The sequence below is a fragment of the Crocodylus siamensis genome, chromosome 8 (genome assembly GCF_052110815.1).
Source record: "Crocodylus siamensis isolate JL-2025a chromosome 8, ASM5211081v1, whole genome shotgun sequence".
In the NCBI taxonomy this organism is placed as follows: Eukaryota; Metazoa; Chordata; order Crocodylia; family Crocodylidae; genus Crocodylus; species Crocodylus siamensis.
In genome coordinates this window covers 36,855,029-36,927,117 of record NC_143402.1, presented here as the reverse complement: position 1 = coordinate 36,927,117, position 72,089 = coordinate 36,855,029, and the positions used below count along the sequence as shown (strand labels likewise).

At 44.9% G+C, this 72,089-nt stretch overlaps 1 long non-coding RNA gene across 1 annotated transcript; it reads right to left on the bottom strand.

Moving 5' to 3' along the window:
* Positions 1-35,525: 35,525 nt before the first annotated feature.
* On the bottom strand, positions 35,526-61,764 carry LOC149858263 (uncharacterized). Its single transcript, XR_016443968.1, has 4 exons — positions 61,451-61,764; positions 56,021-56,078; positions 54,543-55,021; positions 35,526-36,485 (listed from the first exon to the last, which is right to left on the bottom strand). It is a non-coding gene; the product is annotated as an uncharacterized LOC149858263 (long non-coding RNA).
* Between the last annotated feature and the right edge of the window lie 10,325 nt (positions 61,765-72,089).

Below are 72,089 nucleotides of genomic sequence, written 5' to 3'. Positions count from 1 at the left end.
ACTGCACACCTGCCATACCTGGATGGGGACTGCACATCCAGAAGAGGCATCTACCCCTCTGGGCCAACTGCCAGTGGGCTGTGGCTGCAGGGTTGGCCTTTGTGCGGCACTACTGCCATGTGTGCCCCACTGAGCCATCTGGGCAGCTGTCACTCAGAAAATGTTCCCAGTGTGGTGGCCTGCTTTGAACTGTCAAAGCATGTCCTCCTGGCTATAATTGGCCAGGAGATCAGCCACCTCCAGCTGGGTCCAAGGTGACAGCTCTGATCAGGCAGAGTCCTGCCACTTGCTTCCCTAGCAGAAACTCTGGTGTTCCCTATTTGAGAACTGAAAAATCCCTGATAAAAAGATTCCAAAGTCACTCTGCTAAATACCCTGAAATCCATGTTCCTCTACAAGTAAAGCAAAAGACCACTATGTAAATATGAGAGAGAGAGTGTGATCAGTTGGGCAATGTTTTTTTTGATGCATCTATAGTGTTAAAGCAAATTGGAAGCCTACCAGTGTCTCTAACATCATAATAAGTGAATTCTAAATACCTATATGTTTTCCTTCCTGCCACAGGGGCTACAGCCCCCCAACAGGGCCTACAGCCTCCCCTTAGGGGGTACAGCCCCCTAACAGGAGCTCCAGGCCCCTCTTCAGGGGCTACAGCCTGCTAGATTGCTGCCCAGCCCCATCCCCTGCCAGCTGCTGTAGCTCCCCCCATGGCTGCCCCACCCAGACCCACCCCCACCCACCAGATCCCCAAGGGCTGCCCCACCTGGCCCCATCCCCCACTAGCACCCCCAGGTAACAATGGCTGCCCCCCCTCCACTGCAGCCTCCAGCACTTAAAAAAAAAAGAAGCCTCTATTTACCACGGGAACAGGGGTGTGGGGGGGGGGCTCTGGGGCCTCTGGGCAGCACAGGGCAGCTGAGGGCATCAGGACCCTGGCTGGGGCCACTGGGGCTCTTATCCAGCCCCTCTGTGGAGGGGTGGGGGTAGTGACCCCAACGGGCAGCTGTACTGCTGGCATGTAAGTGCCAGGGTTTGTTTGGTTTTTTTAATTGCTGGGATGTTGGGGGAGGGGGACAGTGATGGTGGGGATGAGGGGTCTGGAGGGGATGGGGATGGGGATGGGTGGGGCAGGGCTCAGAGGGATCAGGGGGCAGATGGGGCCAGATAGTGTAGGGTTTGTGGGGGCACTGGGGGATAGGCAAGGGGTGGGGCTAGGTGGGGAAGGGATTGGGGGGATTGGGGACACAGGTGAGGGTGGGGCTGGACAGGGAAGGGATCAGGGGGAGTGGGAGAGTGGGTAGGGCCAGCGGGGGTGGGATGGGGCCCTTACTTAGCAGCGCTACAGCTTGGGTCCAGCTCCCTGCACAGGCAGGCAGTGTGCTTCCGCACCAGGGCACAGCAGACAGCATGCTTCCGCATCAGAGATGCTTTGGCAGCCAGAGCATCTCTGTGGAGGACACAGCCTCCCATTGCTTCAGGTCATGGTCCAGGACCATGCCATGCCCTGCATTCTTTGTCTGTGGGTTTTTTTGACCCCTGAATATTGGGGTCTAATTTTGCCCTGGGCTGCAAATTTGCAGCATGGAGAACATTTTCTCATTCCTGCACATGCCTCTTACAGCATCTCAAAGGAGTTGGAGATTCTGCAAGAGACACATGCAGGCTCATCTGGATGTGCCCTTTGAGGGCACAGGGTGCACTGTGTAGGCATGTGTGGGACAGCTAGCTGATGGCTTATGGCCAGGTGGGTGGTCATGATGTACCCAGCAGCCAGTTAGGAGTGGCTCAGCCATTTGACTCTACTCAGGAATCTTAGCCAACCTGGGAAGACCACAGGGCTTTCCAGGAGGTGTGCAATAGCCACCCACTGCCCCCTACACCCTCACTCCCATGGGCTTTTTGAATGCCTGTACTTAGCCATATTGACTTTGTGTGGGTACATGGGATCCAAACACATCAGTCAACATGAGTAATCTATAACTTTTTTATGATGTTAGAATTTCTCCCAGTACTCTTCTATTCTTTGACTTAAAACCAGCTATTTTCTCCACCTTTACACAGAGCTTTTCTGTGATGACAATAACTTTTAGGTGATGCTTAAGAAGAAAAAAAAGAGGTGATAGAAATTTCTAGACCAAGCCTAACTAACTATGACCTTTGTATTTTCCCTACAGACAGACATTTCCAGAAGTTGAAATTATTACTAAATATATTACAGTCTTTGTACAATAAAAAGCTTTATTACTCTTACTATGGGCAGCAGAAAAAATCTTTACATCTTTACTTCTGAAGCAATATCCTCTGTCCTAAAAGCAATGAAGCCTTTCAAGGGATAAAAACAGTAGACTGTAGAAAGGTGGTTTATGATGTTCTATCTTTGTGGCAATTGTGGTTCATATATTTTTACTAAGTATAGTGTTTATATGTAAATGAAATTATTATCTAACAGAAAGTACTGTTTTCATAAAGTAAGAAAAGGTTTTATGTCCTAAAAAATAGAGCAGAATAAGCTAGTGAGGCATCTCAGCATGTATTTGATGGCTGTGAAGTGAACTATTTGATTTCCTATTACAGCTCTACCATACAATGTCTTACCACAGCCACCAAACCCACCCTACTCGATATCTAAGCTTTCATCAGGGGCTCCCACAGTATAAAGTGGGCTTTACACTGTTAAGAAATAAAATGTATGTACTTGAAAAATCCATGAAGGCATAGTCTTTAAATTGTGAATGTTGGAAAAGGTGATGGATAACATATTTTCATGCCCTACTAAGGAAAGAATAAAGGTAATTTATTCAGAAAAGTTGTTCTATAAAAGTGGCACTCATGAATGCAATATTTAACCTGTGTCTGAGACTTCCAGATCAAATAGACTCAGTTTTTATTTCTGAATATGTTTGTTCTAACTGTCAGTGCATCACACTGGACCTAAGAATAGAAATCTCAAAAACATCCCTCCTTCCAGCTTCTTGTTTTAATGGACTTTGAGGTCGTGATTCAGCAAAACACTCAAAGACACGCTTATTGATCCCCTTTCATCTGATTATGGATAGATTTAAGCATCAAGCACTTTGACAAGTGTATTCCTGAATCACTTCCCATGGATCTTGTGATTTAAACCTGCTTAACAGTTCTGTGCCTGTGCATGCATTTGTCAGACCTACTGGCTCACTTAAACCGTATTATCTTAAATCGGGTTCCCACTTGTGCACATCTCTGCTGTTGCTGGGAGCTGTGCTGGGAACATGATCTACATAATCTGGGGTAGCAGGAGAGGTGGGCAGGATCCAGGAGCTAATGGATCCATGAGGGGCTGAGGTGGGTCTAGGGGAGAGGAGGATGAGGGGGAATGGTGGTTCTATGGGAGGAGATTGTTCATTTAGGGATAGGTGGTCAGAAGGCCAAACATGGCTTGATCAGGTTGGGAGGGCAGGGTAGGAAAAGCACAGCCTGGGGCAGGCAGCAAGTCTTTCCCTTCCCTTTAGCTACACTTTGAACCCATACACGTTTGGTTAGATCAGGCATGGGTTAGCCTGATTTGCATAGTACACCTCCTTAGATGAACTAAAATTAGATCAGGATGGCCATTATTTGCCTGATATAAACTCCTCAGATGGATCTAGACATTCAGGCACGTATGGTTTGTGGCACTGCAAACATCTTTGCAGCACGACAAACTGCACAAATTGCACATTAATCAGTACACAGCATTGATAATTTGCAGCACTGGGGTAAATTTCCTACTGGGATTTCCCAATAGCAGTGAAGCCTTGGATAGTCCACCCATGCTACACAGTACAGCTACAGCTTGAGTCCTGGGGTGCAAGGATGTTCATCCTGGGGTGCAAGGATGTTCATCAGTTTCCTACTCCACCTCAGGTACTGGGATTTCCCAATAGCAAAAAACAAGGGCAACTGCTGCGTAAGTTGCTGCGTAAAGGGCAAGGGCAAGGGGTGTTGGCAACCCATTATGCCCACAAAGCCTTGTCCTTTATGCAACACTGCTGCACCAACCAGTTGTGAGAATGAGGCCGATGCGCTCGCCCGCTCTCTGGGCCCCTGAAAAGCTGTCCCCGTGCTGCCAGGCCTGGCCAGATGCCTACAGTGCCCAGAATAGGGGCCCAGTGAGTGACTGAGAAGCCGTACAACAGTGGTAATGACCCATAAAACCTGGTAGCACAGGGCAGGCTGCTGTCGGTGGGTGAAGGCAGGTGGAGATGTTTGTGGCAGCCAGAGGATGCCTGCAGGTGGGCCTGGGTGCTGGCAGGCCTGGATGTAGCCTGCAGCAGTCTCCAGCAGCCTGAAAGACTGGCAGCTGTGTGGCCCTGTGGCACCAGGCAGCAATGTGGGGGTGCAGACAGGCTGGGGCAGTTGGTCTATAGCCTGACCAGAGGGACACAGGGATCTGGAGTCACACCTGGAGCCCCAGAACTCTGAATGCCTGCAGGCTCTAAAAAGCTTGAGGCAGGGGCTGCTATAGAGGCATCCTAGATCTGGAGCAGGAGAGGCTCCCACCCCAGAGCCCTAGGGCTAGCCTAGTAGCAGGGATGACCTGGGAGCAAATTTGCTCCCAGGTTGCATCTACACATGTTGTACTGTGCGGTAACTAATTGTGTCGTACGTGTAGACATGCACATTTACTGTGTGGTAAACTATGCTCTTGTGCAGTTAAGCATCTCATGTAGACGTTCCCAGTAAGAAGCCCATTGTCCAGTGTATTATCAATACAAAACATGGCTTTTCAGTGATAGTTGTGAAACAAGAATAACCCAAAGATCTCTTTAAAAAAATTCTGAATTTAGATCCTTTAGATCCCTAATGCACAGTTATAACATGATTCAGCACTTGGGGTGACTGTACATGTGCCATCAGACTGCTTCTATGCACTATAATTATAAAGCATCAGAACAGATGCAATTAATCAAGTCTGCTGGAGCATGTTAATTAGGAAGCTCCAGCCAGCCTCCATGACTTGTGTGTCAGTGTCCCCACACTTCAAAACGGTGGCAGGGCACTATAATTGAAGCTCATCCAACAAGCTTTAGATAAAGTGCTCCCAATGCCATTTTGAAGCATAAGGGCACTGATACACAAGACACTGTGGGCACTTGAATTAGAGCAGATCTTGGAGCCGCTCTAATTAAAGTGCCTCCCACCCCAGATGAAGGATCAATGGCGTAATGCCAAAATTCAAATAAGGGACTTCTTTAAATGTTCTATCCCAAACAAGTAAGGATGAGACATTCTCTGAATATAATATGCATCCTGACTCCTTCTCCAAAAATCTATTCATTCCACCCTTCAATCAACCAATTGTAAAGAGTTACTGCTTCTGAATGACACAAATTTAGGTTCATCTTGCCTGTGTCTATTTTGATTTTTTTGCTACTGTTATTTCTCCATCCATTCAGGCACTATTTTTATGCTGATACAGTGTTTGGAAAAATACCTGAATGTTCTGAAGTGCTGTGTCCTCTCTTTAGAACTGTTAACGAATTACACTGGACCAATTTTTCCAGATTGAACATTTGGACAGACTGATATTTCCTACAGAAAATTTTCAGATTTTTTTACATTTGGATTTTCCATTGGGGAAATGAAAATTAAGGTTTTCTGGCTACCCCACATGGAAAGAACTTTCTGAACCACCATTTCTGGAAGCAGTAAAAGAGGCAGAAAGCCTGGGTACTCCTCAAAGCCCACCTACAAGGGTGAAAAGTGAAATTGATAAGTACCTTTTAGGTGGGCAGCTGACAAGTAAAAATTGTTCATTTCATCTCTCCCCAAATTGATGTTTGCTTGTATTTTTAATCACTCCAGTGAAATTTTATTTCCTAGATTAAAAAGTTTTAAAAAATGATGGGATTTTTTTGCACAGGGATTTCCATTTTCCAGCCAACTCAAACACTTATTATGTTAATCCTCATTCTCACATTAATTTGTTTGTCATTATAGTGACTAATTTGTCATAGGCTTGCATTGCAATCTCTTTGAGCAGGAACTGTCATTTTATTAAGTGCGAGCACAGTGCCTAGCACAATAGTCCCAATTAGGCCCTCCAAGCACTTCTGCATTACAATATATACTTTAAAAAATGCTCCTTGCACCTTTTTAATTTTCTATTCCTACCTTTGTGTTTTTAGCCACTCTTCTAATATATCATCATAGGAGAATTTGTCAATATACAAAGTAATGAAAACTAGATAGTGAGGAAATAATATAGATTTTTACCTTGGGTGATTAAATTCTCACTGGCATTAACCTGTTAGTATGATCTGTAAGTCTTTTAGGGTTTTATAAATAGCTTTATCTCTTCATTCCACATGAGGAAAAAGCAAAATGTTATTTATTGAAACTTTCTACCACTGCCGCATGGAATTTTTCAAAGAATTATTTTAAGTTTTGGGAAAATCTCTTGATATTAAAGGACTAAAGATACAAAATAATGAAACCTTCTTTATATCTTTCAGTCCCAGCTGTACATGTTGTCACACACTATTTTGTGAAGGAACTTCTTTTAATCCATGCAAAAGTGGTACTTCTCTTGTACTGTAATGTAGATGTAAAGCTAAAAGAAGCCATCATAATTTCATTCATTCATGCTGAATTACTTAGAAATGCTGAAAAGAATTTGTAATATGTAATATTTGCTTTGCAAACTAACTGAATATTTATAATATTTAATCTATACCATGCTATTTATTCAAAAAAAAGACATATTTGTTTTTGTTTTCTTAGTAGAGCATAAGGCAAATTATATTAATTAGGCTATTTACATGATTTCTTAATTTGGAGCAGTGAAAGTTGCCTTTAGCTAGCAAAAAATTAGAAATACAATCACTAGAGATATCACAAGTGTGTTAATTATATCAGGCTCCATCAAGTTCTGATAGGACACAAAATGGTTTCTTCCCCTCCACACTCTTTTTCCACTAAGCTATTCGAAGGTTACCTATAGCAAACAGTACATGATAATAGATAGCACACTTCCAGTTCCATTGTTAACACTTCTGCAATATCCAGGTGTGCAGGCATGTATGGTTTGTGGCACCACAGACTTCTTTATGGCACTAGAAACTACATGTCTTGCATGTTAAAATATGCCCCACACTGAACATTTGCAGTTCAGGGGCAAAATTTGCTACCAGGAAATCCTGGAAAGGAAAAAAAATGCCGCAAAAAAGCAGCGGTGCACAACAAAGGAGCATGCACTAGAAGACAGAGAGGCTTGGTTTTCCTGGGAGATACTCTGGCTGCTGACCAGAATTTCTCACCTCTTTTAGTTCTACCTCAACTCCTCTAGTAAATGGGGAGCTGGGAGAAACAGGGAAACAGCAGTTTCCCTGAAGAAGGGCATTTTGCCTTGCACCAAAGCGCACATGGAGTGTGCCCAGATGAGTGTGTACATGCCTCTTGCAGCATCTCAAAGCCCTTTGAAATGCTGCAAGAGGCACATGCAGGAAAAAACAACAACATTCCCTGTGCAAATTTGCAGTGTGGGGCCAAAATAAGACCCCTGGATATCCCAGGGTCAAAAAATACCCCAGGCAAAAAAAGGACCATGCTCTGAGGCAACTAGAGGCCTGAATCCTACACAGAGATCCTTTGGTAGCCAGCCAGAGAATCTCTGTAGCTGGCCCTCACCCTGGTGCTGAAGCATGATGCCTGCCTTTGCATGGCAGGCAGCATATCAGCCACAGGGAGCTGAAGCTGGGCTCTGAGCCAGTAAGTAGGGGGCTGGAGGAGAGGGCAAGGGATCATGGGGGGAACCCCACCTGGCTCCATCCCTTACCTGCCCCCAAGTCCCCCTGACCGCTGCCCCACTGACCCCATCTCCCACCTGCCCCTGAACCCTCCTGATGGCTGCCCCACCTGGCCCCCACATCCTAGCAATAAAAAAAAAGCCCCACAGTCACTAGCAGTAGCAGCTGCCATCGAGGTCACTGAGGTCTCTTGGCAGAGCCCCCTGCCCACAGCATGGGGCAGCTGGGGGCAGTGGGGACTGGCCCTGGCCACCTGGCCCCCTTACTGCCACTGCCCTATCACACAGGTGCAGCCAGAGTTCTCCATCTTAGAGGCTTCCAGCTGCACCAGAGCCTTCTTCTTGGCTTTGTGCTCAAAGGGGACCTGCACCCAGTCACTTATGGGGTGGTCCTCAGATGGACAGGTTCCAGTAGGAGAAGGTGAGGGTTGGAAGGATGGGGTGTTTACAGTGGGGACATGGCTAGGGGCAGTGGGAGCCTTCTCCCTGTACTGCTAGCTGCCTTGGGACTCTGCCAAACTTGGTTGGGTGGGTGGGGTCCCCTGAGCTCACGAGGGAGCTGGGAGTTGTGGCCAGGGTGCCAGAGCAGCCTGGTGGGGACAGGGCACTGGCAGTGGGGGTACCTCTCTTGCCAGTGGGAACCACAGATGCTTTTCCTGTATGCAGGAGATGCCATCCCTGATGGCGGGGAAGGAGCATGGGAAAAACTTCAGGAGGAGCCTGCCCAGGGTGGACCCCTGGCCCTTTTGGCTCCCTGCCAGAGTCCCGCCTGTCCCTGTGGCAGAGGTTGCCATCTTCTCTACCTGCAGAGGAAATTGGTCAGACTCTGCCTTTGAGTTGGGGCCTGCAGGGGCATGCATCCCCTCAGGGGCTTTGTTGGGAACTGCCCCCATAATTGGGTTGCAGGAAGCTCTGTAAGGGCATCTGCCCCCCCACCCCAAGTTCCTGTCCTGCCATTTCTTCACATAGGGGATAAGGAATTCAATAAATAAAAGCAAAATATACAGTGGGGCTGGTGAATCCGGTAGGGGCAGGCTTGGGCTGTGGGGAAGGGGTGGAGGAGCAGGGAAGGGGCTGAACCTCACTGAACTACAGCTCCACAGGAAACTGGGCAGGCTATGCTTGAAACAGAAGAAATAAAGTAAAATAGTATAAGAATAATTTAGTACTATATTAGTTCTTAACAGTGCAGATACTATACTTTCCCAGCTCTTTATTTCCTTTCTTTATTTCCTTTTTGAAATCAGAAAAAAGCTTGTTAATTCAAACCTTGTCCCTAAGGGATAGGGAAAAACAAAACAAGGAAACTCAGTTGGACTGGCATGAGCTTTCAAAGGCTACAGCCTACTTCATCAGATACTGTTAATGGACTGGCAGAGAGCAGGAGTATTAAATAGAAAAGAATAAGGTAATTTAAAGACAAAGGATAGGAAGAGTGAGAGGCACTGCTGAGGGAGACAAAACTAAATTAAAGATATCAAGAGCTAAATAAAGCAATCATTGAGGGACACAGAAGTCATAAAAGCCATAGAAGTTATAAAGGTATGACTTCTTCTTCCACAATTTTACATTGAAGTTGGTTTTTAAAATTTTTGTGGTTTTAAAAATCTACTGTGAGATCAGTGATGGAAAAACCTCACAGTTATAAAGAAAACCTGGAAAATATAATCTCTACACATTCAAATGCCAGAAAGCAGATAAGAAAACTTTGTTAGGGATTTTTAAATCATTTCAATTTGGGGTCCCTGATTCATGACATTTGCACTTTTTTATTAACATCACTACACTATTTGAAAGGGTACATTAAGACAAGGGAAAACAATTGTAAGTTAACTTGACTCTGGAGTGGATCTGGGACCAAATTTCAATAAATCAGTTTAACTTAAATCAGTTAAGTCTGAGACTACATCCATCCAGATTTATCTTAAACTGGTTTCAGCTGATCCAAGAGAAGTTTATGTGCACTGAACTTCTGTTTTGTTACAATTTTGCACCGATTTCTGATTACTTATACTGGTTTATGGGTTTAGTCTCTGTCCCTAAGAGAAACTGGACATTAACAAGTCCATGGGCTGAGACAGAGAGTCTGAAAAAACTGGGAGACACCATTTAATCCCCCTTGGAAGAGATGTTTGAAAATTTGTGGTGCTCAGGTGAGGTCCCAAAGACTTGAAAAAAGCCAACATGGTCCCTATCTTCAAGAAAGGGAGGAGGGGTGACCCAGGTAATTATAGACTAATCAGTATGATGTCTATCCCTGAAAAAGAATCCTGGAAAAAATTGTCAAGGGATCCATCAACACCAGTCTAATGGAATGCAAAAATCTGAATGCCAGTCAACATGGCTTTGTGACTGGCATGTCTTGCCTGACAAACCTCATCTCCTTCTATGACCAGATAACATGTGCCCTGGACAAGTGAGATGATGTGGATGTGAAGAAAGCCTGGATTTCAAGAAAGCCTTTGACCTAGTTACCCATGATGTCCTCATGGTTAAGTTGGGGAACTGTGGCTTTGATCATCTTATGCTCTGATGGCTAGGTAACTGACTATGGGGTTGGACCCAAAGAGTACTAGTGGATGGAAGCAAATCAGTGTGATGCAAGGTGACCAGTGGAGTCCCTCCAGGCTTGGTACTTGGGCTGGTACTCTTTAACATCTTCATTAATGATCTGGATTCAGGAGTCAGATGTGAACTGGCCAAGTTCATGGATGATATCAAAGTATAGGGGAGGGTGGTCACACCACAGGACAGGCTGGGGATACAGGCCAACTTGGATGTACTCTCAAGGTGGGCTGGCCAAAACCTGATGGCCTTCAATGTAGAGAAGTGTTAGGTGCTGCACTTTGGTAGGAAGAACCTTCAACACACTTACAGGCTCAGCAGCGCTATGCTCACTAGCACCATGACTGAAAGGGACTCGGAGATCTTGATTGACCGCAAGATGAATATAAGCCACCAATGCAATTCTATGGCTGGCAAAGCAAACCAAACTCTGGCATGCATCCACCAATGCATCTCAAGCAAAACCAGGGAAGTCATCCTGGTGAGACTGCAGCTGGGGTATTGGATCCAGTACTGCCCCCCCCCCCACTTCAGGAGGGATGTGGAGAAGCTTGAGACAGTCCAGTGGAGAGCCATTCATATGATCCAAGGCCTGTAGGGCAAGCCATATGAGGTACTTGGGACTCTTTAGTCTGGAAAAGAGAAGGCTCATAGGGACTTGGTGGCAGCCTATAATTATATAAGAGGGATGCATCAGGACCTGAGAGAACAGCTGTTCACGAGAGCTCCCTAAGAGATAACAAGGTCTAACAGCCATAAACTCCAGGAAGGGTGATTTAGACTAGACATAAGAAAAAAGTTCTTTACAGTGCGAGACTCCAAGGTCTGGAACAAACTCCACGCAGAGGTGGTGCAAGCACCTACTCTGGGCTCTTTCAAAAAAAAATGTTGATTTATTTATTGCTGGGGTCACTTAATCTGACTTCTTGCTCAATGATCTCATGAGGTCCCTTCCAGCCCCTAATGTCTATGAAATCTATGAAAGAAGGGTTAGGGAATACCTACGAGGGCGAAAAGCTGCCTAGTTCTGGGTAAGAGCATGCACCTCCAGGAACAAAGACTGGACATTTCTGGTGGCTTCAATAAACATCTCTTGACAGACCCAGTGCCCTAGATGCATGAAGAGAAAGGGAAAGATTAGCATGAAATGATAGAATATAGAGACAAGGTCATGAAAAGGAAAGTGCCAGCTTGAAATCAGGGAAGAGGAAATAGCTTAGATAACTTTGAGGTACTCAGGGTTGTGGGCCAGACTGGGTACAGAGGGACTGTTTTACCCTTTGAAGGAAGCAAGGACACTTTTCTGTGTTGCAATTGCCCTAGAAATGCTTTTGTTGGAGAAGACCTATCTGGTTTCTTGGTTGGAGATTTGGGATATACTCCTTTCCCCCCTGAAAAGGTAATTTCCCTCTCTCATTAGCTGAAAGGAAGGGCCACAGACAACCAGGGAAGGTCAAGGACCAAAAGTCTAAGTTTTGGAACTGAAAGGATCTAGGACTTATCCCACTCTAGAAACCACACTTGGGCTGGATTTAGGAGCCAGAGAGACTGACAAGGACAGGGATCCTGAACAAGTACTTCCCTATGGAAATCTGTGACAAAACCAGATTTCAATTAAATCTCGGGGGGGGGTGCGGAAATCTGTTGGTCAGCACAGCAAGACAATGGAGCAAGTTGCCAAGGGAAGTTCTGGAATCTCTTTCATTGGAGGTTTCCAAAAGAAGGCTATATAAAATTTTTGCCTGGGATGATTTTGAACTACATCCTGTATTTGTGCAGGGAGTTAAACTAGATGATCCTTGAGGTCCCTTTCCAACCTTATGCTTCTAGATCTGTATTCTATATTCTCTACTTGCATGCTTCCTCTCCTAAGGGTTGTCCTTGTATTTGCTAAATGTCACCTCTCTTCCCTGAGCCTTTTTCAACCTATGTTTCCATCTAAACACTGCTCACTACCTGTCCTCCGGCACTTAAATATTCATTCAGTCTTATCTTTTTTTCGCCTAAAGCTGTAATATTCAGACTTGACCATCACCAATGTTCCATCTCTGACTGACCTGTTCAGTACATAATCATCTAATATCATTAAATACAGTAGTAGAGTGAGAGAGTGAAAGATGGAACAGGATGGAATATTTTGATCAAAAACAGACATTGACTTTATAGATTGTAGTTTTAGAATTGTTTTTGGTGAAAAACTTACCTCTAATGAGGCGAAGGTCTTTAAAATATGGCATTAAATACTGAATCTAAGTAACTCCATAGACAATTTTTTGAAGAAAATTAATTAATTGATAACAAATCAAACTACACTTTGGGTGCATCTACAAATATATTTGATCTTAAATCAGTTAACTTGTGAGTAAACTACTCATGAATAAATGCTCCTGGGCAAGTGTCTATACATGCAGGGACATGGGAGCTGATTTGCTGCTCCTGGCAGCAAACTATTCCCACTTTCAGTGGACCTGCAATGGGCCTGTGCTGCTACCCACTAGATAGTAGCACAGCCTGAGATTCCCACTAGCTGCCCCTGACTAGGATTGTTCCCAGTCCCCATTTCATGATCTCAGGGAGTAGGCTCTTTTCTCCACTCAGAGCTTGATCTCCACTCAGCTCTGTGATTGTGGAGCTGGGTGGGAAACAGGCTGGAGAGTTTGTTCCTAATCTCCCAGCCCGAGCTTTATGGTCATTGGACTTGGGCTGGGAGATCCTGTTGCAGACCTGATACTGGGAGTTAAGGATCTCCCAGCCCCCCACTCCCTGATCACGATGGTGAAGCAGGGGCTGGGAAATAAGTATCTCCCAGGCCCTGCTTCACAATCAGAATCGCAGAACGGGGAGGCTTGGAGCTCCTTGTTTCTGGAGTAGCAGGACATGTTCCCCACCCTAGCTCCAGTGGTGGATCCCATCCCAGCAGCAGGCAGCTCGTGGAGGCAGGAACCAATATACTTCCCCCTGGTGGCCAGCTGACTAGAAGCAGACTTGCTCCCAATCAGGCATCTACATGAGTGCTACTGTGCAGTAACTACTCATGAGTAAATTTGCTACTTTCATTTGAAGGTAGCAAATTTACTCATATTAGTGAATTTCACTATACAGTAAGCATGTTCACTTATAGATTCATATGCTTACCATGCAGTAAACTATTCTGTGGCCTAGTAAAATGATTGTGTAGATGTACCCTTTGTGGGAGCATCCACACATGCAAGCACACACGCTTCCAGAAACTCAAATAGAAGCGATGCAAATTTGCCCATGCTCAGACATGCACTTTGCTGTGGAGCAAATTGTGCCACTTCAGGCAAAATAACCCTGCCTGGCTCCTCCCAGATCTGCAGCCAGGGGGAGCTAGAGCCCAGGGCCAGCACCTGAGCTGTCCCCAGCAGTATAAAAAGATGCCCTGTCCTCGCCCCAGAAATATAAAAATCCACCAGGGCTACTAGCTCTCAGGAGCTTCTGGGGCCCAGCCAATTGGTACCTGGAGACATTATCCCTTGTGCTAGCTGGATTGCTGAAGCACCCCTGAGAGTACCCTGCACCCTCTATCCTCTGCAGCAGTCTGGCAGTGGGGGCTGCTGCCTGGCTGTGACCTGATGTGCACATGCCAGATTCAGATGGGGACTGCAGAGTCAGTAGGTGTATCTGCCCCTCTGGACCAGCTGTCTGTGGACTGCGGTTGCAGGGTTGGCCTTTGTGCGGCACTACTGCCATTTGTGCCCCCTGCCTGGCCACCTGGGCAGCTATCACCCGGAATATGTTCTGGGTGTGGTGGCTTGCTTTGAACTGTCAAAGCATGTCCTCCTGGCCCCATTTGACGAGAAGGTCAGCCACAGCCAGATGGCTCCAAGGTGCCAGCTCTGAGCAGGTCCTGCACTGGCCTCCCTAACAGGAATTCTGGTGTTCCCTATTGGAACACTGAAAAATCCCTGATAAAATCCCAAAATTACTCTCTAAAATACCCCCAAATCCATATTCCTCCACAAGTAAAACAAAAGACCACTATAAAGAGAGAGAGAGAGAGAGAGAGAGAGAGAGAGAGAAAGAGAAACAGCGATCAGTTGGACAATGCTTTATTGATGCATCTACAGTGTTAAAACACGTCTCTTATCATAATAATAAAGTGAATTCTAAATACAGGTTTCATGAATTCATAAATACATATTTTGCTGCCTTCCCACAGGGCGATGGCCTCCACACAAGGGGTTGGTCCCCCACACAAGGGCTACACGCCCCAACAGGGGATTCAGCCCCCCAACATGGGGTTTGTCCCCCACACAAAGGGTTAAGCTCCCCAAAAGGGGGTTCAGCACTCTCAGAAGAGGTACAGCCCCCCCAAAAAGGGCTTCATCCCCCACACAAGGGATACGGCCCCCCAACTGGGACCAAATGGCCCCTGCAAGGGCTACCCACCCCCTGCAAGGGCCACATGCCCCACCCTGGCCCCCCATTTGCTGCCTGACCTGGCCCCATCCCCCACCAGCTGCTGCAGACCCCCAATGGCTGCCTCACCCAGCCCCACCCACCACTCCCCCAGATCTTCCCAATGGCTTCCCCACCCAGACCCACTCCCCAACTTACACCCCCAGGCCCCCAGGGCTACCCCCACAACCTCAGGAACTATCACTTAAAAAAAACCCAGAAAAATAATGGAAAAAAAGGCTTCTGCTTACCTGAGAAGCAGGGGTGAGGGGGGCTCTGGGGCTTCCTGGCAGAGTCCCCCAGGCAGCACAGGACAGTGGAGGGGAAGCAGGGCCTGGGATGGGGCCGTTGGGGCTGTCAGCCTGCCCCGCACTGTGGGGGCAGGCCCCAGTCAGACAGAGGGCAGCTCCAACTGCTGGTAAGAGCTGGGTTTTTGGTTTTGTTTTTAAAGTATGGGGTGGGGGGAAGGGACTGTTGGGGGTTTGGGGGGATGGGGCCAGAAAGGACAGGGGTCAGGGTCCTTGGGGGGGGGTGGGGAAGGGGCCAGCCCCGGCAGGGGGAGAAGGTTTGGGGGGGCTGGCAGGGGAAGGGGCCGGCCCCAGTAGGGTTTGGGAATCTCAGGGGTCTGGTGGGAGGACGGGCCAGCTCCAGCAGGGGTCAGGGACTCGGGGGAGGCTGGCAGGGGGTGCAGCTAGTTTTGGCAGGGGTCAGGGGCTCACGGAGGTCCCCTCCCATAGTCCCTTCCCCCCTCCTCCAGCCCCCCCGACCCCTTACTCACCGGCACTGGAGACCTGCTGCAGAAACACCTGGTCTGGCTGACCACATGTTTCAGCACCAGGGAAAGGGGCAACCAGAGTGTTTCTATGGAGGACCCAGACTCCGTTTGCCTCAGGGCACAGTCAGGGACCTGCCCCACTTTTTTATACTTCACTTTTTTTTAGACCCCTGGGTATCCAGGAGTCTAATTTTCTCCCTGCGCTGCAAGTTTGCAGCACAGGGAACATCTTTTTCTTTCCACACGTACCTGTTGCCCTGCCTCAAAGGGGTTTGAGACAGGGCAAGAGGCCCTGTGTGTCTAGCTTTAGAAGCTCAGAAGTGGCTTATGAGTTGAGGAGACTGCAGGTAGGTTTGCCTGAAGCTAGTTTTCTACAAGAACCAAAAGAACTGTAAGGAAGAAAGGGAAGAAACTGAAAAAAAAGCTTAAAATTTTTTATCTGTAAATTTCTTTTTTTTCCTCTGGAGAGGTACTGTGCCAAATTTGGAACCTAATTTAATCACCACCTTATGAAACAGAATTATATTCTTGTATAAAGTGCAAATTAGAACACATTCTTGAATGCTGAACTACTACCAAAGCTTCCATAATAATTTTAACAACACAGTAACCTCTAAAATGTTAACACTATTTACCTGGTAATAAGAAACCAGGTGTTAAAAAATGGAGTTAAGAAATCAGATAGAAGCTAGCAGTAGTGAGTACTGTCCATTCACATAATTCCTCCCAAACAACTGAAAATTTTAGAGCATTAATGTCCTGCAGCCCCATTCTTTTCTTTGCAGTAGTAACACTAGTATTCTTTTTTGTCTTCACCTTTTGACTGGCATATTCTGTATCATTGCCACTAACCCTGTATCAAGAAGTAGCTCTGCAAATCAGAACAGAAGTTAAAACAGATTCACAGAAGCCAAATGAGAATGTGCACCTTCAACTCAGCAGACACCATTGAAGAGGACTCTAATGGGCAATTTAAGTACTTCTTCCAGTGCAGCAATATACTATGATGTTCAGAACCATAGAACAAAGAGACAGCAGAGCTTGGGCTGATGCTGTTCAATTGCTGAACTGAGGATCTGGAAAATGAGATACAAAAACAACTGGTGGCTTTAGCTCAAGGTAGTGGGATAAAACAGAGAAGATGCACTATTTACTACAGGTGCTGACTTCAGCCACTGCTACCATTAGAATCTGTCACTCCTGTATTGACAGTTGCTTTTAAATTGAAGTCCTGAGACACTAGAAAATATGAAGGAAGGCTAAGTGAAACTGGTGAACATTGTTATGCTAATCACGCCTCCAAAATTAAATTTCTTTCATAAAATTTTGGGAGATGGAATCATTTGTACAGTAAACTCACCAAAATTCAGCCATTAGAACTGAACTTAGACCAGGAGAAATAAGATTAATTTATGAGAGAGGCAGAAAAGTTCAGTAAGATATGGTAATAGAATTATTACTATAATCAAATTCATTTAGTATCTGGAATGCATGGCTAAAAATGAAGGGAACATGGCTTCTCTTTCTTCCTCTGCAAATGATCTTAACATACTTGGAACACTTTATTGTCATTGACAACCACCAACAGGAGTTTGGTCACTCATCTCATGGGTGGCACAATCAGGCCCTTAGGACACTGATTATTTAATTCTTTGACAATATAAAATATAAAATATTTTAGGCACAAGAAGGCCAATAATAAAAATTCAAAATTGTTCATTCATCTTGTATGAGGTACCCAAATTTTTTGTTTGCATATATATAGGTTTCCTTATGTTTTACATAGAACATGTCAGAGCAGACTTGATTAATTGAGTCTGCTATCTGTTATAATTAAAAGGCTCTAGCACCACCTCTTTGTTACGTCTATTAAGCCTCCATGAATTTTTAAATGCTAGTGAGGTGTTTTAGCTAAACTTCATTCAATGAGGTTTAGCTAAAACATCACATAGCATTTTTAAATGTGCTTGGCATTAATAGAGATAATGACAAGGAATTTCAATTAGAGCAGCACTCCAGGAACCACTCTAATTAAAATCTCCTCCCCCCGCAGCACATGTATAGATAAGCTATATGTTTAGCTATGTCTCTCCAAAGTCATACAGCACACTAACATACACATAGTGTCACCCACCCATGTCATGAGTTTTACCTGTTAGCAGCCAGAGGTGCAGGGCCCCAGAACCACCCTGCACCTATCTCCTTGACAGCTGGCAGACTTTGTGGCTGCAGCAGGGCCTGGCAGGCCTTCAGTAGTTTTTTTAACACCCCCCCCCCCCATGCCCTAAGACACACACAGCTGGCAGGCTTCATGGCCACATCAGGGCCTAGCAGCCAGGACTGCAGTAGTTCCCCACCCCCCGTGACCAAGATAGACAAAGTTGCAGAAGCATGCCAGAGGTGCAGGGCTCCAGAACACCCCCATGCACCTATCTCCTTGACACCTGGAAGGCTTCATGGCTGCAGCAGGGCCTGGCAGGCCTACAGTAGTATTTTTCACCTCCCTGCACCCTAAGAGAGACAGTTGCAGAAGCACGCATGTCATGAGTTTTGCCTGTTAGCAGCCAGAGGTGCAGGGCCCCAGAACCCAGAATCCCCCTTCACCTATCTCCTTGACAGCTAGCAGGCTTTGTGGCCTCAGGAGGGCCTATCAGGCCTGCAGTTTTCACCCTGGTCACAGTGTCACCTATGTCATGAGTTTTGCTTGTCATCAGTTTGAGCTGCAGTTTTCCAGAAACTCCTGCACCTATCTCCTTGAAGCATAGCAGGATTTGTGGCCTAAGAAGGGGCTACCACCCCTGCAGTTTTCACCCTGCTGTGGCTTAACACACATGACATGAGTTTTGCTTTCAGGATTTTGAGGTATAGGAGGAGTAGAACTCACATCTGTAGGAACAGGTCTAACAGTCAGATCAACTGGAATAGAGTTTCCCATCCCACTGTCCAACTTCTATTACATGGTGCTGGAGTCTTCAAGGTGCTAATCCTTCTAACATTTCTTGATGCTATGCTGTGCAACTGATGCTAATTGGCAGCTTGCAGAATATGAGTTTAATTTGCCAGCAGCTTGAACTAAGAGACAAATTATTTATTTTTCTGACCACGTGAGCCATTTCATTGTGGCAAATTAAGAAGGAAAAGAGAGAGCATATAAGTCCTCTAGTCAATGCAATTTGCCTTAGTTATTAGGATTTTTCTTTAATATTGAGTATGCTGATGATTTTTTTAAGAAGTACAGACACTGATTAAAATTAATATCTGTTTTCGTTTTTACAGCTTCATTGCACAACCATGCATCACTGCACAGTTCTTAAGTGTTGCTGTAAGGAAGATCTTCTACTATGTGCAATCTCAGCTGACTATGTATTTTCCCAGCTTCTCACAGCTCTGCATATGTTGATCTAAGTACAGGATATTTGAAATAGAAGACAAGGCAATAAAAAGAAAACATTATGCCTACTTTCCTTCTAACTTACACAAAGATAAAGCATTAATAGTTGATTTTTTACATGTTTTAAATTATTATATTATTTGATATGCTTTCCATCAGAAAATCAAAGCCAAGAATGACAAACTTGTTCAATCACCCACATATTTTATTCTTATTAAGTGAAGTGTGCTGCATTTTAGTTATAAATCTTGTTCAAATGATTTTGGGAGGGGAGCTATGACCTTTTCTTTTCTTCTTACTATAAATAAAAATCAAAGTAGTTTCTAGCTTAATAAATAAAGATGGGGAGAGGGAAAGGTAGTCAACCACTGGGACATTTTGGTATAATAATTTCATTGTGAACAGCAAAGGCCTAAATAGAGGGTATCACTAATTTTGATAGTTAACCAAATAAACATAACATTATGATTTTAAATCACTGAAAAGTTGTGATAATAAGTCATAGGAAATGTTTGAAAATTTAACATTTAAACACAAGCAAGGTTTTCATTCTAAGCAAAGTGTTCTTTGATATTAAGGAAATGACTTAACAAAGTACTTAAATATTTTGGGATTAGTCAAGTAAAAGCTGCACCTATGAAATGGAGGGCAGAATTGGATCTCATATAGAAGTCTAGTCATTTTTTTCTTTATTGCAAGGATCACTAGGGATTCTATTTATTAAACTAAATTGAAGAAAAGGAACAAAAAATGTTCTACAGAGGAAGTGTTTTATGAGGATAACTCTCTAGTTAACATGCTAGCTTGGACAGAGTTCCATTTTCTAACAAAAGGCTTTTTCTGATCCTATGGAAGTTACTTAGTTTCTTAAAGCTTCAGCTCCCCATCTACAAAATAAGGATTATCCTTCATTATGCCACACAGAACTCATCAGTATAAATACACTGAAGATGGTGAGGCACTCATCTATTATAGGCCCACTTGCTGCTGCTGATTTCTGGCAGTTGGTGGGGGTGGGGGTTGGGGACTGTGCTGGCCAGCCAGGCTAGGAAGCAGAGGTAGAGAGGGTGAGAGCAGAGGCCCCCACTACACAGCCCTGTGCCCCCTCTCCCCCCACTGCACTGGTTTGAGTCTGAGGAGACCAGGTCAATGCACTGGGGACCTCCACCCCTTCTCCCACCCACTGTAGCATGAACTGAACTAATGTAGCTGATGTTAACATAGAGTGTAATAATAGTAAAATATAACCATGTTGGTCTTGTCCTGTAAGCAACTTGAAAACTCCATTTTGTATCCTTCGCTTGACATAAAGGCTATGCAGAATTCATTCACTTATGTATGAGTCTGTGTAAAAGGGTGAATGGTGAGAGAATGGCATAGAGATGGGAGAACAAGATTTAACCGTTTATGTAAGCAAGAAGGTGCCAAATGTAAATTACCAACCAGTAACTAACTAACAAATGGCTGAATAATCCCTTTGAAGCTCAAGGGCACAAAGGAGATAACAGAAGAAGACATTCTGTCAGACGGGCAACAAGAACACTCCAAGGCTAAAATAAGCTGAAGACAAAAGAAGAACAACCACAAAAACAGAGACTGGGTATGGAAAAACCCCAAAGCACTGAAACAAAGGATGCCAATCCCTATAAAAAAAACACTTTGAAAATGCCAAGTTGGGTGAGTCTCTTTCTCTACTGCTATTTCATCAGAGCACAGATGCATCTATTCACCCTGCTCCAGCTGTTATCTTCAAATCTGCTATCTTCAAATCATCATCATCTACTCAATAAGCCAGGGTTGGCCACCCTAGGATGATATTGAGCAACTATTGCTGGTAACTATATCTGGTGTATGTGTGAATGGAATGGTTTTTATGTATGTGTATGTCTGTGTGTAATGATGTGTATGAAGATTTCTGTGCGTTTGTATGACTGGTGCATCCAAACCTGTGTCTAAATCATGCGATCAATAAACGCGGTACTTTGCCTTATCCCCCTTTATAAAGTCTTGCTCATGATTTAAGCAATTGGCAATTTGAGTAACACCACCACCACTGATAGTGGTCCACTGGTTGGGGGCTGAGGCTGGGGAGAAAAGCTGCATTGGCCATCTGGGTTGGGCAGCATGGGAGGGGTCAGTGCCAAGGTATGGGCCTTCTCTCCCTGCCCCCACTTCTTCTGACAGCTGACACTTTGTGGGGCTTAGGGACTGGGGAGGGGGGCTCTGGTGGCCAATCAGGGGTGATTCCCAATTTACATTTTCCAGCAGCCTGCTGCAAGGCATGTGGGAGTACTCCTAATCTGCTAGCCTTGGCCAGTGCAGGCACCCTGCTCCCCCAGCTCACTGAAGGGCAAATGTCTGTTCTGTTCACTTCCAACATAACCTAGGGCACTTAGAGTAAAACACAAAGCTTAAACCACTTCTGTCTCACTTCTGTCTCAGGATTTTTGAACATTTGTACATAGCCAAAGAGAACAATTCTGAATCTGGCTAGTGCTCTGATATCACTAGCCATGACATGAGACAACAAAGTTGAGGCATTGGGTGTGAGGAACAGCAGTCATAAGACAGACCTGAAGAATAAAAATTACCTGATTTACATCCACTCCCTGGTTGTTTATTAATAACCCTGTACTTCTTGTCTGTAGATTTGGTGAGAACTAGTCCTGATGTAGCTACTATAACTTTTGTATCCATATTGCTAGACTGAAATTCCTATGCTAGGTCACCTAAAGAGAGCCTAGATCTATGGAATGTCAGTGGCACAAAATACCAGGTAGATGTATTCAGTTAAGAAAGCTAGGCTGTCAAAATCATGGGTCCTTCTTCAGATAGGTACCCATAGTAACTCATGTTCAGTATAGCTTCATCCCAAAGGTTAAGGGAATAATTAGGGTACTATTTTAAACTGGTAAGGTTATGGATTAGAAAAATATTATTAAAAATGTGTCAACAGCCTGGTGCATTTGCAATGCTTTCATAAATTTGGGACTTTTTAAAGCAAATAATATTCTGTGGTCCAATGAAGAATAGGCAGAGTATACTAGTAATCTTCAAAGCTCGATTGCTTTTTATGATAGCTTTACAAAATTATCAGATGGAAGCATGCTTAATATATCTGGGCTGAGTGAAGCTTTTGATGCAGTGTCTCACAAAATCTTTACTTCCAAAATTAATTCAAATTGTTTTGAACATTAAGCACTGTTCCTTGGATTTAAAAGTGGCTAGTGGACTGCAAACAAAGGATAATGGAAAATGGCAGTGTATCAAGTTGGTGGGAGGTTTCTATTAGAATGCCAAAGGGATCAGTATTTGGTCCCATTTTATTTAACATCTTCATTAACAATCTGGAAGAGGGAGTGAAACAGCATGTTAATTAAACTGACACATGATAATAAATCAGAAGGTACAGCAAATGCCAAGGAAGATGAAGAATAATACAGTTGATCCAAGAGAGCTTAGAAGTATAAGCAGGAAAGACTAAAATGAGATGCTAACCTGGAAAAAATGCAATGCAACTGATTCAAGGAAAATAATCCAGAGCATATGCTAAGTCTGATTGAAAAGTCAATGGCAATGGAAAACATGGATGAATAAGAGTTTATGGTTTCACATGGTAGCCAACAAGTGCCATGGAAAACCTGTGTGTGTGCCATGTGGCAGACTGGGAAGAGGACAGGCATCACAACGGCAGATAAGGCAGAGCTCATAAAGCAGAGCTGCAGATTGGGCAAAGGTACAAGACACCATAAAGAAAGCAGTGGAGGTGATCAAGCAGGGGCAGGGGATAGGAGTGGCACTGGGAGAGAGTACAAAAATAATTTGTAGCAAAAAATTTGAACTCCACTGTCTTAGAATATCTCCCGAAGATTGGTAGGCTGTGTACAGACATTCACTGTCATTGATGACACCTGATCTATCTTCTCATGGCTTACTTTAAGCTGTGTATAGACCAGGAATAAGTAACTCAGGGTGGGAGTGCAGATTGGTGGGATTGTGGGTGATGACTAGAAAATGGTATTTAAAGATTTGCTTTTGGAAACTGACTTGTAGATAAAGTAGGCATGCATTACAACACTGGTCCAGGGTAATGGCAAGGGTTAACTGATTTCTAAAACGCTTGTTTGTGCCTTCAAGGCCCACTTTGTCTGACACAGGCAAGCAGCAAGCAGACATATAGGCTTGGAAATTGAAAATGTACTATACCATTCCATAACTTAAGGTGGCACCAGGTCACAGTGCTGAAATTCAGAGCCCTTGAGATTTCCAGTTTGGGGGAACAGATAAAATCATGAGAACATCACAAAGAACCAAATTAGGATGTGTGCATGTAATGGGTTTGTGCAACAAAGGAATACTCTGACAGGAAAGAATGTGAACAGTATGGTGACCATAGAGAGACCAATCAGCAGTGCTCAAAGATGAAGTCATCAGGAGGAGAAAAGAATACAAAAGGAAGGATTGGAGAACAACAAAGGGTCCCAAAGAGAAGAACCTGAGGCCGCCATGGACAGAGGGAATATCACCACCCCATCTCATCCACCCCAGTGAGGGGCAGAGGGGGATCAGTCTCTGACCTCCAGGCTGCTGCTATCTGACATTCAAGAGAGAAACTCAGAGTGAAGCTCACATAGTGGCCAGATGTACTTTGACTCTGTGAACCCTGAGGCTGGTAGGTATAAAATTATTTGTATTATTCTTATCTGCTATCACTGTGTATCAATAAAATCCACCTATTATCTAATATAAAGTTTGTGGTTGGTCTGAGGGTTTGGGGTCTGCCTGGAAAAAGATACGTGGGACATAAATCCTGTTCCAACAGGGGGAGCCTGGCAGATCTATTATGGGGAGATAACCAGTCAAGGGGCTACAAGTAGCCCAGTAAGACTTGGGGGAAAGGGGGGAAATTGCATAACTGGGTTTTCCCAGCCCTAAGTCTGTACAGTCAATGCATGCAGGTTTGGGAGGTTGGGTTAACCCTTTCCTAGATCAGGTTAACCCAAACTCAGTCTAAGTTACTGCACCTCCTGAGGTGAAATAATTTAGATTGGGCATGCCATTTTGGAGGGTGATTTAAACCCCCTGAATACCTGCATAGTTGAGGATTTAGGTTGATCTAGCCATGGTTAGGTCAACCTAAATATATCATTTTTATGTACCCTTAAGTAATTAAATAGTCTTCTAAGAAAAGTAGTAAAAAAAATGTTTATTTTGAGAAATTTAAACAAAGTAAATACCAAATTACAGACTCCAGCGACAAATTGTGCAGTAGGTGGATGGGATTGAGGGATGGAACAGACAGCACAGTATGACTACAAAGTCCAGGCTGAAAAATATGTCTAATTTACTTATAATCTGAAACATGAACCAAGGAATCCTATAACCCAGACAGAAATAAAAAGGAGCTACTTTTTAGCAATGTATGTCTAAGAGGTCTCAGAGGTCAGTGCTGGCTGATTTTTTTTTTTTTTTGGTGTCTTTCTTGAAGTCATTCAAGGGTTCCATTCTGTCATCCTTCCTCTTTAAAATGCATGTAATGCAGTTAAGAGAATTAGGGTGGTAGCATACAGTGTGGTGCCTTCATGATGTAGAGCAGCTTACTGTTCTGTGGGCTGGAATATGGTCTCACATTTACCCATATAAATCAGGAATAACTCCATTGAGGTTAATGTTGGAATGGTGTAAACAAGCACAGAATATCCCAATTTATTCTGTCTCTAATAAAATGTGATGTATGAGTAAAGAGTGCCCAAAGGGCTTTAGTTACAACAGAATGGAATTCTATTGACAGTAATTGTATAATATACCTACCTCTTTCTTGCAAGGGTCGAGAAAAACCACAAAAACAGAAAAGGTTACTTGGGTGCCAGCTATTGTACTAAGGTTTTCCCCACTAATTCATTCTCTGTGGTCTTGACCTGAATGTTATCATCCATTAATGGCACCAGTGTTGTTTAGTTTGGTTTTTAATCATCTCTTTTTAAGAACTTCTTGTCTGTTGCTTTTCACTCCTATAATTTGTAAAGCAGTTGCATTGGTCATGAACTACTTGCATTTTATTATACCTACAATGATTTTTAAACAGAAAGAATTGGCTCATGGGAACTCTAGTCCTTCTATTATAGAAATAATTAAGCTCTTTCATTTGCAAAATGAAAATCTTTAGGGAATGTATGAAAACTAGCAAACATCCAAAAAAGAGAGGGGTTGGGGGGGAGGGAGAGAGAGAGAGAGAGAGAGAGAAAGTAATGATTTAAAATAGACACAGTACTGTATACTAAACACTGGTACACAGAAAGACACAAAAAGTCACTCTATTTTCATGCAGTATTTTCAGTATTTTGTCTGATTTGAGGGGAAAAAATAAAACAAAATGCAATACATTCTACAAAGCTTTCTTTACAGAAATATGTACAGTAAGTTTTCATAATGCCTTTCATACTTTTCAGTGTTAAAGCACATAAACAAAGGTACAATCTAAATACTGCTGCTCCATCTTTTATGAGCATCCTGCATCTTTACCAAGACTTCTTATAAAGCTCACTAAATAATATTTACTCATACATCACTCTGATTCTTTCCCAGCCAAAAAAGGCTATGTTTGTGAACTATGGTTTTCACTTTCTTTCATTTCGGTTGTAATAATGCATTTCAATTAGCAAACTTAAATCCAAATCCTGTCATCTCTACTCAGGTACAAACATTTAAATGCATGGGACCTGATTCATCATCAGGTTGTGAAGGCTCTTTTCCCCTCAGGTCAACTGGTAAAAATATAACTATAAAATGTAGCTAATCAGGATAGTTGATTATCTGCCCCAGTACAGCTTATGAGCCCAACACATCAACTCATATCCCTCATTATCCCTATGAATCTATAATTAGAACCAGATAGAGAAATATGGTTGGACACCCATGGTGTCTTGTGATTCCTGTTTTCCAGAATGGTTTATACATCTACCCTAACCAAGTCTCAACCAGCCCTGAGACTTTGAAAGACAGAGTCATCCGGGTTCTGCTGTTGTTGTTCATGTTTGTTTTGAAGGCGGGTAAGTGCTAACAACAAATGGGGGCACTTAACAACAAATAAACAGTCAAAAGACAAGATACCTTAGAGAAGGGAAGGATTATACAAATGTCACACTATTTCTACTACTTCTTTGTGGGAGGGGGGATGATTCCTTAAGATAAGCTAAATAGAAAGAAGAGTGAAAAGAAGGGTTATGGGAACAAGGCAGTGAAGAAGGGTGTAATGGAAGTATCTGTTCAGTGGAGTGCTTCTACAGCTGCTTATAAAAGCTGGAATTCCTGGATGGCTCCTCCCGGTAGTTTTTCCCCCCCAGCCACCAAAGCATATTTATGGGTGTTGCCTTCTAGGGGAGGAGAAGAGCAAGCTCCCCCTGCAAAACTGAGGGCCTAGGGAATATAGAAGCTCATGACTGAGATCCATTTTAAGTCTCCACTCCCATCCCACCTCCATCTGCTACAGCAGTGTTTCTCAGCTCATGGGTCATGACCCAAAAGTGGGTGACAAGAATATAGCAAAAAGGTCGTGAACTAACCTTGAAGTAGATTCTCCTTTAAAGGAGAAAAACACAGGAAACCATGATTTTTCCTTTGAAGGCTGGCAGAGTTCCAATCTGCAAGGGGTTTCTTGGGGCACCCCCATGTCCCACACTCCCCACACATGCCCCACACATGAGTGGGCTAGGGTTGGATGTGGGGAGAAGCAGGTCAGGAGTGAGGGGCACTGGGTCAGAACTGGCCAATGATGTTTAAAAATGGGTCCTGGTATAAAAAAGATTAAGCACCATTGTGCTAGAGTACTAACCATTATTTTGAACTAAAATACTACATCTTTGGCTGTACTCAGCACATTCTGGGCACAGCTGAGAGACTGTCAACAGTGAGGGTAAAATATATATATATATATATATATATATAATGACAAAGCAACTTAAAATAAGCATTCATCTTTTAAAGGTCAATATAAATTCTTCCACTTGATAACAGTACCTTTCATGCTTCATCTATATGGGGAAAATTTTGAGTATGAATCTATACATATGAATCTTCCTAGATTTTACAGAGCTATTATTTGCAGTGATTAAATGAATATTTTTATAGGTCAAGTAAACTTTAATGGCTTCCTGGACCACAATCCACACTTTCATGCAAGGGATCTCGTGGGACGCAATGGGCTTCATTTCTCAAAAAAAGGTAAGAGTGTCTTTTCTTACAGGTTGGCTGACCTCCTATGTCAGGCTTTAAACTGAGTATGATGAGAGATGGGGAGGCAGGAGATGGAAAGACTATAGAACCTGCTAACTGTGAGACATGCAGCGGTACACCCCAGGTAAGTACCAAGGTGCCATTTGAGCATCAAAATGGGGGGGCACCAAAGGCACAATTTGGAGGGCTCAGATGCCTCTATACTAATGCTAGGACCATGAAGAACAAGCAGGAAGAACTTGCACTTCTGCTTTCAGATAATGACTTTGATTTAGTGGTGCTAACAGAAACCTGGTAGGTCCCTACCCATGACTGGGCAGTACACTTTGAGCACTGCAGGTTGTACAGAAAGGATAGAGTATGGAGGAAAGGGGGAAGGGTTGCTCTCTATGTAAAGGAGCTTTATATATCTACCCTAACCAAATGGGATCAGAGGAGGAAAAAGTTGAGGCATTGTGGGCTAGGATACATGGAGGTTGAGGGGAAAGGGTCTGCTACAGACCACCATACCAAAAGGAAAAGCTAGATTTGGAACTCTAGAGACAGGTCTCAGAGGCTGTACAGGCTAGGGATGTGGTTGCCATGGGGGACCTAAACTACCCTGACATCTGGTGGGAGGAGCAGTAAGCCAAATCCAACCATTCACATAGGTTCTTAACCTGTGTGCAGAGCCTTCACCTAACACAGGAGGTATACGGTCCCACTAGGGGAAATACCTTATTGGGCTTGGTGTTGGCTGTGGGGCAGGACCTGGCAGGGGAGCTGCAGATTTGTGGTCACCTTGGGGACAGAGACCACCAATCAATTTAATTCACCATATGGTGCAGGGTGGGTAAGATAACTACTAGGGTGGAAGTGCTTGACTTTAGGAAGGATAACTTCAGTGTGCTTAGGAGTCTAGTCAATGACACACTGCAGGATAAGACTATTGGCAAAATGGGAGTCCAGGAAAGGTGGTCATTTCTAAATGAAGTGATCCTTTGGACACAGAGGGAGACTATCCCAGTATGAGGGGAAAGGAGCCAAAAAACTTCCTTGGCTAAGCAGGGAACTCCAGGGGAGCCTACAGGCAAAAAAGAAGGCATCTAGGTAGTGGAAGCAGGAGGAAGCTACAAAGGAGGTGTACACCTGCACTTGCAGAGAGGCAGTTAGAAAAGCCAAAGCAACTACAGAGCTGAGGCTGGCAACACAAATTAAAGACAACAAAAAGTATTTTTTAGGTATGTAGGGAGTAAAGGGAAGGTGAAAGGCAGCATAGGACCCCTACTGAACAAGAAGGAGCAATTAGTGTCAGACAGAGGGGACAAGACTGAGTTATTCAATGAGTTTTTTGCCTCGGTGTTCCTAAACAGGGCTTAAGATAAAAGTCTCCTAATGGGTTCTTAGATGGGCATCAGAGGGACACCAACCCATCGACTGTTGACACTGACTTGGTGCAGAGTCACTTGGATGGACTGGATGTGTTCAGGTCATCAGGCCCAGATGAGCTGCATCCAAGACCAGGATTCCCTCTGCATGTATGTATGGCCATGCAAAATTAAAAATCTTGCCCCACACAAACTTTTTAAGGCTGCACACTGACCTGGAGAGGAGCTGGACACAGAGTGCAGTGGAGGCACCGGAGCCAGCGTGGGACACTTACCAAAGGTAAGCTTCTCACTCCTCATGCTGGGCAGGCAGTGGCTCCTTCCCGAGGTGAGGCAAAGCGCGGTAGGGGTAAGGGTAGGGATGGGGACAGGGACAGAGATGGAAACAGGGCTGGGGGCTGGGGCTGGGGCAGGTTCTGCCAGCTCCAGGGAACTACTCTGCTCCCCTGCATGGCCTCAGGGAGTGAGGAGGCACCTGGCATAAGGGCTGGGGGGTGAAGCAGCTTCCTGGAGCTGGCAGAGCCTGCGGAGTAGTTCATTGGAGCTGGCAGAGCCCACTCTAGCTCCCAGCCCCCAGCCCTGCCTTGCCTCACCTCAGGGAGGAGCCACTGCCTGCCCTGCATGAGGCTCTGCTGGCTCCAGAGAACTGCTCCATGGGCTCCACCAGCTCTGGGGAAATTGAAGGTCACGATCTTAAATCATCTCATGGCTGCAGAGGTGGAGTGGATGGTTCAGCAGGGGCCTCATGCATTTCAACACTAAAAGTCCTTTACTTCAGAAGGGCCAACTTCAATGAGCTAAGGAAATTAGTAAGAGAGATACTGGGGACTTGGAGCTTCAATGAGACTGGAGCCCATGACAGGTGGTTGTTCCATAAGGAGATGATCATCCAAGCTCAGAGGGAGTCAGTCCCAATGTGAACGAAAGCAGGCAAGAGTGCTAAAAAGGCCCCTTGACTCAGTAAAGGCATCCAGGAATGCCTGAGGGCAAAAAAGGTGGCATACTATCAGTGGAAGCAAGGGGCAATCACCGAGGAGGATTAACCTCCCTTGCTTGTGACTGCAGGGAGGTGGTTAGGAAGGCCAAGGCAGAGATGGAACTAGGGCTAGAGTTAAGGATAACATAGGGAATAAGAATAATAAGAAGGCACCAGATAATGTGAGGCCCTTACAGGGCAGGCTTGGAAATCTGGTGATTGCAGCAAAGCAAAAAGCTGATCTCTTCAATGAGTTCTTTGCCTCCATATTTCTGAGCAGGGACCAGGACAACTCCCTCACTAGGAGTATGGACAGGTTCACAGGATACAATGCCATGCCTAGGGTCAGGGATGATCTAGTTAGGAAACTCTTGGAGGGGCTGGATGTGTATAAATGAGCAGGTCCAGAAGCTCTTTATTTGAGGGTACTGAGGGAATTGGCAGAGGTCATAGCAGGGCCCCTGGCATGGCTGCATGAGCACTTATGGTGCTCTGGTCAGGTCCCAGAGGACTGGAAAAGGGCCAATGCAGTCCTTATTTACAAGAAGGGGAGAAAGGAGGACCCAGGTAACCATAGGCCAGCTAATCTCACTTTTGTCCTTGGGAAGAAGATCTTTGAGAAAATTATCAAGAAACATATCTGCGGGGGGCCCAGCATGGGAAGTAATGCTCATGGGCAACCAACACGGGTTCATTGAGGGCAAATCCTGCCTGACTAGCCTTGTTTCCTTTTATGACCAGGTTACAAAGTCCTTAGATGTGGGTGTTGAGGTAGGTGTCATCTACCTGGACTCCAAGAAGGCCTTTGACACTGTTTCTCACCCCATTCTCATAAAATAAAAAAAAAGTAGGTGACTGTGGCATTGACGCCTACACAGTCAGATGGGTGGCAAATTGGCTCGATGGTCACACCCAGAGAGTGGTGATTGATGGGTCATTTTTGACATGGAGGGATGTGGGCAGTGGAGTTCCCCAGGGCTCGGTACTCAGGCCTGTGCTATTCAATATCTTTATCAACAACTTGAAGCTGGGCGTGGAAACCACAGTCCAAATTCACTGATGACACAAAGATGTGGGGAGAAGTGGGCACAGTGGAAGAGGAGGGACAGAATCCAACTAGATCTAGACAGGTTCCAGAGGTGAATGCATGAGAATAGAACTAAAATCAATGCAGACAAGTACAAGGTGCTGCATCTAGGGCAAAGGAATCTGCAACCTACCTATAGGCTGGGGAACACCCTTCTCAACAACAGAGTGGCTGAAAGGGATCTTGGAGTCATTGTTGACTCCAGGATGGACATGAGCCACCAATGTGAGGAAGCAGTCAGTAAGGCTAACTGCATCTGTCATGCATCTAGAGATGCATCACAATGAGGTCCAGGGAGAGGATCCTTCTCCTCTATGCAGCACTGGTCAGGCCACAGTCGGAGTACTGCATCCAGTTCTGGGTACCACACTTCAAGAGGAATGTGGCTAACCATGAGAGGTTCTGGAGGAGGGCCACTCACATGGTCAGGGAGCAGCAGGCCAGGCCCTATGATGATAGACTAAAGGGCCTGAATCTATTCAGCCTCCATGAGAGGAAACAAAGGGGATCTGGTGGCTGTCTATAAACTCACCATGGGGGACCAGCAAAAAATAGGTGAGGCTCTGTTCCCCCGGGCACCACCTGTGATAACAAGGAATAACAGCTACAAATTGATTGAGAGCAGGTTCAGGCTTGATATCAGGAGGCATTACTTAATGGTTAGGGCTGCCATGCTCTGGAATAGGCCCCCAGGGGACTTGGTGCTCTCCACTACTTTGGGGGTCTTCAAGAGGAGATTGGATAGATATCTGCCTGGGGAATTATGCACTTGTTCCTGTCCAGGACAGGGGGTTGGACTTGATGAGCAGTTCAGGTCCCTTCCAACCCTAGAAACTATGAAACCCAGTGTGGGATTTCCCAGTTCTCTCCCTCCCGTAAGTACAGAGGGCATCTATGAAATTGTGGGCCCACCCATAGATCCATCAAGGCAAGGGGCTTTTAGGCCCCTTGCCTTTCCCTGCCAGCACCCTCGCAGTGGTGAGTGTAACAGGTTCCCTGTTAGAACCCTGTTACTTGAGGGAAAATCCCCAACAGCTGGAGGAAGACTCCCCACCCCCACATGGACTACCAATGACAATCAAGCTTTAGGGATAAAAGAAAGGGAAAGCCCTGAAGATTTCATAGACATTAGGGTTAGAAGGGAGATCATCGGAAGATCATCAAGTCCAGCCCCCTTTCCGAAGGGCAGGAAGTCAGCTGGGGTCATAGGGTCCCAGCAAGATATGCATCCAATTTACTCTTGAAGGTGTTCAATGTAGGTGCTTGAACCACCTCCGACGGCAGGCTGTTCCAGACCTTGGGGGCTTGGAAAGTAAAGAAATTCTTCCTTATGTCCAGCCTGAAATGGTCTTGTAGTAGTTTATAACCATTCAACCGTGCCATCCCTTGGGGCGCTCTGGTGAACAAATGTTCCCCCAGATACTGGTGGTCACCTGATTAAACTTATAGGTGGCCATCAGATCACCCCTGAGCCAGGATTGTGAAGAAATTTACTATGTGTTTGTTGTGGTGAGAACACGGTGAGAAGACTGATTAGGTCCTGTAGGAGAAGAATCAGGACCTAGAAGGTTTTGACCTGGAGAGTTTATCCAGCAACACACATTTTTTAGCGGTTCAAGTGGGAGAAGATGCAAAAAATTTAAGGTTCTCACCTTGGGAAGAAAAACCTGCAGCATCCTTATAGGCTTGGCAGTGCTACGCTGGCTAGCACTATGGAAGAAAGTGCCAAATATCAATCAGTGAGAGGATGAACACAAAGAAACATGTGAAACTCAGCAGACCCAGGGAGGCATCTTGGTGTGTTTTCAGTGTGGCAAGCTGGGACATATGGCAAGGGAATATAACAGCATGCCTTGACCAGGACCTCAAATCAGGAGACCCACAATTCAAAATGCAGATGTACCATAATGACACAAAGGATAATGGCACTGTTGAGATGATGGAGTGTAGCCTAGGAAAAAACAGCTGGGAAGAGAAAAAAGAGAAACCCATGTTTTGGGGAACTACTGGAGGAAAGAAAATACAAACCATTGTCAATACCGGTTGTGCTCAGATGCTGATTCGGGTAGATCTAGCTCCCCCTGGCTGGGCACCAGATGCAAAGGCAGTCAAGATGATATATATATATATATATATATATATATATATATATATATATATATACAGGCAACTCTACACCTGAAAGAGGTATCAGGTGGAAGTCCTCAAAGTGACCTGGGAGATGCCAGTCAGCCTAGCAGAAGATCTACCTTACCAGATGGTATTGGGCCAGGATTGTGAAGAAATTTACCATGTGTTGGATGTGGTGAGAACACCATGTGAAGACTAATTAGGTCCTGTAGGAGAAGAATCAGGACCTAGAAGGTTTTGACCTGGAGGGTTTATCCAGCAACACACATTTTTTAGCGGTTCAAGTGGGAGAAGATGCATTCCAAGCCATTATTCAGACAGAGCTGGCCAAGAATGATGAACAGGGAATCTGCCCTGAGCGATGTCATATGTTGCCCCAGTTGAAACTTAGGAAGGGTATACTTAGGAAGAAAAGAAAAGTTTCCAGTTAAGACTGATGCAAATGAATGGCAGCATAACATCTGGCTGGTGGTAAGCTGGGGTGCAGGGGAGGTGAGAGCCCCAGAAGAGACTTATCTCAGGATAATGCTGTCCAGTGCTGGGTATCATTACTACCTCCCAATTGGGATCATCTTTAAATGAGAGAGTTGGGATCACCACTACGACAAACAGGCAAGAGACTCTGATACTGACAGACAGGGTCAGAAAAGTACTGTTGCTGTTCATGCAATTTAAACCAAGTCTAGACCTTAACACCGGTCAACCCTGGTGAACAGCTTTCCACATTACACTTACACACTATTGGACAAAGTTTGCGCTTATGTTTAAGGAGAGACCTCCAGAAAATTGCTTAAGTTTTTGGTGACTTCTGAAGCAAGAAGATGGTCATGAGATTGAGCCAGGGTTTATTCCGCAGGTACAATAGTCAAAAAGATTATACTGGAAATGCAGTAACTAATACATTGACTTCACTCAGGGGCTGAATGCTGTCTGACTGTTATGCAGAGTTCATGGATATAATACCTGACTTAACTCCAGTGAAAGAAAAAAAATAATTTCCTACCTTTCCTAGCACTTTTATTACTCCTTTAATATTCAATGTAAGCCCTCCAGAAAATCCATGCTATTCTTTGCAGGATACACTAAGGAAAAGCCTGAATTCTAATGAAATCAGACTATGAGCTGTTCAAAGCTTTTACATAGCATATTGCATTACCAGTCAGAATATTTATACAGTTCATTGTAAACCAATGTAATTTAACCTGCTAATATATCTTATTGCTAGACTATATTCAGGTATGACGGTAACTACCAGTGGTACCTTCCATCCCCTGTGGTACCTTCCATCCCCTGCAGCAAACATGCTTGAATGTTAGTTTCCAAGGTAGCAGAACAGGAAACTGCTGTGTATAATCCAATTAATACAAGTTATAATAAATAAACAACAAATTGGAAGAAACTGACCTAAAAAGATAATCTATTGTGAAAACAAAACAAAATAACAGGAACATCAGATAGTGTTCAGGGGGTGGAGGGAGGTGCATAAACTGGAATATGTTTTGCATAATGCAATTTGCTCCCCCACTGTGTAGCCAGCCAAATATTTATGCTGGTGACAGGGCCTCTCTCAAATCTTTACAGACAGCGTACACCTATGGAGTATGTAATTTTCATCCATCCTAGCACAGACACTGCTGTTTTCCTTGGCTTTTTTGTGTGGTACATGTGACTAGGAAAGAGCTGCTTGCATCCTTTCTTCCCAATACATCTACACAAGGCTCAACCTCACATCACACAAATTCTCATTTCACAGACCTTTTTAACTGTTTCTAGTAGTTTAACAAGATTGGCAGTGGCATACAAGAGACAATTGGAACTGCAATTTGCAAATTAGTATCATGCAATTTGCTGCAATAGAAACTTTCAGAAGAGAGTTTAAATACACCCAGGGTCCTTTATTATTGCCCTACTACTATCTATTCTGTCTTGTTTTACTATCAGATTTGGCTGCGTATCAAAGAAGAGTTCAGGTTTTTCTATTCCATGAAGCATTTCAGAATGAAAAGGTATGCAAAATATTACCGAATCTACATTTCTCCTGTGTCTTGAATATCTGGAATATAAATAAAGCTCTACTATCCTGGGTCCCCCTTTGCATGTCCCTTCTATTAGTAAATCTCACAAGTTTTACCTCCATGTACTGTTCAATAGCAGGATTCCACAGGCAGGTGCTATTATGTCTTTCTTTAGCTATCTTTGGTCCCACTTGATAATTTTCACCCTTAACACACATTACAGATATTTCCAATTATTTTCTGAATAATATTGGAATGCAAAACCTTTGGAATCTCTGATAAATCTCAACATTTTCTATCAATCCATTCAATTTAGTATTTTTCAGGAGCATTAACTTTCACAAATTATTAGAAATCTGTTTGTACCTTTTCAGGTGGATTTCTGAATACCCAACCCATATATTAAGAAAAAATAATATCTGAGTTGAAAATTTGTCGGTTTAATCCTAAAATTATAAACTAATGACCAACTATTAAGATGGAGACTGTAACTAGCATGTTGCCCTTTTTGATATTTCCATCTGAGTATACATGTTGGCCTGCATGTTGATGCCAAAGTATATAGATTGTTTCACCCTTTGTATTTCTTTGTCTTCTAAAGTTCATATACTGTATTATAGAACCCAGATATTCCTGAATGAGATGAGTTGTAAACATTTTCCTCAAATAATCATTGAATGAACAAGAGAAATGCTATTTTAAGTTTGGTTTGGTAAGTAAAGAGGACATTATCAAAGGGCTGGTCAACCCCTCCCTCCCCCCAACCCCTCCCCCTCCAAACCCCGCCCCCTCCTCCTGGATCTAGTGGCCATAAGCTGACTAAGTTTAAATCTAATTGAAAGCATACGCAAGACTAGATGTGTAAATAAGATGCTTAATTTGAAAAGACCAAGCTTCAATGAAAGACATTTAGGTCTCATCCACACATGCAGGGGCATACAATTTGTGGCACCACAGACCTCCCTGCGGTGCCAGAAACTGAATGCAGAAAACATTAAAACATGTTGCATGCAGTGTGAGGCCAAAATTTGCTACTGGGATTTTCAGCTTTTTCTTCTCAAACTTCATTTCTGAGTTTTTCTGCACTCTGCTTAGTATAGCACAAGCTATGTACAGTTGTGAAGAAGAAAAGATGATGATCCTGATACTAACCAGGAGTCAGCAAAAGAAGAGAGATCTTGCTGGGAATATTTCCAGAGTTATTACTCCATAAAGTTAGGATGGCCAGAGAGAGGGGCAGGGACGAGGAGAGACCCAGATGAAAGAGAGCGGAGTGACATGGCAGAGTGGGGAAGCGGCAAAGAATCATTATGGCTAGAGCGACAGGGAGTTGAACAGCTGTTGGATGACATTAAGAAGAGTTTCTACTAGCAGAGATTGATGCCGTTTTGAAGACTCATCAATATAAGCAAAATATAAAAGAAAAAAGATCCTGGAGAAACACGGGGAAACTCAGGAGACTGGCATATACAAGTAAAATCTTTCTTTTAAGTTTTATATTAAGCAAAAAAAAATCAAAGAACTAAAAGTGAAAGTGAATATATTAAACCTACCCCCCCCAAAAAAAAAGGGAAAAAAAGAGGGGAATTTTGATATCCCAAGACTGAGGGTTATCAGAAAGACTTTTATTCTTTGAGATGTGTATCCCTAAGAGAAAGATATACAAAGTTACAAAATATTATTGTTTCCTCTTGTTGGGTTGTTGATTCTGATTTCTTTCTATACGGGACATAGTTTCTCTGGGCTCAGGTGAGTAGAATCTGGAAAGAAATGGACAAGACAAGTCTGAACCATTTAAGACAGGATAATTTATGTTGTTTAATTAATAAAAGACAATTAACAAATAAAATAATTGATCACTTTGAGCTTTTTTAAATAATAGACCAGGTAGTATATTTGCTTAGTTTTTTGAATAAGGTCCCAAGATTTCTGTGCTGGGAAATAAATCAACATATTCTAGTTAAAAATCTAGTGGTGTTTAAGTCCATCCCTCCTGATAAAAGAAGAAAAACATAGTTCCATCAAGATGTGGCAAGCAAGAGTCAAGATCACCACTAAAATACATCAGAGAAATAAATAATTGTATTATTGATTGTAACTTAATTGCAAAAGTGACAAATAAAATGTACCTTCATAAAACTATGATCAGGCATACTACCTGACAACAGTGAAAAAGTAAACTGAGTATGGAATGCCTAGGACACCACAAGTAATATGTGAGACAAGAAAGGGCACAGGGCACAAAAAGACTGATCCATGTCTAAAAGAAAAGGTTTTTTGGTGATATCTTATATCAAACCAACCATATAGTTGGGAGAAATGTGAAGAGCAAAGTGTTTAGTCTACTCTTAGGAAAACTTGCTGCTACTGAGAAGTGACTTTTCTAGTTAACAGCTAGGAAGACCTTCTGGTAGGATAGAATTATCATGGCTCAGCATTAGACAATAATGCAAGTTATGGTAGAAATTCATTATAGGCTGGGAGAAATTATACAATGAAATGGCAAAGAAAAAAACCATTTGTTACAGTAGGATGTAACCTTAGAGACTAACTTTCAGACTTAGTCTCTAAAGTGCCACCCTGCATTGAATTATGCTTGATTGCAGACTAGCATTGCTAACTGCCTCCTCCATTTGCTATAGTGGGAAAACTTGAAAACCATGACAAGATTTAGTACATGATGCACAAGGTAAAAATTAAGTGATAAATATGAACATAACACATTTCTTACATAATAATGAAAAGAATAAACTAGAGAGGACTTTACTCTTTATAATTTAATTCTTGAAGATCAACAAGTGATTTTAAAACATCAATTAATTCATGTGTTTTTCTAATATATTTTAAGCTATTTAAAAGTCTGAAATTTAAGACACATTCCTAGATGCCTAATATATTTTTATATTTACTGGCTTTTACAGTAAAATTACACACAACAAATCAAACTATCATTTTTAAATTGTGCTTAATATTGTGGCAAGAATTTATTCCACTGCTATACAAGCCAGTCTGTCAGCACTCATGACACACTAGACTCTACAAAAGACACATGCATTTTCATTATATGATAATTTAAGCAGACTGAGGCAAGTGAAGTGAAACTTAGACCTCTTATGTGTCAGGTAACTTGATCTTCTCTATGTTTATTTTGTCTGTAGTATGTATTTCATGGAAATGGAGGAACAGAGAGTTTGAAAATTTTGCATAATTATGGCAGAGAGATGCAAATAGAATGAAACTCATGGAAACCCTGTGTCAGTTAAATGACTCTGCTGTTTATTTGTTTGTCTATCTGTAGCTATATTTAAGTAGCAACTGCTAAATGTGAAATTGGGAAATTTGGGCACAATAATTAAAACTCTTCATAAGATGTGCAGGTACAAAGCAACATTTGAATAGTGCAGCCTGCAGGCATGTACACATAAGCAGAAAGGGAAGAGGTCAGTTATTCTGGAATTCATTATCACTATTTCATAAAATGAATTTGTCCCTGCATGTATGCTTACTAACTAGAATTATGTTAACTCCAGAATTATACAGAGAACCTCAGTGGCTACAGACATAGTGTATTTACTCAAATGTAAGATGACCCTGAATGTAAGATGCACCCCCTCAATAATTAGATTCTACACACAGAAACATTATAAAGTTGTAATTTTCCATGTATGGAATCTAATTATTGGAAGATGATCTTAAATTTGCCCCTCCACCTAGTGGGGTGATGGGGGGAGAAGTAATGAGGGGGGCAGTAATGGGGCAGACAGTGGGGGAGAGTCAGTGAGCAAGGCATGTGGTAGGATAGGCAGTGGGGTGCAGGTAGTAGGAGGCAGACAGTGAGAAAGGTAGGCAGCTTGCCCCTTGTTGCCCAGTCCCCCAGCTTATCCCCAATTGTGCTTGCCCACCCCACCCAGAGCCCCAGGTTGCCTTAATTCCCCTTCCCCTCCTCCTCCCCTCTCCACGCTGCTTCTTCTACCTGCATCCTCAAGACCCCACCCCACTTCCTCCTATCTCCTCCTGCCACCTTCCTCTCAACCCCCTCCCCCTTTCCTTTGCACTGTGTTGGGGCATGGCTCCAGCCTACCCTGTACCAATGGCACAGAGCCAGCACTGCTTTTCAAGCACAGCCACATAGCAGCATCATGGAAGAAAGGCAAGGAGGAGTGTGGCAGAGAGAGATAAAAAGGGAGAAGTGGCCTGGGGGAGGGAGGCAGGGGCTATAGGGTAGAAGTGGCAGGGCATGTAGAAACAGTGAGGAGTGCAGGGCAGGTGGCAGCTGTGTTCCTGACTCCAGCAGAGAGACAGCTGCACAGAGGCTCTGGATGCGTGTCTGGCTGCAGCATGTGCCTGCCCCTCTCCTTGCCCCATTACTTCATGCTCTACTGTAAGGAGAGGGGCTTTCACATCATCTTAAAGGGGAGAAAATACCTCATCTTCCAATAGAGTAAATATGGTATATGAACAGTCAAGTGACCCATTGCATTCATGCAGTAGAGGTTCCAGGGGTCTCGTTTCATTTGGCTTACCATCCCCAAATAAATTAACTACATATGGTATGCTTATTTCAAAGCCAGCAGAGGAAAAAATAGGCAAAATTCCTTGTTTTAAACATAAAAAATTAAAAGATGTTCCAGTGCTAAATGCAAGTGAGGCAATAACACATGCTTTTTGTATTGCTCTTTAAATTTTTTCTTACATTGCAGAAACTAATAATAATCTCAGATCTCTAAGGGGAGATGGATTTAGAGCCTAGTACTTATAACCCGTTCCATCCCCAAGGGCAGCAGAGACAGAACGTGACTGTAAAGAATAGAAAAAGGACTTTTATTGAAGATATTGGACAGAGGATTTTGTAGCTGCATCTGTCTAGCTCACAGAAAAATTAAATTCCCTAACCTAAATAAACCAGATATGCTGATACCATGCAACACCAGTGTGGAATCAACAACAGCCAATCTACGCAGTGTCAATCTTGGAAATATGATGTGGAAGAGAATTAGAAAAGTTAGATGTCTTACACTTCTTCATGTAATTTGAAGCAACAAACCCCCCAAAAATGCATATGTAACCTGGAGAAATGTGAGCAAGGTAAACTTACCCTTAGGTGGATATATAATTGGTTGAAAAACTCCAAGCAAGGAGTAAATATTAATAAATAAAGTAAAATTCCATTGGACTTTGTTCTGTATGAGGCACTGTTTAACACTTATAATATATTAAATTCCTTGGACAGGTAAAGAGCCTGTACACATCAAATCTGTAAGACATAACTGGGAGAGTTCTGTTGTCTTGTCTTCCAAAGGATTTTGGTCAAATTGGAGAGTTGGGCTATCAACAACAAAAATGAGATTCGAGATAAGCAAATGCATCATGTTCTTCCTATAGAAGAAAATAAAATTGCAAAAATAGAGAATAGAGGATAATTGACTTGAAAGGAACACTGCTGAAAATAATCTGTGGATATTAGTGAAAGACTGCCGTAAAAAGATAGAAAAATAGAATCCTCAATTACCACACAGGGCACAAGATGTGGCAGTAAGTTTAAGCTGGAAAAAAACATATTCTGATCACATTTCGGGGGGGGACTCATAAATGTAATAGCAATATGGCAATGGAACAAAATGCTTAGGGAAATTATGAAATCTCCTACATTGAAGTTTTTCAGGAAAAGTTTGGATAGGTATCCATCTAAAATGGTTTAGGGATAGCAAGTCTTGCATTTGTATAATAGTTGAGACCCTGGAGGTCGCTTGCAAGCATATGATTCCATGAAAAATAAACAATATTTTCTCCTGTAGAATTTCCATTTTACCTTTCTTAACTAAACAGCTGAGAGAAGTAATCTAAATTGAAACAGATTAAAGATGCCTAGGGCTGTAACTATGTTTTTTTCCCCCATTTCTCTTTCACCTTTCTGAAATGGATAATATGTTAAGAACATCCTCATATTCTAAATTCTGTATAATAAATTAATAAACAATATTTTAAAAAGCTCATTCTATATATGAATGCTGTAACACTTTGATATTACCTTTCTACTGCCTAGTGTTTATAGCAATAAAATGCCAAGCAAACAGATGTCCATGCCCCTTGTCATGCGACAAGTGCCCAAAATTGCAGCCCTGAGAATGGGTGGTATAAGTTTGTGCTGTTTTTTTATAGTGCTTTTGTAGCTTGATTTATAACAGGATAGTGAGGTGACCCAAAAATGACTGCTCTCCGGCAGCCTTGGGCAGGCATTCCTGGGACTTCAGGGACCTGATCTTGCGTGCCCCAGGAATTCCCATTCCTAGGGTGCACAACATTGCGACCCCAAACCCCTGAAAGTGCCTGCCAAGGTTCTTCTGCTTGCAGATACGCACCCTGGGAATGCCCCAGCTGGGGTTTCCCCCAGTTTGAGTTTCATGCTCAACTCAAGACATGCCTCTGAATATGGGGGAACCACTATGTCATATAGTTGGCCATTAATCTGGAAAAATCTTTTTTCTATATTTTTCCTTTGAAAAACAAGGGGCATGTCTTACTTTGGAGGTATGTGATGTGAAAGAAAATATAAAAAGTGATATAGCAGAAAATATCAGTAAAAAAAAAAAAAAAAAAAAAAAAAAAATCAGTCTTAGGTTTTGGTTTAAAAAAATGAACTCACTGGGACTTAAGCTAACTCTTATTGTAAGATATGAATATTTAATTATAAATAATACTTCTTATCATATTATATGCTGCTGTAGTTGTTTGTGTTGCTAAGAAAGTGATAATATACTGTGACCAGGAGCTTTAACTATTAATAAGGAAAAATAGAAATACATATTAATAAAACAGTTTCATGTTATCTGATTTATGAACTAGATCTTTGAGCAATTACAGAAATGTACTCTGAATAAATAAATAGGCTCGCTCATTAAGATAGGATTGCAAGCTAGAAGAAAAATAAGAAGTAGCCCCCCAACTAGCCTAAAGCCACCCAATTTACAAAGTTACCAAACAATAAGTCTTGCCACCTCCAGAACATTTTTAATAAGCTCTTTACTTATAAATGTCAGTCACATTAGGATGTGTAACCTAGTAACAACATTAAGATGAGGAATGCAGTGTATCTTTTAAATTAGGAACCCTTAAAACTCCCAGGATAATCTCTTTAAATTAACTGCAAGTCTGAGGAATTCTATGAGCAAACACAGTGGAAACAGCATTTCCGCCGCACACTGCATGAGAAATCCAATAAAGCACATTCTCAGTTCTAATTTGTGAGAAAACTGGTTAATCGGAACTGAGCTACAGGTTTTCATCATAACCATCTTCTAAATAAAATCACAAACTGAAGACAGTGAGCATGACGCTTCAAAAATTGTCTATGTACAATTTATAAATGCTTTTTGAGATTAGGAAATCTGTATGTTGAAAAATCACATGATTCTTTTTTATATTAGGGATGTCTGTTTGAATAGGATGGTCATTAAAAACTAACAAATCTTAAACGCATTTGGCCCCAGATCAACAATGACAAAAACCATATTTCAGGTGACACTTATTTTTGCCAGTTTATCAGCGGGGAATTAGTTCTTATGAGCCTAAGGGGTCATGGGGGCAACCCTGCATGATTTCTCAAGTTCGTTTTACTGACATGGGATGTGTGGTCTCTATATAAAGGTTGTCAAGATGCATTCAGCCTTATGTTAATGTCTATATGCATTATAGTATTCAGAGATGATCCGAGCAAGGTGCAGGGTCCTACCCCTGGACTTAAGGAAGCTGGTGGCAGATTCAGTTGGGGGGGGGGACGGGGGAGAGGTGCCTAGTGGCCAGATGTGAAGCTTGCAGCAGTGCAGAGTTGCAGCAGTGCAAATTGCAGGGCCCAGGGCAGTTGCCCCAATCCCCACCCCACTGGGATGGCCCTGATGGTATTTGATATAAAATGTTTTTCTTATACGTTATACTAGGGCCAGGGTTGCATAACTGGGGATTACAGTGGACAATAAACTGAAGATGAGCCAACAGCGCGCCCTTATCACCAAGAAGGTTAGCAGTATCTTGGGCTCCGTAGTAGAAGTGTTGCCAACAGATCAAAGGAAGTGACTATTCCCCTCTATTCCTCTGTTTGGCACCGACGAAGCCACATCTGGAGTCCTGTGTCCAGTTTTGCACCCCTCACTACAGAAAGGATGTGGACAAATTGGAGGAAGTCCAGCAGATGGAAAAGAAAATGGTTGGAGAGTTGCAGCACATGACTTCTGAGGGTGGCTCCAAACAGGATGAAACTAAACTGTTCTTAGTGGTGATGATGACAGATAATGGAACAAAGAGCTAAAGTTTCAGCAAGGTTAGATATTAAGAAAAACTCTCAGAAGCAGGGTAATAAAGCATTGGAACAGGCTATCCTGAAAGGTTGTGGAAATACTTAGAAGTTTAAGACCCAGGTAGACAAAGCCTTGGCTGGGATGTCTGGTGTGTAAGCACCCCAGGGCCACATACAAATATGTAGGGGGGTGTGCTTGCAGCAGCACAAATTGTAGCAGCACAAATTTGTGTTGCTACTTTGTACTGAAGCACATGCCCCTGCACATCTGCTTGGGTGGAGGACAAATTGTTCTTATTCTGGCAAACTGCCCTTTCTCAGGTCCTCCCAGCTCCTGGTGTGCTGAAGCAGCCAGAGCACAAATGAAATAGTAGAGATGCTCTGGCCAGCAGCCAGAGTGTCTCCCTGGAACAGGGGTTCCCAACATTTTGATAATGAAGACTGGCAAACCATGGACCAGAAGTGACTGTGAACCAGCAAACTGGGGACCAGTACTCTGGGTAGGAAACCAACCCTTTTTTATACTGAATAATTCCTGAGTATATAAAAGGGTTGGCTGCTGGTTCACAGTATGCTGGTCACTTCCAGTCTGCAGTTTGCCAGTTTGCCCATCCGCAGTCACTTCCGGTCTGTGGCAGCTGACTTTCCTGCAGACTGGCAGCCAACCCTTCATGGCCTGGTACCAGGGAGTGGCCCAGGGGTTGGGAACCCCTGCCCTGCAGGACTGAGCATGTTCTGGTGCATGCTGTTATAGCATGAACTGTGTCACTTTTTTTTCCCCCTCTGGGTTTTTTTTGCTACTAGGAAATCCACTCTGAGTTCTGATATCTGCACTTTGACACCATGAACATGCCAAATATTATCAATAAAAATAAGTCAGCAGTTTATTTATGGAGAAAAAAATAGTCCAAGTCCTGTACTCATCATTCTGCTGCCTCACATAATTACTACTAAGTGGATATGTCTATATGTGCACATTTACTGCACAGCAAATATGGTGACTTATGCTGACTTGAGTGTAAAATTGATAACTGCACCATGTGGGCATCAAATTTACACCCAATTAGTTACTGCACAGTAGCACACGTGTAGATGCCTTACTGCGCAGTAACACTGTGCGTGTGGATTGACTTGGGTCTTACTTTAGTAAGCTTTTATGGACTTTAATGCTTGCATGTTAGAAACCAGGGTATTCCCGCTTATTGTGCAGTAACATACTGTGCAGTAAATTTAATCTGGTGTAAATGCATGTGTAGACACACCGAAAGCAACCAAGTAAATTTCCCCACATTGCTTCTCAAATGTTGCTATATACTTATGGATGAGCAACCATTTCAAAGCAAGAAGGCATCACAACAATTAAAACCTGGGTTTGTTTTTTAGGAAAGTATTGACCTCTAAATATCAGGCCTTTTAAAAAGGACTTAAATCTGAAGAATCCTCACTGAAGGCTTTAACTTGCCCTAGTTAGCCCCTAATTAGCTACTTTGGTTTACCTAATCTTCTGAGCCTTAGGTCAGACAAATGAGGGTGACAAGCATTTGCTTTTCTGTAGGCTATTAGTAAGTAATTTATGGTTGCTGCTTATGGTACAGGGAGCAGGGTTCTTTGTACCATGTGTTGTGGGCAGCTTGATTTAATGCATTTAATTTATGTCATGCAGTGCCAATGAATGCATGGCAAATTCTTTTCTAAATTAAAAAAAATGCTGAGCTATAGCCCCCTTGTTTAACAGGATTTCATAATACTACATTAAAAATCCATGACAAGCCACTTTATTGCCATGGCTAAAGGGGGATATGATACTCTTAATATAGCCTCTGCCTTCAGTTTACTAATTCTTAAGTACATTGGTTCATTGTTGATGGTTACAAGACCCCTCAAAATATAGACACCACCTCATCTACATGTTACATCTATTATTAGGGTGATCATATGTTCCAGTTTAGCCATGACAGTCTCAGAGGGGGCAGTGTCCCAGATGAATATTCCAGATGTCCTGGGTCTCCTTATTATTCCTATCTGTGTAATTACCTGGTTAATTTAATGATTAATTTAGACTGGCTACAAATGCAAATTAACTATGGCACCTTCAAAAGGTCCAACCAGCTATAAAGTTATTGCTGGAAAATGTGTAATAACTTTATAGCTGGTTTCTATCCAGGGTTAATTTTCATGTGTAGCCAATGCCTCTGCCACTGGGAGACCTACTGAAATATCCCAGCTGCAGGAATGCCCCAAAGCTATCAGGGCTGAGAGTGCAGCCCTGGAAGTGCCTGCCAACTGTAGCACTTCAGCTGGTACAGGGGAGCCTGTGCCAGGAATGAGCCATGATAGGATCTGATGCTGGATCCCACAATCACACCTACTGTCATGCATATGTGGCATAGCAGGAGACAAGACTGAATGGACCATGCATTAGATTCTGTTGTGTCTTTAGTTACATGTGTAATGGGGCACTAATATAGTGTAAAGGTGAACCTAGCACACCTATGTATGTACCAGATGTCTGCCCTGAAGTACACTATTATCATGTTCCAGCAGCCTCCACATCATGTGTATTTAGTGCCCCCATGCTTCAAATAGTGATGGGGGTGCTATAACTTAAGGTCATTGAACAAGCTTTAGTTAAAGTGCCCCCATCACCATTTTGATACATGGGATGCTGAATACATGATGCTATGGGCACTTTAATTAGAATGGTTCTCAGAGCTGCTCTAATTAAAGTGCACCCCTCCACCCCAGAACACATGTAAAGACTCCCACAAGTATCAGTTTATGACAAGATGAGGTTGTTTCATGCTTCTCCTAAATCATGTTCTCTAAAATAGTACTTTTTTGCCCTCAAGCCTAGTCCCACTGAAGACAATTAGCTAAGCTAGTCATTGCAGAGAGACAAAAAAAACCTCTTTAATGCATATTTTCTCTATTTCTAAATCAAACTACATGACCTTACACTTAAAGGTCAACCTCACGAATTATTTCTCCATTCATGTTACAAAATAGAAGGCTAATCCCCTGTGGATTCCATGTTTTATCCACTGCATTATTTTCTGGCTTAGTCTATTTTCTAGAATACCACCAGTATGATTATGGAGTGGACCTTTCATATGGAATCAATTTGCACAATAGTATGAAAAAAAAAAAGAGAGTCATTAGTGGTACCTGTGATATTGTAATCATTAGTAATAGCACCCTTTCTCCTCTGCTTCCTACCAATAGATTTACAATCAGTACAACATGTATACATAAAAAACCCGTTTCTTACAAAGGACAGGTCCAATCCATTCATTACTGCTAATTTTACACATAATCACCCCTTCTAAAAGTAACTCTGCAAATCCAAGGAAACTCGAGTGCCAGTGTATCCCCTGCCTTGAAAAAATGTCACAGGTTAGGGAGGAAAGCTATTCAAAACCTGGTTGGTATTTCCACTACATCATTCTATCAGATATTCTGTGTCTTCTCAGTATTCCCACTGATCAGAGGAATCTGTTACAATCCAGAAATGTTCATACTCCAACCTGTTTCTGCACTTGTTTTGGGGCTCCTTCTCTTTCTAGCTCCCCAAGAACACTGCCCCTTTTGCAAACAAGAATACATAAGTTGAGGCCAGCAGCATTACAGATGACTGTCAATTGTCTCAGATTTATTCATATTGTTTCTATATTCAACTCAGTCAGTTAATCTGCATAATGGGGTGAACTATAAGGCTGTATGTGGACATGTGACCTATCATTTCACTCTTCAGTTCTAATTCTCAAACTGACAAAGCTGCAAATATGACATACAACTTCAATTCATGATAGGCATCTTGTAGGTGACAGCAGATAAAACACTTGCTGGCATCTAGTTTACTCTCTATCTTGTCTGTACTCACCTGCTAAAGCATCCTGTATTGCAGTATAGCACCATACTAAATCTGATGCCCAAATATATTCTTAACTTTAAAAAAAAAAAAAATCTCTTCCAATATCTTTATAGATTTAGTAGTGTCCTTCAACTATCTTCTAAAAAAGTGCAGTGGCTGTTTAGTGTCTCTTTAATGTTACATTCTGCATTTTGCAAAAGAATATTCCCCTCTATGATGAATAATAGAACAGAAGCAGAACACTAAAAAGAGGGAAACAGTTCATTATACTTACTGCTGTTAAGCAAATGAAGTAGAATATCTTCTTAGTGAAATCATGTTCCTCTCTACTTCTGTGTTTTCCCATTACAAACACACCAAAAATAGCTACTATTGTATTTATTTCATTTAAGTACTTTATTTTGAAGAAGCTGTTATTGTGAACAACTCCAGCGATGAAGATCATCTAAAATAATACTGCAACCAATTCTAAATCCTAGTGCAACACAGAATTACTTTAGATGAATATCACAAATATGTGCACATCTACTTATTGCCCAAATAGTCTACAAAAAAAAGGCAACGGTTTCTGATCTGTAGGAATATTGAGCTAGTACTATTACAAAAAGAAGGAAAGGAAAGAAGTTGTACTTTAAACTTATGCACTCTGTGGCTGCAATTATACATGAACTTAACTGTAGGGTAGACTAATGGGGCACTTGTACACATGATGAAAATTGGCTGTTTTTTCAGTTTAACTGTGTCATACTGTACATGTGTGGGAGGTTTTTTACTATTTAAATGAGTTTGCTATGTTGCAAACTAAAGTGCATCTACATGTAATTTGTGATTTAGCTATTTGTAACACTACAGCTTTTGACAGCTCACCCCCCACTGCAGGAGAGGTGGGCTGAAGGCGGAAGCAATGAGGGGCCCAATCCATTTTTTCCCCACAGAGCCAGCCTGCATCTCACAGTGGGGTGGGGAGGGGCACGAGGTGCCAGTGGGCTGATTGGCCCCTAAGCTGCTGAGGGCCCCAGTCTTTCCTTCCATGGTGGCAGTGCTCCCTGGAGCCACCCAGGTGGGCTGCTAGCTGGTGGGTGCTGCCCCAGCTCAGGCTCAGGGAACACTTGGATTGGGCTATGTGCTGCCTGCAAGCTGGGGAAGCACCTGCTTGCTAGCTACCTGCTCAGGTGGCTCTGGGGGGCACCACCACCATGGAGGAAAGGTCCAGGGCTCCCCGCTGTTCAGGCCCACCACTTGCTTAGCCCATAGCCATAGGAGGTGGGAAGGGCCCACAGGGGAAAAAAGGATCAGGCCCCTTGCTACTGTTTTTTTTCCCCTCAGCAGAGACTGTTTACATGAGCTGCCACTGGGCTATGCAGCCCCTGAGCTGTCAGTGAGGCTGGCTTCTTCCCTCCGCAGTGGTAGTTCCCCCTGGGGCCACCCTGGCAAGGTGCTAGCTGTGTGGGTGCCCACAGGCAGCACCTGCTGGATATAACTCTTCCCTAAGCCCACACATGGAGCAGTGCCTGGTGGGCTTCAAGTGTGTGAGCTTGGGGAAGAAGTGGATCTGGTTTGTGCTGCCTGTGAGCTGGCATACCACCTGTGCAGCTAGCACCCTTCCCAGGTGGCCCTGGGGGCATGGCCATCATGGAGGGAAGAACTGAGCCCCGCCACAGCTCAGGAACTGCATAGCCCTGGTGGCAGTTCACCCAGGCAGGCTTTGCTGAGGGGAAAAAAAGAAGTGACAAGGGGCCTGGTCCTTTTTCTTTTTTCTGTGGAGCTTTCTTGCCTCTGCCACAGAGGCTGAGCTTCCATCAGGTCTTGAGCTGTGGGGGGGCCTGGACCTTCCTTCCATGGCAGTGGGACCCCTAGGCAGTTCCCACCCACTAGCAATGCACCCAGGGGAACCTGGGGGGCACCACCACCATGGAGGGAAGGACCAGGACCCTCTGCAGCTCAGGGGCTGCTTGGCTCACTGTCAGCTTGCTCCCCAGCTGCAGGAGAGGCTGCCAGGCTCCACAGGGGGGGGAAAAAAAAAAAAAAAAAAAAAGCATCAGTCTCCTCACCGTAATGGTGATGGAAGCCCCTAAATTGAACTAGTGGGTCAATGCAATTAAAAAGCCACTGTTTTAATTTAGGGGACTAAACCCTTGTCATGTGTACAAGCAGCCATGAGCTACAGAGTAAAGCATCACCATCTAACACATGCAGTGGTATTAAGCCCAGTAAACTAATTAACACTGCAGTAAGATAATACTACTGGAGACAGTACTATCTTACACCAGAGTGATTTACTGTGATTAAATGCATGTGTAGATACTGAATGCAGGCAAGAATTAGATCCAGTCAGCCCACCTGTGCAGGGGCTTGACTCCTGCTGCCTTCTAGGCATATAACTCCACACTTACTGCATTCTTGTGCCCCAGCCAACCTCTCCATCAGACAATGCCAACACCCAGAGCCTAAGGTTGACCCGCCATACTCCTTTCCAACCCAGGCTTGCCTTTCCCTGGCTCAAATTGCTGCTGTCCCAGGCACATGTGTAGACCTTGAACTCTAGGGTTTACTGCAGCTCAAACTGTTCTAGAGTCTATTGATTCACATAAATTGTACATGTGGACATGCATCCTGTATTAATTTATTTTATATCCTAATTACAGGAAAAGATGTGAAAAGGTAAGAGTTCTAACTATAGTAATGTAAGCATGGAAAATAATATTAGAGTTTTAAAATTATTTTCCATTTTAATTTCTAAGAGATGGATGTTCTTGAAAAAAGTGCCTGCCTTTTCTCCACCAAGCAAGGGGCAAGTTTTTTTTGTTTGGGTTTTTTTTGTTCCCCACCCCACCTCCAATTAAAAACAGTTCTTATAAGTTTCAGATACAGTCTGTATCTCAAGGAATAAATTACTTAGCTTCTACAGGGATAATTCATTCTGAACAGCTATGTATCCAACCACAGTAGCAACCAAGTGTCAACTGTGAACAATGAAAAAAAACACTTTAAACAACATTAGTTTTCCTTTTCTTCATCTCTGCGTCATATTATAGCTGGTACTGCTGTTCATGATATGTACTCATGTCTATCTCTTTGTAACAAGAAAAGGAATAGTGTGTACACACATCTGAAAATCATTGTTTGCTATTGTGCAGGTCAGGCTGAACCTTCCACAAGTTCTCTCAATTACTGGGGAAGATATGGAAGGAAAAATCATTGTATATTGACATTATTGTTAATAATTCACAATTACGGTGTCCCCAACTATGAGGTGCAGCCTGTGCACAACACAGCAGACACCAAAAAAGTTGGCATCATGGGTGGCCTTGACCATATTGGCCCTATTGTTGTTGACCATGAACCCATGGGTGAGCTCGCTCTGCCCAATGATCCACCCCTGTGCCATGTAGTTCATGCCCACCATGATTTCCCTTGCTGTGTGGAAACTTGGCTTGAAGAAGAGCCCACCGACTGCCTGACTGGTTACACCAGTGCCCTGTGAGGGAAAAGTAGGCGTGATCACCACCCCAGATGCTCCAGATGTTGGAGGTGAAGTGCAAGGCTACCTGCGGCCCTGCCTTGCACAGCTTCTTCCTCAAGTACTCCCTCAATGCCTCATATGGGGAAGGCATCAAAATCCTGCTAAAGGTGGTGCATGCAGGCACTTTGTAAGATGGGGCCATGAGCTGCCTGAACCCTGGCCACTCAACTAAGGATAAGGGCTGGCTATTCAGAGCAAGCGTCTCCCCAATGGTCTGAGTGATCTCGCTTGCCATTGCAACACACCCCACTGTGTCTGCAGCATTCTCTCACTGCTCCAAGGTGGCCTCCCTCCGTTTTGGGTGGAGACTGGGGCTTTGGAGTGAGCAAGGGACTTCCCTTTGGTAATGCTCACACTGGTTCCAGGCTGAGGAGGAAGAAGGGCAAGGGGGTGCTGCCTCCTGAGATGCAACAGCATCTCCATAGTGGTAAAGTGTTTCACTTCCTTAGGCCCCAGCTGATCTGCTTTCGGCAATGCTGGCAGATAGCAAGCCTGGGATCATCTGCCACCTCAAAATGATCCCACACTACACTACTTAACCTAGGAGCAGGGGAGGATGGAGCTCCTGCCTTATCTCCCTCCTCAGCAGGCTGAGGCACAACAACAGGAGGAACTGACTCAGCTGAGCCACTTTCCTCCACGACCTCAACCTCAACCTCCTCTGAGGTGCTTTCTGAAGGAGACCTGGGTCTAGGGAAACGTTGAGGGATGTAGAGCACAAAGTCAGATTCCCCCTCAGTCCCCAGAATTTCTTTAGCTAGGGCGCTCAGGTCCTCTGGTTCCAGATCCAGCTCCTCCTCTGGCAGTGGGAGGCTGACTCTTAGAGATGATATTGGGGTGGAAGAGACTATTATTCTGCTGCTGCCTCCTATTTATGAAGTTAGGGTAGGTGGTGCAGGTACAGGGACACATACTGCTCCCACCTCCTTCCTTCCAATGGCAGCAGAAGCCTCATGGCTGCCAGGAAAGAGGATGAATCTATGTTTGGGGATGGGGGATTTGCAGCTCTAGCTCTCTCCCTGCCCCCTGTAGCCCCTCTCCCTCCTCTGCCAGAAGACCTGGCACCTGCCTTTGCAGCACACTTCATGTTAATCTTTCCTGTGCTGGAAAATGTCTCTGTGTGTAACTAATAATATATCAGAGAAGAAGACATATACTCTATCATTGACTGTGTACGACATCTCCCGTGTTGTGTTTTGTTTACTGTTATGTGTTGTTGCATAGTGTGCCTAAACTATCTATTCTCTTCTTCTGCTACAACTGTCTGACTTGTATGAATCTGTATCCAAGTTTGTGTTGTCTGGAATGTGATTTAGGTAATGGTATGACTATTAAATAACTATGTATGATTTGGCGTCTTCTTCTGTAACTCTCTCCCTGACTTCTGTGATGTGACTCTGAATGTGTGACTTGTTCTTCTGTGTTGTGTTTTGTTTACTGTTCTGTGGTGTACCTAAAAATCTATTCTCTTCCTTTTCTTCTTCTATGACTGAGTATCTGACTTCTGTGTTGTGTTAATCTGACTTCTTCTTCTGTGTTGTTTTTACTCTGTGTGTATGTAACTATAACTAATAATATTAAATAACTATATATCATAGAATCATACAAGTAGGGTTGGAAGGGACCTTGTAGATCTTGAAGTCCGACCCCCTGCCTGGGCGGGAGAAAAATTGGACTCAAATGAGTCCAGCCAGGTAGGCATCAAGCCTCTTCTTATAGATCCCCAGGGTAGGAGCCAGCACCACTTCCCTTGGAAGTTGGTTCCAGCTCCTAGCCGCCCTAACTGTGAAGTAGTTCTTGTGGATGTCTAATCTAAACCTACTCTCCAATAATTTGTGCCAACTGTGACCTCGCATTGTCGGCCCATGTTCATCTTGGAGTCATTATTGACTCCAAGATCCCTTTCTGTCTCCGTGCTCTCAAGAAGGGAGTTTCCCATTCTATAAGTGTGCTGCTGGTTTCTACTTCCCAAGTGCAGCACCCTGCACTTGTCAGTATTGAAACGCACGCTGTTTATGTTAGCCCACTCCTGTAACCTATCCAGATCTTGCTGCAATCTTTCCCTCCCTACTAGCGTGCTCACCTCATCCCAAATTTTGGTATCAGCAGCAAATTTAAACAGGTTGCATTTCACCCCATCGTCCAAATCGCCGATGAAGAAATTGAACAGCACAGGCCCAAGGACCGAGCTCTGGGGGACTCCGCTGCCCACTTCCCCCCAAGTTGAATATGACCCATCCACCACCACCCTCTGAGTACGGCCCCTCAGCCAATCTGCAATCCATCTGACTGTGTAGGCATCAATGCCACAGTGGCCTAGTTTTTTAATGAAGATGGGGTGGGAGACGGTGTCAAAGGCCTTGCTGAAGTCTAGAAAGACTACGTCCACGGCGACACCTGCAACCATTGCCTTTGTGACCTGATCATAAAAGGCAATCAGTTTGGTCTGACATGACCTGCCCCTAATGAAACCATGCTGGTTGCCCTTGACCATCATCCCCGAAGCTGGCCCATCACAGATGTGCTCCTTGAGGATCTTCTCAAAGAGTTTCCCTAGGATTGAGGTAAGACTGACAGACCTATAGTTGCCCGGGTCCTTCCTCTTCCTTTTTTTGAAGATGGGGACCACGTTAGCTATCTTCCAGTCATCTGACACCTGGCCCGAGCACCACAAGCTCTCGTAAAGCCATGCCAAGGGCCCTGCAATAACCTCAGCTAGCTCCCTCAACACCTTGTGGTGGAGAGCATCTGGACCCGCTGACTTAAACACATTCAGCCCGTCCAGAAGCTCTCTAACCCAGTCCTCCCCAACCTGAGGTCTGGAGGCATTCCCCTCAAGTCCATCTGGCATCACAGGGGGGGAAGTCCCAGTCCCGCGCAAAAAAACAGGAGGTGAAGAATTGGTTAAAGAGTTCCGCTTTCTCCTCTGGCGCAACCACCAGATTGCCCAGTGTACTTTGCAGGGGCCCCACATTACCCGGTGCCTTCTTCATCCTCCCTATATATTTGAAAAAGGACTTTTTATTATCCTTGATCTTGGACGCTAGTCCTAGCTCTTTGTCCACCTTAGCTTTCCTGACAGCCCCCCTACAGGCCTAAGCAGAGGAGGTATACTCCTCTTTGGAGATAGCACCCCTCTTCCACTGGGTGTACGCTGCCTTTTTGGTAAGCAGGCACCAAGGGCATCTGGGAATGAGCCAGGGGGGATTTCGGGCACTCTTGCCCCCCTTGCTTCTTGTTGGGATAGACTCCCCTTGGGCCCTGACTATTGTTTCCTTAAGGACACTCATCCTGGACACCGAGTTCCCCTGCCCTCAGGGACCCCAGCGCCTCACTCACTAGTCTCCTCAACTTGTTGAAGTTGGCCCTTCTAAAGTCTAGGGCTACCATCTTGCTGCAGGCCCTTGACACGCTGCGCTAGATGGTGAATTCCAGCGAGCGATGATCGCTATCGCCCAGGTAGTCAAGAACCTGGAGGCCCCTTACCAGGTTATCGCCTGTGGCCAGGACCAGGTCCAACAGGGTTTTTCCTCTGGTGGGACCACGCACTTCCTTAATTAAGTGGAGGTCCTGTATCTCAGCCAAGAACCTCCTGGAACAGTCAGTCCTGGCTCACTGTTCCTCCCAGCAGATGTCCGGGTAATTAAAATCACCCATGACAACTACATCCCTTGCCTTAAGTGCCTCTGCAAGCTGGCCTGAAAATTCCCGGTCCAGCTCCTCCCCTTGGTTGGGGGGGTCTGTAGTAGACCCTCACCGTCAAATCCCTCTCCCCACGGCCCCCTTGAATCTTGACCCAGAGCATTTCAACCTGCCCTTCCTCTGACCCCATTCTGCTGGCAGAGGATGTGTATTGCTCCTTGACATAGAGCACCACACCCCCGCCTTTCCTTCCTTTTCTATCCCACCTATAAAGCCTATAGCCCCTAATGGTAACTGCCCAGTCATGAGACAAATCTCACCACATTTCTGTTAGCCCTATGACATCTGGGTTTGAACTAGCTATTTTGAGGGCGAGTTCCTCCTGTTTATTCCCCATACTGTGAGCGTTGGTATATAGGCATTTAAGGCCTTGCAAGACTGTGTGTGCCACGCCCCCGTTTAGGGAGACTGTCTGGACCCCCGTTCCTTACCTTAGCACTCCTTGCCTTCATAATGTGGTCAGGGTTGCCCCTGGCTGCGTCGTTCGTACCCACATGGACAACAACCATGGGGTACTGGTCTGCAGGTTGGATGTAGGCCGGGATCCTTTCCGTGATGTCCCTGACCGAGCCCCAGGCATGAAGCAGACCTGTCTTGTCAAGGGGTTGGGCCGGCAGATGGGACCTTCTAGTCCTTGTAGGATGGAGTCTCTATTGAAGAGGACTTGGTGTTTCTTCCTCCTGGTGTTCGCTCTCTGCCCATTCCCTGTTGTGTGGGGAGCAGCATCGTCCCCGCCAGAGGCCATTCCACTGTTCTCCTCTGTCACAGTTGCCAGGGCGTCAAACCTGTTCCCCAGCTGAACCTAGGGAACTTCCACCACTATAGGCCTAGCAGCTCTGGATTTGGGCACCTTCTCCCACTCCTGCGTTGGATGCGTCTCCTGTGGGGCCTGTACAGTGGGCGACCGGGCCTGCAGAGAATAGAAATAGGCATCAATTTCATCCTCTGCAACCCTGATCCCCCTCAGCCTGCAGCTCACTTACCTGCTCCTCCAGGGCCCTAAGTCATGCCCAGGAGGGACAGGCAAGGAGACCTCTATGCCCTGCCCCCCAGGACTCCACCAAGCCCCCTCCACAGACAGGGGGGCAAGGGGCCACCGACCCCACCATGAGCTCCATCTGGGTGGAGACCTCAGAAGAGCCCACGGTAGGCAGCAGCACCAGGGCGGGGCCCCTGGCAGCTGCGCTCCGCGTCTCCATCACCATGCTTGCAGAGATGCGCCCACTGCTTTGCTCCCTGGAGGTGCCTCTCTGTGCAGCTACCTCGCACCCACTGTATGCAAACACCGGCACATCCTTACAGAGCACGCCTGTTTACATGTACTGTTCACATGCAGCTCGGGAGTGCAGCTCCGTCAGGCAAGCTAAGGCGGCGCTGAAGGGCTTCCCCTCCGGATCCGCCTGAGCTGTGCTGCACCCTCTGTCCCACTTACCTTAGGGGGAATCAGCTGTTGCTGCCCCCGCCACTGTCTCCTCTGCTGCTGCTCTTGCTACCTCCACCGCCGAGGTAAGGGGGTACTCGTGAGTGGCACACATGCAACCTATTCCCTTTGCTCCTGCTCTCCTACTGCTGGTGGAATTTCAAACTGCGGCTTTTAAAGCCTGTGGTTTGAAATTCCCGTGATTTTCCCTCAGCCAGTCACGCCTTCCAGCTAGCCCAGAAGCTCGTGTAGGCGGCTCCGCCCCCTACCAACCCTCCCGCTAGACTCCTGGGGTGAAGGCCAAGGGACTATCTGGGACTGCCCCCCCACTTTGGGGAAAGGCCCCCGCTAGTTCCTCCCAGCTAGATTCCCCCCCAGCCGCTTGTCTGCCTGCCCGCACACGGCTCCCGGTCGGGCAAGCTAAGGCGGCACTGAAGGGCTTCCCCTCCGGATCTGCCTCAGCTGTGCCATGCCCTCTGCCCCACTTACCTTAGGGCGAAATCAGCTGTTGCTGCCCCCACCGCTGTCTCCTCTGCTGCTACCTCCGCTGCCAAGGTAAAGGGGTACTCGTGTGAGTGGCACACGTGCACCCTGTTCCCCAAGATATAATATCTTCTTCTATGAATGCCTAACTTCTGTTTCTTCTATGATGTATGTGTGTGACTGTATGCAATGTGTGCGACCCTAAACAGTGATGGATCATATTGCCAGGGAAAACACAGGTTTCCTTTTTAAAGTCTTTTTTGGGAAAAAAACCAAGAACAAATATAAATTGAAAGAAATTAATTGTATAGGGATAAGGAAAATAGAGGGATTCTAGTTAGTAAGCTAAGCTAAGTTATATCCTGTCCAATCCTTTCTAAGAACAAAAAGTAGCAGGTGACTGACTAGGAAGCTAAGCCAGCCCAGTATCTTTCATGCACTGTTGCTCACTCAGGAAGAAACTGCTCACAAAAAGGCACAGAAAGCCTGAAGACAGAGGCTTATCTGCTGTTTCTAATGTCCCTCCTGCAGACACTGTGATTGGAAGGGGACTCAGGGAGAGATCATAGTCATTGGCCAGCTAGAGAAAAGTCAGTCCTTCCCCCCTGTTCCCCCTCCCACTTCTCAATTTCTGTTTCCCTGAAAGACCACCTCTGAATTTCCTAATCTTTTCTGAATCCATTTGGAGGGTCCAAATCAATTTGGAAAGTTTTAAGCTTCTCTTGATTCAAATTGGATTCAGATATCCAGCCTCAAAATCAGGCCTATTCTCACCAAAACAAATCACAGACCAAAGCTTTGCACAGCCCTACTGTTTATGGAAGTATCCGAGCTAGTATCCAATGACAGCTGTGACAACACGTCTCCGGCCTGGGCCCAGGGTTTGCATAAGTCTGGGTCTTCTTCTTGCACCTGCCTAAACTGTTGACTAGTCACAAGGTCTTGTAGATCCACGATGTGTTCTTCTGACCTTTCTGTGGCGTCGGCTCTTTCTACAGGATCGCCCAGCCAACTTTCCCGTGTTCTCAAAGACCTTCATGCCATCTCGACATCCCGCACCCTGTCCATAACGTCGTACAATGGGGTCCAGTCTCAACCCAGGAGCACGTCACAGGCTAAATGGGGTGCCAGGCCCACTAACAGATCCCCTTGATACTCTATAACCCGGAGATCTACCCACATATGACACATCATTTGGGTTTCTCCATGGAGACAGGATACACTCACTGGCTCAGCCCAGCGATCCCAGGACTCCTTCACAAGGCCGGTCTTGATAATCAAGTAGGCACATCCCAAATCCAACACAGCCCATACAGGTCAGCCCCCAATCCAGGCTTTCACTAATGGGCGCTCCCACACCGGGCTCTCGACTCCAGCTCCAGAACTGCAGTCCATAGGTTCCCCTGGACTGTAGTCCCTGGCAGGTTCTGACCCTCCTCTCAGGGAGCTGTGTGGCCGCCATCTTTCCGAGGCTGTCTCTGGACACTCTCACGCAAAATGTCCCCCCAGCCGCAGTGATAACGCACCATGTCTCTACCTGAGTTCTTGAGACTGGATCTCCGCTGCTCTGCTTCATTCATTGTTGGCACTGATGTTAGGGGTCTGCATCTCTCATGAGGATAATACTCCTCTGCGGCCATGAAAGCCTCTGCCAATTTTAACGCTTCATCCCGCTTAGCCCAGGAAGTCTGCTGCTTCCCAGGGGCCCACATCCAAGGCATTGTGGAGAGGATCCCAGAGCTCCTCTGGCCCACAGACCACTATCCCATGCTCCTTATTCACGTGGGCACCAATGACATGGCTCAGAGCACCCCCAGCCAGGTCATGAGGTGCTACAGGGATTTGGGAGCAGGGCTTAGGGCTCTGGGAGCTCAGGTAGTGTTTTCATCGATCCTCCCAGTCTCGGGCTATGGGCTGAGGAAAGAGAGGAGGATCCACATAGTGAACCAAAGACTGCGGAGCTGGTATCATCGGGAAGGCTTTGGCTTCCATGACCACAGCCCGCTCTTTGGCGAGAGAGGCAGCGAGCTGCTGGGAAGAGATGGCCTCCACCTCTTCCCCCTGGGGAGGAGGCTCTTCTCAGCCAGGCTGGCTGACCTGCTCCACCGGGCTTTAAAACTAAGCCCGCTGGGGGGATGGGGGGACTACTGCCACTGCTGACCCGCTGAGCAACCCTTGCAAAGCCAGCAGACCAGGGCACTTAAGGGAGCCCACCCCTGCCCCAGCCCTGGCACAATCTGTAGGCAAGGCAAGAGCCCCCAAGGACCTCCTATGGCTAAAAAGGAAAGCCTACAAAGGATGGAGGACGGGATTCACCTCCAAGGAGGATTATTCTGCACTGGTCTGGCCCTGCAGAGCACAAACCAGGAAAGCCAAGGCTGCAACTGAACTCCAACTAGCTTCCAGCATCAAGGACAACAAAAAGTCCTTTTTCAGATATGTGGGGAGCCGGAGGAAAAGCAAGGGCAACGTTGGACCCCTGCTAAACCAGATGGGGCAACTGGCAACTGACGCCCAGGAAAAAGTCAGCCTATTAAATAGGTACTTTGCGTCAGTCTTTCATCAGTCCCATGGGACACCCATGCCTGCTATGGGACAGGGAGATCCGGGTGATGGGGATCCCCTACCCTCCATCAATGCTGACCTCGTGAAGGAACACCTTGAGAAGCTGGATACCTTCAAGTCAGCTGGCCCTGACAATCTGCACCCCAGGGTACTCAAGGAGCTGGCGAGCCCCTGCCCCTGGCACGGATCTTTGAAAACTCCTGGTGCTCTGGTGTAGTGCCCGAAGACTGGAAGAAGGCCAATGTGGTGCTGATCTTCAAGAAAGGGAGGAGAGTGGATCCGGCTAACTACAGGCCCATTAGCCTGACTTCTATCCTGGGGAAGATCTTAGAAAAGTTTATTAAGGAGGCCATGCTTGAGGGACTGGCCCAGGCTAACATCCTAAGGGATAGCCAGCACGGGTAGGTCTTGTTTAACCAATCTCATTTCCTTCTATGACCAGGTGACGTATCACCTGGATGAGGGAGAAGAGATTGATGTCATATATCTTGACTTCAAAAAAGCTTTTGATCTGGTATCCCATGATCACCTCTTGGCCAAACTGCCCAGTTGTGGCCTTGGCTCCACCACGATCCGCTGGCTGGGAAATTGGCTCCGTGGTCGGACCCAGAGGGTTGTAATTGATGGCAGTCACTCATCGTTGTGCCTTGTGACCAGTGGGGTCCCGCAACGCTCTGTCCTTGGACCCATACTGTTCAACATCTTCATTAATGATGTGGACATTGAAGTCAGGAGTGGACTGGCCAAATTCACCAATGACACCAAACTTTGGGGCAAAGCATCCATGCCAGAAGACAGGCGGGTGATCCAGGCTGACCTAGACAAGCTCAGCAAATGGGCAGACGAGAACCTGATGGTGTTTAACACCGAAAAATGCAAGGTTCTCCACCTTGGGAGGAGAAACCTGCAGCATCCTTATAGGCTTGGCAGTGCTACGTTGGATAGCACTACAGAAGAAAGAGACTTGGGGGTCATCATTGACCACAAGATGAACATGAGCCTGCAGTGCGATGCTGCGGCTAATAAAGCAACCAAAACGCTGGCTTGCATCCATAGATGCTTCTCAAGCAAATCCCGGGACATCATTTTCCCCTTGTACTCTGCCTTGGTGAGGCCACAGCTGGAGTACTGCGTCCAGTTTTAGCCTCCACAATTCAAAAAGGATGTGGAGAAGCTTGAGAGAGTCCAGAGGAGAGCCACGCGCATGATCAGAGGTCAGGAAAACAGATCTTACGATGATAGGCTGAGAGACATGGGACTCTTTAGCCTGGAAAAACGTAGGCTTGGGGGTGATCTGATGGCCACCTATAAGTTTATCAGGGGTGACCACCAGGATCACGTGGGGGAACGTTTGTTCACCAGAGCACCCCAAGGGATGACTAGGTCGAACGGTCATAAACTCCTGCAAGACCGTTTCAGGCTGGACATAAGGAAGAATTTCTTTACTGTCTGAGCCCCCAAGGTCTGGAACAGTCTGCCATCGGAGGTGGTTCAAGCACCTACATTGAACACCTTCAAGAGTAAATTGGATGCTTATCTTGCTGGGATCCTATGACCCCAGCTGACTTCCTGCCCTTTGGGTAGGGGGCTGGACTCGATGATCTCCTGAGGTCCCTTCAAGCCCTGATGTCTATGAAATCTATGAAATCACAAGACCTTGGGGAGTGTTGATGGACCCACCTCTGGGTTTTCTCTTCCAAATCATTTATGAACTGCTCCAATATAATCTTGTCAACTAATGTAGCTACCATGCAAGTAGTCAAATTAACCCAAACAGGTCTCTCAATCATTGAAGCAAAAGCTGTGGTCGTCTTTCCTCGGCTCCCTTTTTGGCCCAGAAGATCCAATGGTAATGTTCAGGGCCAAAAAGGGAGCCGAGGAAAGATGACCACGGCTTTTGCTTCAATGATTGAGAGACCTGTTTGGGTTAATTTGACTGCTTGCACGGTAGCTACATTAGTAATGTCATGTTCAGGGCTAATCTCCAAGCAGTACAAGCTTACTGCTTTGACAGCCTCATAATCTTGGGCCTCATCACGAGTCAAAGCCCTATAGGCTGCCTGTGCCTTCCCCACCACCAATGCCCCTGACTGGCTCAATACCACCTATCAAGGCCTGTGCTGGTGGCTTGCCGCTCAAAGGCTTCAATGTAGACCTCTGGGTCATCCTCCAGTGTCATCTTTGGCCATCCAGTCCTGTTGCCGTTCGATCATCCTCTGGTGGGTACCAGCAATTTGTGTCAGAACCTGTAGGTTCTGTCCCAGGAAGTCCGCTGGAGCCATCTCAGTGGGCAGCATACTGCTCAGGTGGCCCGCCAAAGCTTCTCGGCCAATGTACCACTTTGTAACCCCCGGGCCTCAACCAGTAGCTCTCATGCCACTCTCACTCAGGAGACTGATGTTAGTCACCTCACGGACTCACACCTCTGCCTGAGCTGGTGACCTCTGCCCAAATCCTTGACCCCGTGCTTGCCTGCCACAACTTGTTGACCTCAGTGTTTGGCCCCATTCATCAGACGTGCTCGTAGACCCGAGGTTTCTCCCGGCGGAGACTCATAGGGCTCCACCACCCCTACCCTTTGGCCTCACGCCTCCTGTGTAGCAGTTTCCAGATGGTCGGCGTCTCACTCCAGGGACCCTCCACCGGACCCTATACAAGCACCTCAGCCCTACCTAGCCACCATGTGGGCTTATCACCCTCAGATACCCTGGAGCTTGGGGAAAAACAAAAATCACACGAAAAGAAGGGCAGAAAACTCCAACTCAAAACCAGGCGTACTGCCCCTTTAACTACCCCCCCTTCCAACACTTCACCAAAATACTGACTGCCACATCCCCTTAGGCACACAGCTCACTAGCTGCTTTAAGGTACCTCCTGATCCAGCAGCGATACTCTTCCCCGCTGCAAGTCTTTTTGAGCCCCTCGCAGTCTCTCTCCCCCTGGCTGAACTTCGGCTGCTCCCCCCGGTGATCCTGCAAGGCGATCCTGACGTTCCTCCACTGCCTTTCTACAGTGTCGCCAGGGCGATCCTCTTCTCTCCTTGGGCTCCTGTCCTGGCCGTTCCGAAGTCCCAGCTTGTCCAGACTGCGGGAACCTCTGCAGCTATGCTCGCTCGCTCGCTCGCTCTCCCCAGCTCTTCAGTGCGCGCCGCCATTTTTAACCCTGCCGGCCGGCATTTGGCGATGACGTCATCGGCCGGCCGCCCGCAGCTTGATAAACAGGTGGCTGATGAGCTGCACAGGTGCTGCCTTCCGATCCTCGCACGTGGCTCTGGAGTTGCTGCTAAGTCTGCTTCTGTGTCTTGTACCATGGGACAGTATAAATATGCTTCTAAAACTTAGAGAGTGCAAGAAATCCTTTGAAACAGACAAGGGTGATTCCTCTTGCTGTGTGGATTCTCCCTGTGATCACAGTATAGCCCTGAATAAAGAAAAGATGGCTCTCTCAGTTCCGATTCAACCACAACGCGAAGTTTGATTTCTTCCACAGATATAAAAAAAATTATGATGAATGTATATGAAGAGTTAATAAAAAAAAAAAAAAAAAAAAATCAGACCATTATGGGTATAAGACTGCTGACTCACAAATGTGAGTGTTTAGACATAAACATCTGGGTAACATAATTATATGCATTCAAAACAGCATTTTCTGAAGCTCATGCTCACCTATAGCTATACATACCTATTTGTCAAGTTAAACCTAGATTCAAACTTTGAAAAGTAAATCTACACTCAAAGACTGATTGGATAAACTATAAATATTCAAAAATCATAGATATAAATCATGCCTCTGAATGGTCATGACATTTAGATTTAAAATTAAAATAATAAAAATATATGTGCCTTCTGGATCAGTATCATGTTTAAAATCTCTTCTCCACAAGCACAAGTCCTAAAATTTACTTCTGGCTTTTAACAAAGACTAAAATTATCAGGTAATGTCTTGACTATCACATACAGAAGCTTTAAGAGAAACATAAAATATTAAGAGACTTGAAACAAAATTGCAAGAGTTAACAACAATACAATAGGCTATATGTTGAACAAAAGAAAAAATATGGAAGAAATATGGAGGAATCTCAGCAATTTAGATTTGGGGTGAGGGGGCGGATTTTCTTATAGATTGAAATCAAAGACAGGAACATCACTATTTCTTCTGAATATCTTTCCCATTAATCTCAAACACTTAAGAATTCCACACTATAAACAACAGTATCTTGAAAAGTTATAAGGTTTGTGATTTATTTGTTTAAAACACATCAGAAAATATGATCTGCTTAAAATAAATCAATAATGAAATCAAAACAGAAACAATCAAATTATTTGGAAAAAAAACCTGTGAATGATCTTGGCAAAAATCATTTTTTTCTTGAAGTTTAATGTTTTTTGTCTAATAAATAAGAGAACTTGAAGGACTTAAGCTTTAAAGTATGGGCATCTTCAAGAATGAAAGCCTAGTTTTAGGAGCTGATATTGCCTCACATCTTGATTTAAGCATAAATTCTTCCCTCACTAATCTCTTCCAGAATCTGTTCATATTTTTCCTTGCAGGATATTTTATGATCCCTGACATGCACCTACCATACTATTAGAGAGGGACCATATTTCCAGGATTACCTGAAAGAATCTCAGGTCCAGATTCATCATCAAATGAAAAGATGTACATTTTGGGTTTCTTTTAAATTGATCAAATGACTAGTTTGCTTTAATTCTGTTTCAAAGCAGATTTACAGTTAATATTGTTGCTGATCTTTATTAGATATATATATTTATAAGCATTAAATTGCCTCAAGAGTTTATTGGTCAAAGTTAAGCCTTTCATTTCACAGGTTTAGATCTAGTACTAGGCAATATATTGTGAATGTCTCAAAGCTGACATTGTGAATGTCTCAAATAGGAAATACTGGCCAAGTTACTGCTGGACATTAGGGCTATGCGAAATTTCACCCAGCATTTCATTTTGAAGCTGCTTCAATGCATTTTGAGCTTGAAAAATTGAAATTGAAATGAAACAAAAGCCTTTAAAACAGCTTTGTAATGAAACAAAGGGAACTTGAAACATTAAAAAAGTTTTGAAATGTTTCAAGTGTCAAAGCCAGGCTTGCTGGCTTCAGCACCAGTTCCAGCGAGCAGCACCTGCTTCCTGTCATCTGGAAGGCAGATTGGGGGCTTGCCTGCACACCCAGTAGGGCTGCGGGGGCTGTGCTGGAGTCCTCCCAGGGGTGCAGTCTCCAGTCTGTCTTCCAGATGACAGAACAGTGCTGGGCGCAGCCCACACCCAGCACCAGGAAGATCAGTGCTTCCACTGGCCCCAGGCAGCAGCACCCACCTCCTGTCACCTGGCAGGCAGAACAGGGGCTCACACCCCCGGGAGGATGCCAGCAAAGCCCTTGCAGCCCTCCCAGGGGTGTGGGCAAGTCCCCAGTCTGCCTGTTGGATGACAGGAGGTGGGTGCTGCCACCTGGAACCAGTGCTGAAGCCAGTAAACCTGGCTTTGAAACTTGGTACAAGGCCAGGGCAGATCAGCTCATATGGGGACCACCCACTCTGATCCAAGCTCAAGGTGGTTGCGGGCCTGGGCCAGGCCAGCTTGTGTAGAGACCTTCCCCCACACCAAGATTGGGGCAGTGGGTCCCTGCACAAGCTGATCTGCTCCAGCCCCACTGGCTTCAGGCAGCAGCACCCAGCTTCTGTCAGCCAGCAGGCAGATTGAGGCCCTGCTGGCTCCCCCAGGAGGACTGCAGGGACTGTGCCAGAGTCCTCCTGGGAGGTGAATTCCTCCAAACTGCCTACCGGGTGACAGAAGCTGGGTGCTGCCCCCTGGGGTCTTCAGCAACACTGATCTTCCTTGTACTGGGTGCAGGCTGCACCCAGTACCAGTCTGTCATCTGGCAGGCAGATCAGGGACCCACACCAGGAGGACTCTGGTACAGCCCCTGCAGCTCTCCTGCGGATGAGGGAGAGCCCCTGATCTGCCTGCTAGATGACAGGAGGCTGGTGTTGTATGCTGGGGCCAGAAGCAGCAGCAATCTTCCCAGTGCTGGATCTAGGTGGCAGCACCCAGCTTCTCTGATCTAGCAGGCAGGTCAGTGGCTTACATCCTGAGGAGGACTCTGGCACAGCCCTCACAGGGTGATCCCCGAATCTGCCTGGCTGCTGCATTGTATGTTTCTTCATAATTACCTATAGGCAAAAATAGCAAAACATCATCGAAACAGCAAAACAGTTTCAATGAAATGAAACAGAACAGTGCTTTCAAAACTAAACGAAACACTGTTCCATTGAATCATTGAAACAGAAGTTGAATCAGAACAGTACATAATACAATTGATTCTTATGGGGAAACTGGATTTGCTTAACACCATTTTGCTTAAGTCAAATTTTTCAAGAACATAACTACAGCTGCCTTTTCAGTAGCCTCAGCAGAGAAGAGAGAATAATTCAAAGACTGGCCCTTTCAAAAAATGGTGAAGACTTTCAGACCCTGATTCAGGGAAGTGTTTAAGCATACATTGTAATTCCAATGACTTTGTAACAGGGTGGCCTCTTTGCTCGGTCTCTGCTGGCTGCCTACCTGTCTTTGGGGTAACCTCTCACCTTGCTCACATGCCATGCCTTGATAGAAAAAATATGAAAATTGTTACTAAGGCAGGAGACTACCCATTTCTAAACCCTCCAGATAATCAGGGCCTTAGTACATGCTTCAACATTCCCTTTATGTGTCCCATGCCTTTCAGGTGTTTCTTCAGTGGTTGGCACTGGGACCCAAGATCCAGAGTCTCACATGGGACTCTTACTCCCCACTGGAGCTCACCTTGTGCTAGGTTCTCTCACTTCTGACTCTCAGCATCCTCACAAAGGCTTCTTTGCTGTGCCCCTTCCTGGGGCCACTACACCCCCTCATGGGGCATCTTCACTACACCCTGTCCCAGGCCCCTATGCCCCCTCTCAGGGCTTCTTTACTACACCCCTTCTCAGAGCCACTACACCCACACTCGGGAGCTTCTCTCTGGCTCCCACTCTGCAGCCACAGGACTCTAGGGTGAGCCTGGGTTCTGGCCAGGGTCCCCCCTCCTGACCCAGGCCCTACCTCAGGGCTCACCTGGGGTCTAAGCTCCCCTTGTCCAATCTTAGCCCCAACAGGAAGTTAGGAGGCACTCACCTTTCACTGGGGAGGTAACTGGCCTGGCATTTCCTGGGGCTCCCACACCACCAGGAGCCCCACCAGGCCACCTGTCCCTGGCAGAGTGCAATTTTAGGTCTTACCCAGGATCAGGAGCCTCCAAGCCATCTCCTTAACTACTTACCTTACATCCAGAGTGTTCCACACAGCAAGGGGGCTGTATGGTTCTGCTCCCTTGGTTGGAAGCAGCTAACTGCTGGCCCTGCCTGCCTGCCCTATGTTTGAAAATGGCTGCCCTCATCAGGCACCTGGCAGCTGCCTGCCCCAGCCTTTAAAGTGGCAGGCAACAGGATACAACTACATCGGGGTGGGTAAAATACAGCCCATGGGTCAGATCCGGCCCACAAGGCCATTCTATCTGGCCTGTGAGGCTTCAAAAAATTAAGAAAATTAATATTGATCTGTTCTTGGTTCCTGTCAAAAATGACAGAAACCAGAGGCAGTAAGACCCAGGGGGAGCCTGACAGGCTCCCACAACAGCAGGGTCCGCCCAGACCCACTCCCCCAGCTGGAAGCCCCAGCATGGGCTTCTGCCCTGGGACCATACGAGTGCACTGCACTGGAAACTCTGGTAAGGAGGAGGATGCCAGTCAGGGAAGGAGCCCAGGGAAAAGTGGCCCCTTGGCCACCCTGTGGCCGGTGCTCCATGCTGCAGCTGCTCACAGTCCACGCATGGCTGTCTTGAGCCGGTACAGGCAGCCCTATGTGGGCTGTGAGTGGCTACAGCATGGGTCACCAACCATGGGGCAGGCAAGGGGCCACTTTTCCCATGCTCCGCACCAGCTTGTAACCCGCCCCCGCTGCCAGCCTTGGCCCTGCGCTGTTCCGGGCTCACCCATCAGGGCCACTTTTCCCCGCACTCAGCACCAGCTCATTACCTGCTGGTGAGCATGGGGTTGGGGCTGCAAGCTGCCCCCCGCCTGTACTGCAGGGCTGGGGGGGCACTGGGAGTGAGCGGGAGTGTGGCACCCACACTGGTGTCCTGGGGCCAGCACTAGAGGGGCCCAGAGCAGGGCAGCAGGAGTACAGGGTCCTGGCCAGCAGGGGCTCTGTGGATCCAGGCCAGCTCCCCCCCTCCCTGTTGGTGCAGTCCAGCCCAGCTCCACAGACCCCTGACAGCCTGCTCCCCACTCTAGGCCCTGCCAGTGCTGGTCCTGAGACACTGGTCCCAAGACATTAGGACATTGGTCCCAAAATGGTGACCAGGGAGCAGGGCACCTGTCAAGGGGAGGAACACCCATCTAGGGGTTGGGCTATGCATGTGGCCCTTGACAGCTTGCCAAAACTGGGTAAGCAGCCCTCTGTCCCAAATAATTGTCCACCCCTGAACTACATTCTTTGTTCTGTCTTGATAGAGTTGTATTCCTGAATTGAAGCAACAGTTACAGCTGGAGGAAGAGGTCTGTGCATCACCATTCTGTTGGTTCTTCTGTCAGGAACAATTTCTGAGCAATGAAATATAACTGCAGAATTACAGAAATTAGAGACTAAAAAGACATTTTAGATAATCTACTTCATCTGCCTGGAGCTAACTTTGGGTTTTTCCCTGAACTACAGCTTCTAGTACTTTGTCCAGTATAGTTTTAAAAGTCTCAAGGGTTATATCTTTCATCACTCTGTTAAAAATGGAATATTGTTAGAAATGCACAGCCTGCATCTTACTCTCGATAAGAAAGAAATACGGTCCAAGGCTCCTTTCTCTCTTCTCCTCTTTCATCTCAGTTTTTCTCATGCTGATTACACTCTCTCCCCCTCACCCGCCTTAGTCTTTCTCATGCTGATTACAGAAGCTGGAATTCAATTGACTGTGGCCTTGGGGTATGAACTTTTGGCGAACTGTTGTAGTTTCTGGGCATGCTTAATAAGCTGTTACATATTTACCCCTCCGCCCCGCATACTTAAGTAGCTAATTATACTATATATGTGATGTATGTAATGATGTAACTACATGTATGCTTGTATGAAACGGAAGTAGCTGTAAGAGTTCCGGTGTCTGCACACGTGCTCAGGAGAGAAAAAATAAATTCCGCTTGCAAACACAATTAGTTTGTCAAAAGCTGATTTGGGCATCAGTGCCCCACTCTGACCTTGTTTGCAAACAAATACAACCTTTTGTGCCGACTGATGACTGTGTGTCTGTAATCTTTACAGGCCTCCAGAAAAACGAACCGCTTTTGTGCAACAACTCCCCTCTGCAGAGTATTCCACAACATAATATTTCTCACTGTGGGGTTTTCTTGAAAGTCATCTTAAATTTGCCCTTATTACTAGTGATCTCTTTTCACTTACCACACACAAAGAAACTTCTCTTTCCTTCAGATTTCTTTCAAACACTGTAGTCTTATGTCCTCTTCTATTCATTTCCACAGTCAATCCTGTTTTAAATTCTTTACTATTTTCTTGTAAATCACTTTTGCCAGCTCTGGATCATTTTTGTCAATCTTCTTTGAACTTGATTTAATTTGGTAAATGTTATGATCTAGTGGCGCATAAAAAGGAATGCCACACTAAGGCTGCATCCAGATGAGCACAGTAGTATGGTATGTGGCTCTGTAGAATTGTTTGCCGTGCCACACACTGCACATGCAGGCATTCCCTGCGCTGCTACCTTGCAGTTATGGGGGGCGGGAAGGGTTGACCCTGGGAAATCCTATAGTCAAAAAACCCCTCCACACCAAAAAAGGCGGGGTGGTGCACATGGAAGCAGCATGCACTGCCCAAAACTGGATCCAGGGAGACCCCAAGGACCCAAAGTAAGGCTGGGGTAACTTGCCACATGCGAGAGCATGTATGGCATGGGGATCCCCCATGGATAAGAAACAGGGGGACAAGGTGTGCTGTTGCAACTTGTCCCCAGGGAAGCAAACATCTGCACTCATCTGGATGTGCCCTGAAAGTGCTAACAGACACAGAAAAAGATGGACTATTATTGTCTTAGTCTATTTTATGATTGCTTTGTATATTATTGAACAAATTTAAATACACACATTGAATGATGTTAAATATAATAACATTTGGAATGCATCTACATTTAATACTTTGTCTTTTTTTATTTTTTGGCTATCTATTACCTTGTACATAATTCACCTTGCAAAATGATTAATTTCAAGGTCAATCACAGCAACCCCATTTTTCCTTCCCATCTAGGAAATGTGTTTTAGATTATATCTGCTATTTGTATCACTTTCAAGTTTTACAAGGTGAGTCTGATTTTGTAATAGTCGATCAACATTTGTAACTTCTCTTTTCTGATCTCTTTTATTCTAACTCCTTCCAAATTGAATTGAATTAGAAGGTATTCACTCCTCCTAGGTCAACCAACCAAAAGCCATCCCTGCTAGATATCTCTTTAATGAGTGTTATATTGCATATTAGTTTTACCCTTTATTTCTGGTTTTCAGTCCATTTTAATTAGCAGATTTCCTTCCAACTCTAAAGGTCTCCACACAATTTTTAATTACATTTCAGGAAACAATATTAAATACCTCTCTAATACACATGTCTGTATTAGCCAACTCTCTCTATTTTTAATTCTGTTATAAAGTTCAATCATATTAGCCTGGCAAGATTTAATCTTTTAAAAGTGTGCTGCTTTAGTACATGGATTCATGTTCATTTCCATTGATTAGAGCATACACTGAAGATGCAGCCTTTCAGAGTGGCAGATAAAAACTGTTCTAAGTTGTGGAGATGTCCTACTTTTAGGACCAACATGGCTAAGAAAAGAAAATGGGAATGGCAGAGACACTATCATCCTCTTTCTTCTCCCATTCATAAACCAATATAAGAACCAAATGGGATGTAACCACAGATGCCCATTAATCCCTTTAATATTTGTTTGATTATTTTGTCAACTGAAGAATTGGATTCATGGGGAAATAACTGAAAGTATTGCTTTCTTCATTTTTTCAAAATCAGTGACACCACTTTTCAGCTAGTGCCTTTCACTGTTGTCCAAAATTTACCAAAGAAATTGTCAATTGTTCAGTAAGTCCTATGCCTATGATCATATTCAATGAAAAATTATGTTGCATGATAAAAACCAGTTAGAACACTTAAACTAAGATTATATTAAATACAACTGAGTTTCATATCTTGCTGCTTATATAGATGCTATGAGAAGTTCCATTGTTTTAAATATATTTCAGAATAGATCATTTTAAGCATGGGTGTATATCTTTACAGGACAGGGGGCACCAAGTTTTAGATCAATAAAGAACTTAGGCACACTAGCAGGGAGGGAAGGACTCCTGTTATTTTAAGAGAGTGCACGAATCAGGCCCATGGACACCTAAGCTACCTAGAAGATTGAGACTGAGAATGGGAAAGGGAAAGTATAGCTTGTCATGGGGTACTGACCCAAGGCTGAGGAGAATTTAGTGGCAAGTAGTTTGCTGATATTTCAGTTACATTTAAGTTTGAGACTAGATGACTGGGTTGTTGCTATAGGGGTGATATGGAAGTGATGCAAAAATTGCGGTTCGTTTCTTTTGGAGACTCGCAAATAATAATTCTCAGGCACACACTATTAGCAGCACAAAAGGTGTATTTGCAAATAGGGTCAGAGCAGAGACAGAAAATCTCAGATTACTCTGCCACCGAGGAAAACTCTTAGCTGGCTTTTATCTCTTTCCTCCTGGGCACGTGTGCAGAAACAGGAACTCTTACAACTCATTTCCGGTTCATACAAACATACATGTGATTACGTCACGTCATCCGTTGCATGTGCATTATAATTAACTACTTAAGTATGCGGGGCGGATAGGCATATATGCATCAGCTAATTACGCACGCTCAGAAAACTCTCTAGGTCACCAAGAGTTGAAATCCCCCCCCCTTTCAAGGACACAGTCAGTTGAATTCCAGCTTCTGTAATCTGCATGAGAAAAGGCTAGAGGGAGGCTGGGGGAGTGTGTGATATAGTATAAGAAAAACTAGCAAATTGGCCAAGGGGGGGAGGAATGTCCTTGACAGTGTTTTGCTTATCAGGTACGAGATGCAAACTGTGCAGTTCTAACAACACTCTATTCATTATGTATTTCTAATAATATTTCTAACAGAAGCATCCAGCATACAGCTCCCTTGCCAGGGTCAGGAACCCCAGAGCCAGAGTAGCATGCAAGTTACCATGCCAGAATCAGGGACTTAAGGGGCTCCCACAAGAGACCAGGGCCAGGGACCCAGAGCCCAGAAGCTGAGGTTCAGAACAATGGCCTGGAGCTGGAGGGTACAGTTAAAGAAAAGTGGCTGAAATCAGCAAGGCAGAAGCCTTGTTTTGAGGCTTGTGGGCCAAGTGCAGAAACAGTGTCACCCCTCCAAATACGGATTGACATCTGTGAGGCATGAATATGGCTACAGAAGAGGATAGAGGCCATGATTAAGGCCCTTAAGACACAACAGGACTGTCTTAAAGGGGAAACTCACCACAAAGTATGAGGCAGAGGAGTCCAAGGTTTGAGATAGAGGAGCCCTACACAAAGGAAAAGTATCCAGGAAGAGGCTACCTCACCTTCTGGATGAAGGCTTCCCAGTTAAAGGGATAGGAGGTAAGGGAATCTGGATAGCATGGGCAGGCAGGTCTGACCACTAAGGTGTATCAGATGCTGGGTAGATCACCTGACCCTGTTACAGGGACTCACAAATTAAGTAGCATAATGTTTGATGTTTGGAGGCTTGGTTCCTAGAGTAGGGCTCCCTACACAATGCATAGGCAAGAGTTAGGTATTGCAGACAGATGATCTGAAACATCTTCACGCAAAGCAAGCTGTGAAGAACTAGGCAAGAGGAAAGCTAAAAATAGGGAGCTACATTTGATCTTACGCTTACCCCATTTTTAGAGACCTGAATCAAGACTGCAGGCAAGCACCTCTGGCCCTCATGGTCCACATGCCAGACTGATTGCAGGTCCCTACCCCTAGTCTTTGAAAGAACAAAGCAAAACCTCATTAGAGAGGTCAAAAGTAGCCAAGATTGGACAAACAAAACAATAACTTATTCAAACTAAGAAACTGAATGATTTAACACTATCATACACTTAACACTTGACATGATCATATGCCAAGTTTCCCTTTCCATTAGTAAATTATTATATAAGCAGTTTTGACACCATAATATTAAAAAAACAACACTATCATTAATCGCAATATACAACTTTTCAAACAAAAAAAATTCAAAGCTTTAATTTCAAGATGAGGAAAAAGCAGACTGTTAGGATGACAATATTTGGATCTTGGGGAACACTGGATTTGCAGCTGAATAAAAGGCTGTAATCTGTGGCCTAGCAAAAGCTGCTAGCCACAAGGCAGAATGATAGCTAAGCCAGCCATTT